This window comes from Lactuca serriola, chromosome 3 (genome assembly GCF_051521515.1).
Source record: "Lactuca serriola cultivar US96UC23 chromosome 3, Lser_US96UC23_V15, whole genome shotgun sequence".
In the NCBI taxonomy this organism is placed as follows: Eukaryota; Viridiplantae; Streptophyta; class Magnoliopsida; order Asterales; family Asteraceae; genus Lactuca; species Lactuca serriola.
Genome location: NC_136410.1, coordinates 293,161,019 through 293,233,107, shown reverse-complemented (window position 1 = coordinate 293,233,107; position 72,089 = coordinate 293,161,019). Strand labels below are relative to the sequence as shown.

General features: G+C 34.5%; 1 long non-coding RNA gene across 3 annotated transcripts; it reads left to right on the top strand.

The window, feature by feature from the left end:
* The first annotated feature begins 28,657 nt into the window (after nt 1–28,657).
* LOC145094079 (uncharacterized) lies at nt 28,658–41,458 on the top strand. Of its 3 annotated transcripts, none has more exons than XR_013703206.1 (5): nt 28,658–28,875; nt 39,336–39,481; nt 39,624–40,170; nt 40,750–40,894; nt 41,287–41,458. It is a non-coding gene; the product is annotated as an uncharacterized LOC145094079 (long non-coding RNA). The 3 variants fall into 3 exon arrangements; XR_013703208.1 differs by having other exon boundaries at nt 39,604–40,170; XR_013703207.1 differs by lacking the exon at nt 40,750–40,894.
* The last annotated feature ends 30,631 nt before the right edge of the window (nt 41,459–72,089 follow it).

Below are 72,089 nucleotides of genomic sequence, written 5' to 3'. Positions count from 1 at the left end.
TGGATTTAGGAGAGAGGTTAGAGAGAGAGTAGAGAGAGAAGGAAAAAGTTTCAAATGAGTGTTTAAACATGTTTATATAGTCCCTAAAACTTGGACATGATGGAATTCTACCCGATACCGGCCTTAAACGATGCTTTGGGTTGCACCCGATTGAGTTTTCGTCACCCGACGAGGATATTTCTAAAACTTAAGAAATAAATGTTTTGGGCTAAATTCATGAGTTCCTAAATGATTTGGACCCTCATTGAATGATAATAAACATATAATTTTGGTTAACTAAGCCCAAAAACGATAACGGGACATTTCGATTTCCGACGAGTTATTCGGGTAGTACGGGTTTTCGGCGATGAACAACTTCGGGCTGTTACAATGTGTTTGACAGGGACGTCGAACCCTATAATCAGAGTGAAGGTAGGTTGTACCTGATCCCATATTGGCTTGGAAGGAGAACATAACACTTCCTTATAAGGGGTGTGATACCTTCTTTGTCACAACAAATTTTAAAGTCGTGAGGTCAGCGGATCCCATAAGAACTCCGCAGTTAAGCATGCCCGGGAGAGGGCAATTCAGGGATGGGTGACCCTTGGGAAGTTTACGTGTCGGAAGCCCAAAGCGGACAATATTGTTATATGTGTCAAAGGGGGATGTTACACATCTTTGATTTAACATTTATCTTTTTAATTAAATAATTAATTAAAATTCTATTAAATATTTTAATGAATTAAATAATTATGTTTAAGTAGACTTTTAATTAATTAATCTATTTAATCATAGTCCCTTTCCTAAATATGAAATTAGGGTTTTTAAGTTATCTAGTTTTAGTTGTTCACATTTTGGGCTAGTAAAATAACAAATAAGGAACTAGAGAAACTCTAATAAATTTCGAAAAAAAGGGAAGTAAGAGGCCAAAATTAAAAGCCTTAGAGGACTAGGAATTTTTTAAATTATGGTTTCTGTTAAGTTTCTCACAAATGCGCATATTATAGACAAACCACTAGGCTCTATTACAAGTGATGGTATTTCTAAGTTACAATAAAAATATTAATCAAACGTGATTTACACGGTATAATTTCACATAAAGAATTTATGGGCACATGCAACCTTGAATTCTATGACTTTTCACAAAATAGCTACATACTTCGAAAATTCTAAACAAATATATGTAAATCGAAAATCACATAGAATTAAACGCATACCTTTTGCTATAATCGAATATAGCAACCAACACTTTTAATCTTCCTTAGAAAGCAAGCACCAATATTGTGGATGACTCTAATTGTTCATAACTAACAACCTAGGAACTAATCAGGAGAGAGGTGAAAGAAGGAAATTTTGAATTCCTTATTTATAAAAGGTTAGGAAACAAATTTTCGCTTAGGCACCCATTTATAGTCGGACGAAGCAGTAATTTGAAAATTAAAATAATAATATTTTAACATGATTTAAATTAATTTCTTTATCAGAGAAACCCTAATGAGTCTCCTAAAAATTGTCCACCTCTCGGAAAGTTCTAGAATTACCTCCGTTGTCAACTATTAGACAATTGAAATTCAATAATTATACGTTTAAATAATTCTAATTAATTCATTATTAATTTGCAATTTATTCTGAATAATTTTTAACTATTTCTATTTAATATATTAATCATGCTTCAGCTTTTCTTATTTGTAACTGCCCTTATATTTTACTCGCTCCTTGCTAGTTTTTACTCAATAAAATATCGTCGTTTCGAGAAAAATAAAGAAAAATAAAATACAATTTAACAACTTTTTGTCTATAAACACTAACGTATAATATATATATATATATATATATATATATATATATATATATATATATATATATATATATATATATAACGATTGTCGTTATCACATATTCTCACTAATTAAATCGTCTATAAGTTTATTATAGACTTTTTATTATTATTCTCATTCTGTCAGAATGTTTAATGAGTCGTATTTTGTAATAACTAAAATTAGTGAAAAACGATGTATGAGAACAAAATTGAATAAAAATTATTGAATGCATCAAAATGATGATAGTTGTATGAGGTTGAACGTATTCGCATTACTAAACAACTTATTCTCTTACTAATTATCATAGAATAGCACTGTCCACACGTCCGCACAATAGTTGTCTATCCACATTATAACCTAACCCTATATATATATATATATATATATATATATATATATATATATATATATATATATATATATATATCATTATCATATCTATCTATATCTATATATCTTATAAAGCTAGCATTTTTCCTTGAACCTAATGCATTTGAAACTTCTAAGACTATATAGAATCTTTTTTGCTCAAACCACATTCATTTGAAACCTCCATCTTTTAACTAATACAACTTAAAAGTCTTCTTAATAATGATTTAACACTCAAAGATTTTATAAATTATATTATGTTTAATAAGCAGTTAATGAAATGTTTACTTTAAAAAGATCAATCTTTTTGGTAGACATGCATACATCTCACATATAAACTTCATAAAGAAAACAAGCTTAAAGGTTTTTGTGTTGGTTTGAGGTTTTATGCCACTTTTAGAGATATATTATTGTGTTATAGCTTTCAATTTGTAAGTTTGTTATATACTAATTATTTTTATATTTTTCTTGGTTTTGGATTCTTTTAATACAATTGTTGTATGTTGTGCTTTAATTGTTAATATATATTAGATCATACAGATGTTATCGATCATATATTATATATTGTCATGTGGATAATATTTAATTAGATATGTTAAATATTATCGTTTGTTTTGTACCACTTCAAAAAAGTAACTAACTAAAAGTCATGAATATTTTAAATTTTCCACGTAAATCTGAAAGATATATTTTTCTTTTTACCACATGTATTTGAAATTCTCATTAGATTTCAGTTTCTTTCTAATAATAATTATATATTGGTTAATAATGTTAGATAGGTTTGAAACGCTAATTGTATTCCAATAACTAGCTAAGCTTGAATATTAAATTAACATATTCTACTTCTACATAATTTGATATGTTATTTCTTAAATTATTAGTTTAATGTAATAACTTTTGAATAATTTATAAAAAATACTTAAGTTGTTAATTTAAATATAGTGTTTAAGTATTAACTTAAATGGAAATTTCAATAAAACTTAAAGAAAATCCAATGACGATTTTGTAAATAGTTATAAGTTATAAAATATAGTGTTAAACGTAAAAAACTAAACACTACTCCCAAATCAATTAAAATATTTCCTAAAACTATTTTTATAAACATTAATAATTTCTAAATAATATATTATAAAGAAAATATTTTTTCTTTCACCATATTCATTTGAAACTCCCAACTCTTAATATTTCCATTTAATATACTTAATTTATTAACTTAAATGTGTTTTTAGTTATAAACATTATCATATATGGAAGACTTTGTAACTTATCAATCTGATATATTTAATTTGTTAACTTCAGTATATTGTTAAATAAATAACATACATTAATATCAAGTAAGCTTAAAAATTTAGTGTAAATTTTAAAACCTAAAGTAAAATATTAAATAATGTTTAAAAAAATCAACATATATATTTTGAACATAGTTAAAAGGAAAATATTAAATATAATAAATATAAAAGAATCTGAATCGATGAATTAAACTAATTAAAAGGAGTTTGAAAAATATATTTTATAATAACTAAAATTCAGTTAAATTGTTTTTAAATTACTTTATAATAACAATAGTTAAAAATAATTGAAACTTAGAAATTAAATTATGGTAGATTACAAACAGTTGTTGAAATTTTAAATAAACATCATGATGAAATTAAAACATCGTCCATTTTTTAAACTAATAAATCATAACAATAGTAAATTAAAATAGTTGACAAATATAACTAATGTTATACACATGTAAAACATGAGTAGAGAACATTAAATGATTTGATTTTAATAAGCGTTATTTTATTTATTGTTCAAATTGATTATAATTTTATATAATTTAAATGAAGTAATTATTATTTTATATTTAATATAAATGATATAAATATTTTCAATAACATAAGACTACCAAAAGTTTTAATTTTATTCCGCGCAACGCACGGATATTCGCCGAGTATACTTATAAATCTAGCATTTTTTCTTAAATCTCATGCATTTGAAACCCCTATTTTTTAACATTCCTAAACCACATTCATTTGAAAACCCCTTTTTTAACTAATGCAACTCAAAAGTTTTCTTAATTATGATTTAACACTCAAAAGTTTTATAACTTATATTATGTTTAATTAGCATTTAGCGAAAAGTTTACTATAAAAAGGTCAATCTTTTGTGTCTTTTGTGTTATATAAAATCTTACATGTAAGAAGGATGTCATAACATCAATGTTTTGCTTAGAATATATTTCCACCAAAACAAATGAAGCTTTTCTATTTTTTCTTTATATTCAGTTTCTCATTTAACCGTTATATGTGATTTGTATGTATTACTCAATCTTGAATGTGACTCTCCAAACATCAATGTTTTGCTTGGAATATCTTTCTGATTCTTCTTTTTTAAGAAAACTATTTTGATTGCAGGTTAATGAAGAAGTGTCATCAAGTTTGTATGGTTAACTGAAGAAAGAAGATTCAGAAAACGGATATAGATTTTTCTTTTTTAAGAAAACTATTAGTTTTTTCTTTTGATTTAAATGTTTGTTTATGTAACATCTTTATTTATATATTCAATCACCCAATGCTCTTATTTATTTGATTGTAGTTTTTCTATTCTGATTATGTTTATTTTCTATTATTTTTTTGTTAGGTTATCCTACACAACATATTTAAAAGATAACATAATTTTTAACATTTGATATGTAATTATGATAGAATTATCATGATATGTTCTTCATATAAAAGCAATTTATCCATATTACTACGACAAGAATTACATATGACATTTACGAAAATGTATATATTCTTTGTGATTTCTTAACATGTATATGCACTGTCATGTATGTTATAAATTTATAATTAAATACCTTTATGTTTAATAATTGAAGGGATTAAAATGATGCATCAAAACCTATTATTTAGACGAATATAATAATAATAATAATAATAATAATAATAATAATAATAATAAATACACATTTCCAAGTACTGCAGTCATTTGAAACTCACACTACAACTCAAGAGTTCTCTAATTTATGTATATTTAGTAGTTACAACTCAAGAGTTTTTAACTTACGATTATTAATTAGTAATTACTAATAACTTTTTGTTTTCCTTTCTTTTATAAGGTTGTAAAGTTTTGCTCATTAAAAACATTAATGTATTTGAAGAGATTTGTGATTTAAATATGAAGAATTAATATAAATATTATAATAGATGTTTTAATGTTTTTATGTTATTAGAAGTTATAGTGTTTATTTTTCATATTTTTATTATTCGTTGTATATATATATATATATATATATATATATATATATATATATATATATATATATATATATTTTAATACAAATGTTATAATAGATGTTTTTCTATTTTTATGTTTTTAAAAGTTGCTGTTCATATTTTTGTTCATACGTTTTGTTACCCGTTATATTATCATTCATTTGATATAATTTACATAATTTTAAACGGTTTATAAAATTATAAAGTAGTTGTATATATCACAATGACTTAAAAATTAAACTATAATGTTTAATAAAACTAATATGGTAACTATATGTTTGCTTTACTACTAACATTTTTTTTCAAAGTAGAAATATTAAATAATAATTTGGTAAAAGTTATTATTTTAACCATATAAATCTATCTCGCGCAACACACAGGGATTCTCCTAATATACCTATAAAGCATGCATTTTTTCTTGAACCATATGATGCGTTTTAGGTAAAACAAATAAACTAGAAAAGAATTCCTAAGTTCATATGCAACCTACTTTGAAAAACGAGAACCCTAGTGGAGAGAGGCTATTTTCAAAATTTACAACCTAGGGTTTAGTAATTACATACATTTCAATTGTTATAGTAAACAATTGATAATTCCCTTGATGTTGATCTTGATCTTCTTGGAAGCTTACCACCACAAGTGTAATGCCTCTAATGGAATCACACCCAAACTAGCAAGAAGGAAACTTGAAGGAGAGAGGGTAGAGGGAGTATGCAATTTTCGGCCCTAGGGTTTCTTCAAAGAAGGAGTGACCGATTTTGGGAGCTGGAAGGCTCCTTAAATAGCTGAGGGATCTAGGGTTTAGGGAAAACCCTAATGCTCCTTTGCTTAGGGCCTAAGCAAACCCAAGGGCCTTATCCAAGCCCCCTTGGACGAAATCCTTAGGGTTTCCCCTATAGATTTCGTCCACCTCCTTCCAAGGAGGTTCTGGAGCCTTCCAGTCAACTATCTGATAATTGCAAACTAGTCCCTGCACTTTATAATAAATACTTTTAAGCCCAAAATTAATTCTAATTAATTTTTGGCTAACTATGAATTAAACATAATGATTTCTAATTAATATATTAATCTTTTAATATATTAAGAAATTCATTTATATTAATTTATTAATCTTATAATAAATTAATATCTCTCCTTTCATAATTTCCTTGTCCGGTTAGTAGGTTTGAGGGCAACCCAAAAGGACTGTGCTGCTATCAATTCAAGTACATACCAATTATAGTTATGGGCTTAGACACCTAATCCAACAGTCTCCCACTTGGATAAGTTTGTAACTATAATTGCTAGTATGACTTCTAAATTTGACCAGCAAATTGTAGCTTCTAAAAGTTGTTGCTGAACTCTGACCCAGTCAGTTACGTGTCCTAAGATAAGTGATCATATAATCCTTCGTTCTACAAGATATCCCTAGACAGAAGACATGGAATGTAATCAATCTCTTTTTCCAGAATCTATGTTTCCCGATTACTAATTTGTGATGATATAGGACTTCTAATCGAACACATCAATTCAGTCCTGGCTGGGCCCAACATATAAGTCAACACCAAATCATCGAGGGGCCCACAAATATCGCTTTTCCGGTTAGGGCAAAAGGAACGAATAAACATTGACTCATATGCTTGTATCTTTTACTCATCAAATTATACATGACAATATGTTTTATAACACCAAGTTACTGATGCGTTTTCGTATCACCAATGCATGACCGACTTGTAAATTACAACTCATATATCTTCGTTTCAAAATTATAAGATATTATCGTCTCAGTGTTACTCGTGATGAATTCCATGAAGTAATACTCTGAGCGAGGGTTTATCCAATACTCAAATCTCAATTTCTGAGTACTCACGAACGTTGTAGAAAATCTATTGCCATGTCTATCCTTAAACAATCTACAATCCAGTTCATGACAGTCTTGATTCACTACTTACTTCCAAAAGTACGAGCGACTGTGGAGTTTGAATAATCTTATTATTCGGGAAGTCAAAACATGCAAAGTGAAACGCAATAATAATATTAATCCTATATGGCCCCAAAGCTTTTGAGCGTAAATAAAAAAAACTTATATTTAAACACCATATTGATTACTCATTATTCATTGCTTCCTGTTTCTGAAAATCAACTTATTACTCGAATTATAACCATAATTGTCGCATGCTCCAAGCATGCACTATTTGGTTTCCTATGGTCCATACTTTGTGAAATAGATCAATTGAAAAACTTTTCATCTCACAATCCCCAATCCTTATTATTAGTATAAGAATACCAAATTCTTACCACTTCTAGAATATTTTAGATTCTAACATTTTATGCAATAATTCTTTCATAATGTCATAGCACAATAGTCACCAAGACTCGACTAATGAAATTATAAGGTATTCTATCGGAAATTGTTACAAGACAATTCAATAGACGTGAAGTCTCACATTCAAAGTACATTCCTTTGAACATCCTTCTCGCATAAAAGTTTCTAATCTAGACATATTTCTTAATATCCAACTCCCATTAATGGAAACATTTCCATATTTTCCATATGACAACTCATTCTTAATAGAATCTTATCTATTCATAATAATGTCAATATAGCCCATTCGGTACTATACTTCCAACTACTCACAAGCGACAAATCCTCAGTGAACCTCAAATTTTTCCTTTGATAGTTGTTTTTAATTATTTTAGTTAAAACCGATTCTAGTTCCTTTTTCCCTCTGAATGCCCTAGGCATTTGGAAAATTTTAGAATGGTCAAATATTACAGCATATGCGATCGATCCTATACCCGAAGCGTATTGGACACAATGCATAATGTCTCACATAAAGACGTGATACTTTATCATCCTTCTGCCATAATATTTTATGTGTCCTGTTCCCACAATTCGATCTATGAAGAGGGATGTCGTGATCATAATCAAATTTGAGAATGCACTATATATCCTTGACTAAATTTATTAACGTTTCTCGATCTAAGCTTTAGAATTTTGAAATGAAGTATAATATTCTCTCCCTTAATTATAGCAAAACAACTTTTCAACCATTGCAGCTTTGCAAAGTGAATCTTTGTTTTCTATAATTAATATTGCTAACTCGCAATACTTTACCATAATAATCATGCTCCCACTAACATGATGATTATTTTCTTACCAGCATAACACTTATGCTCCCACTAGCTTTGACATGTATTCAGAAAACAATTAAACTTCCATAGAACAATGCTTATTGAATTCCTTAAGTTCATATTTCTAATACCTAATGCTTTGATAAGCCTTTATCAAAGCTTCTTAAACTCATACACCCTTTCCTTAGAAAGCTCATATGTGTGTCCAGACAAATTCAGAACTTATGTCACTATGTCCCAAATGTTCAGACTAATTGCCAAATCTCACAATTCGAACTATGGAAAGGGATGCCGTAACCATAATTGAATTTGAGAATACAATTTCCAGAATCGCTATCTTCTTAAAATCTCTCTTAGTGAAAGCATTTCCTCACAGTCATTTTCATGAAGGAGGTAATCTTATGACACTTACATTTTGTGGTGTATAAGTTCCTATCCATGTAAATTTGTCAAAACCAAAGTTTGTCACAAATCTAAACTCATATGGACTGAACTTTCTCAATCTTGATTTCTTGCCTTATGGTAACATGAGTGCCCACCATGTCTTCCAAGCGGTTTAGCAACTCATCCTTACTTATCATTGTACTTTTCATTGATCAAGGTGCTTTGTCTTTATGCATTCACATGAGAACTCATAGAACTCACATGCATAATTAACTCAATTGGAATGGCACAGAAAAGGAGTATGTCATCCACGATAGGCTGTAAACCTCAAGTCGTGTGCTAGTGGTGATTGATAAGGTTTATTCTTCATTTGTCTTGAAATCCTTTTCAAGATCATTAAAACTCTCACTGACCTCTTGACATATATGATTCTCTTGTTAGGAAACTGTCCTAGACAAAACAAATATTCAAGAGTTAGTGTAGTTCTTATCAAGACAAAAAACTTCACAAAATTTGTTCTAGTTGGTATTTGTCTTATCCAAGACATCACCACTTACCAATTTCAAATGTGCAAGAATAAGAAAACTTTTCAAAATTCCATATTTGATGAGTGTTATAAACCTCCTCGAGACTTGTCACTAAATTCACAATCTTGGAGTATAACTCTAGGACTTGATGTTGGAACAAAGTATGATTGACTTCATGATTTTAACCATTTCCACATTTCTTGATTCCTCTTCTTAGACATGCAAATGCACTAAGACTCACTTAGATGATCAATTGAGGTATGGTTCCTAATCACTAAGACTTATCATCAAACACAATAAAATGTACTCTCCCTTCTTCTTAGAATAGAGAAACTTTTATCTTTCTGCCTACTTGATTCTTCTTATTCGTTCTGCTATTGATTGAAACTCTTTTGATCAACTCAGAATTATACTTAATCTTATAAGTATAACCATATTTACAAAACAATAGTAAATCATGATGAATATCTTTATTACATTTTTCCAAAGAATTAGTCTAATTTCCAAATATGAAGTTTCTCATTCATCATGCAACCTAGTTGTATGATTTCAAGTTTCTATCCAATTGAAACTTGGGTGATGAGAATCTTTCCTCATTTGGCAAATTCTCGATGTTTCCACAAATAACATAATTAAGAATCAAATCCATTCATTGTAGTAATACACAAAAATCAATTTTTCACAACGATTTCATTGCAAGGATATATAAAAAATTATTCAAACCAAAATTTCTTTTATTTATAAAAAGCAGCGGAAAACTTGTCCTTACAATGCAAAATCAATTGAAAAACTATGTATTTATTCCTATCAAATCTATCATAACTTTCTAAGCTCAAAATCTGATCTTCGAATCCATGCGACGGTGATCCATTTCTTCGTGATCAGACTCATCTTGTTTTTCAATCAAGCTTCCTCTCTTTTCTCTGATCCTACAAAACATTCAAATGTAATGTTATCACATTATGTATCAAGAATCAATGAATAGGAACTTAATGGAGTTAGATAGTGGATTTTACCTGAAGCAGAGCCATATACCTTGACTCTCCCATCTCTTGGACTCTTCAGGTTCTCAGGGCAGGTTTGTATCCAACGCCCCTTCTCTTGGCAGCAGAAACAGGTGGATTCTTTTGGAATGTCCTTGAAAGCATGGTTGGTTGATTCACCAAACAAATATGCTCCATTGCTTTGCCAAATCATTTCTGATTCAACAGCAATAAGCATGTAAGTTAGGTCAATGAGGGTGGCATGAAGATCCATCATATAATACTCTCTTTTAAACTTATTATATGATTCAGGGAGTGACTGAAGAACCCAGTCTGTAGCCAACTTCTTGGGAAAGGTCGCACCCAACATTATCAACCTATCAATGTGTGATTTCATCCCTAGGACGTGAGCATACACGGGTTTACCATCTTCATGTTTCATTGCCAATAGGGCTTTAGTGATATTGAAATTTTCAATCCTTCGGTCTTGTGGCTTTGGGAGAACAACGAGAGGAGGTGGAGGAAGTGGAATCAAGTTAGTCCACATGTCAGGGATTGATCTTTCGCCATCATAGTGGAACAGACTTTGAGTAGGAATACCTTTTCCTTTAGATTCGGGAAGACCGTGGTTAGATTCAGACATATACAAAAACGGGAGAAAATTCAAGTTAGTTGATAAGAATCCTTGATGTAACACCCAAAAGAAACATCGAGGCTAGGATCCAACACAACATTCCACAAACTGGAAGAAGGATGCCATAATCCAATTTTGCAGAATATTTGAAGGTAGGTAAATGACGATTTACCAATTTCCACCATGAAAAACGAAAAAGAAGGTTAAGTTTTAGATGTATTGGAAACTCCTAGATCCTTTGAGATACATTGAAACTATTTAATGGCATGTTTTAATCTCCGATTATGCTCTTCTATTTGTGACTGGGATGTCGAGGATCACAAACAAGATGTGAATAACCATGCAAATGTGCTTGGTAACCTCATTGTCTTTATCATTAACTATTGATGTGCCGGTAAACCACACACGCTCCATCAAAATGACAATTATGGGATACCCATTACTACTCTTTATTAGTGCCTTTTAGTGTGCCAGTTAACCACACACGCTCTACTAACGACCAATAAAGCATAATGTGCAATTTCATGGATTAGCATACTTTTCACATTTTTCCTAAAGTAACTAGAGTTGGGATTTTTGTAAAATAATGTTCTAGTACTTTCTTTAATAACATTATACTTTTAATGAGATGTAGTTGTCCTATCAAATCCGTTCTGCTAACGACCCTCCACTAATTAAGGAAGCGGTGGGTGAGAGTGGACACCCATTCAACTACCATTTTATAGGTAGTTTCCTTATACCGCCCATATAGATTTGCTTCGTGAATGAGGCATACTAGCGATTTGATTGACCATAGTCTTATACATATATAATATTTAACTATTAATTATAATATATATAAGATGTGTTTTAAAACATTTTAAAACTCCAAGGGTTTATATAAATTTTCGAAATTTAAACTATTAAATTTTAAATTTAAATAAACCAATTAATTAGATTTAATATTTATCTATTAATTAACTTTTAATTAATTTATTAAATCTTGTAAGGATTATCTAATTAAATTAAACAATTTACTTAATCCTAATCCAAATCCCTTCTAGATTTCAAAAATATGGGGATAGGATAATTTCCTTATTTTTCTCAACCAAATAACTATATTTAATATTTATCTATTAATTAACTTTTAATTAATTAATTAAATCTAGTAAGGATGATCTAATTAAATTAAACAATTAACTTAATCCTAATCCATATCCCTTCTAGATTTCGAAAAATGGGGATAGGATAATTTCCTTATTTTTCTCATTTATCCAATAAGGCAACTATTATCCAAAACAAAGAAACCCTAATCTTTATAGCATATTTTGAAATTAAGGGGAGGAGGCTAGGGTTATCCGAAACCCTAACCCTAATTTCGATTAGGGTTCATGGAGGCTAGGGTTTTTCGAAAACCCTTTGAACCAATAACCCTAGAAATCGAAAATTTGGCCTTTTAGGGTTTAATAGCTATAAACCCTAATTTTCAATTCAAATATTATAGCTATTCAATTTAAAACAACAATGGCTCTGATACCACTGATGGGTTTTAAGTAAAACAAATAAACTATAAAACAATTCCTAAGTTCACATGCAACCTACTTTGGATCTATGTTTTAACTATTGAACATACAACTTTGAATTGCAAAACAAGAACCCTAGAGGAGAGAGGCTAATTTTGAAATTTACAACCTAGGGTTTAGTAATTACATACCTTTCAATTGTTATAGTAAACAATTGATAATTCCCTTGATCTTGATCTTGATCTTCTTGGAAGCTTAGCAACACAAGTGGAATGTCTCTAATGGAATCACACCCAAACTAGCAAGAAGGAAACTTGAAGGAGAGAGGGTAGACGGAGTATGCAATTTTCGGCCCTAGGTTTTCTTCAAAGAAGGAGTGGCCGATTTTGGGAGCTGGAAGGCTCCTTATATAGCTGAGGGATCTAGGGTTTAGGGAAAACCCTAATGCTCCTTTGCTTAGGGCCTAAGCAAACCCAAGGGCCTTATCCAAGCCCCCTTGGAAGAAATCCTTAGGGTTTCCCCTATAGATTTCGTCAACCTCCTTCCAAGGAGGTTCTGGAGCCTTCCACTCAACTATCTGATAATTGCAAACTAGTCCCTGCACTTTATAATTAATACTTTTAACCCCAAAATTAATTCTGATTAATTTCTAGCTAACTATTAATTAAACATAATGATTTCTAATTAATATATTAATGTTTTAATATATTAATAAACTCATTTATATTAATTTATTAATCTTATAATAAATTAATATCTCTCCTTTCATAATTTCCTTGTCCGGTTGTTAGGTTTGAGGGCAACCCAAAAGGATTGTGCTGTATCAATTCAAGTACATACCAGTTATAGTTATCGGCTTAGACAACTTATCCAACACCATACTCATTTGAAACTCTCATGCATTTTTCCTTTCACCACATTTATTTGAAACTCCCATGACTTTTCAATTTCTTTCTAATAATTATTATATGTTGGTAAATAAGGTTAAATAAATATCAAACCTAAAGTGTAATTGTTGGGTAGCGTAGCATAGAATTTTTGATGTATTGCATCTATTGGGCTCGGTTAATAGTCCATGTTTTGTACTCCGGTTTGGGCCTGTCCAACCGTGAGCTGATAGGGTTTAGTATAAATTAGTGTGCTTGCATGGATATTAGGTTAACGATTTTAGATAACGATTGATAGCAATTACGATAGGTTTACAGATTTTCTTCATCGTTCTTGTAAACCCTAAATCCTCTACAGTAGAAGTTCTTTATCGACCTCTTCTGAGGATTGTTTATTAATCATTCGACATCTTTTGATCCATTCTTGTGTTCTTGCTGTTTATTCGTTTATTTCTTTACCTATTTTATAGATCTAATTGATCTTCAAGTTAGTTTTAAACTTATCAATTGGTATCAGAGCAGGAGGATGTGTAATCAATACACTTCTTTTCTGTGAAAAAGGTTTCGATTAGGGTTATTCCGCATTTATTGATATTTATTGAGCCGTCATCTCATTATTGACGTATCTCGATATTTATTATTTTGCCCTAATTTGATATATTACAAGTCTGATCTTTGAACAGGTTATTCGATCAATTATGGACGAGTCGCAATCCAATCCCATTAATATTTCGAACAACATTGGATCAACAACGAAGATTCCCATCCTGTACACCCACGATTATGAAGTCTGGGCGCATCACATTGAAGATTATGTTATAGGATCTGAGGATAATGGATACCTCATCTGGGAAGCAATCTTTTCTGGACCTTTTTCTCATTCATTTACTTCAAGGATTATTAAAACTCAAAAGGAGTATAATGATCTTCTGAAAGACGTTAAAGATATTGCGCAAGACGAAAAAGATAAATTTCAGTGCAATATCAAAGCGTTAAGATTGATCAGATTCGCTCTTCAATCTGATACTTTTAGGTTGGTGAGTTCATGCACGACTGCAAAAGTGATATGGGACAGGCTACGTGAATTGTACTCTACAGACGAAGATCTTGAACACTCCATTCAAACCTTACTCTTGTCCGAGTTTGGTGAATTCAAGTAAGGAGCCGAAGAAACAGTGACTCAAACGTTCGATCGCTTCAATCATCTTCTTAGTAAGATGATCAAATACGACATCGAAAGGAAGCTTATTGAGCAGAAGGTTACGTTTTTGAACGGACTCAGATCTGAGTGGAGAGCAGTTGTGTCCACAGTTAAAGCGCACGAGCAATTCAAATCCTATTCTTTGGCGAAACTGGTGGGCATCCTAAAATCTCAAGAAAAGATCGTGTTACAGGAGAAAAATGTGGTTTCAAGCCTAGGTTCGTTGGTCCTCCTGTCCAAAAGCAAAGCGGTGATGGAGGATGAAGACCTCAACTTTGATGACTATGACCTCACTTCTGAGGACTATGCTATGATGGTGTCAAACCCCAAGAGGTTCATCAAGAAGATATTCCCCACTAACAAGAACCGAAATTGGCAGGGGAGTTACAGTTCTGAAAAGGTCAAAGATGAACCAAAGGCTGAAGGGTCAAAGAAGGAACCGAAGGCTGAAGGAGATTCGGGAGTGAGCTGCTATTATTGTGGAGGAAAGAAGCACTATGCAAAAGATTGCGTCCTCAAAAAGATGGTAGAAAAGGATGAGGAAAAGGATGAAGAAGCTTTGTTGCAGAAAAATCTAGATGAAGAGGAAGAAGACAACGAAACCATTGCCGACTTGCTGAAACGCAAAAGTCGATGCAATGATGAAGATGACAATGTTCGTGTGGCAAGAGAAGCTGAAGAAGCTGAACGCAAAAAGAAAGAAGCCCACGACCTCCTCGAGAGTAGGAAAACTCTGTTTGACTGCTACAACTCCGTCGACTCTCAGTTCGACATGCCCTTAACCCGAAAGGCGTTCATCTTTCATGCCTTCGCCAACATTTCTGAGTTCCCTCATCCTCATCCGGAGGTTGATCGGGAATTGATTGAGTTCTATCTGAAGGCCGCTCAACCCCAGTACCAAACTTGGAGCGCTCAGAAGATCATCAACGTTCGGGTTCTGAAGCCATATACTGAAGGGAGATTTATCAACGTTCGGTTCAAAGTGCTCAGAGGATCTGCAAAAACCGAACATGCCATTTCTTTAGCAGATCTACGGAACCTCAACCCCCATGACTGGATCATTCTGCACAACATCCTTCTGACTAATGAAGCTGAATATGGTCTGATCATTGACCATCTCAAGAGGATGTTGGTGTGCTATATCATGGAGGTCGCCCTGATGGATCAGGAGATTGCAACTGTTTTCAAGAAGAAACCGAAGATCTCTCCTGTTGGCTCGGCCAGTGATCTAAACCAGATGAAGATGGGAAAAATTGACCCAAGGCGAAACTCGGTCATGTTCACTAGGAGTGAAGGACAGAAATGTCTCTTTCCCTTAGCTGATAAACATCTTTATACCACTGCTTGTCTTGAGCACGTGCTGGGGATCATCCACAGATGCAAAGAAAATACAGCGGATGATATCAAATATTTTGACGATATGATACAATGGTATATCCGATTCAGACAGACAATCCTCGCGCTTATTTCTCGTTTGTTTGAGAATGTAAAGAAGAAGGTTCCTGCCGTTGCTGGCCCAAGTAAGAAGACAAAGTGATCTCGCTCCAATTTGAAGCAAAAGGGGAGATTGTTGGGTAGCGTAGCGTAGCATTTTTGATGTATTGCGTCATATTGGGCTCGGTTAATAGTCCATGTTTTGTACTCCGGTTTGGGCCTATCCAACCGTGAGCTGATAGGGTTTAGTATAATTTAGTGTGCTTGCATGCATATTAGGTTAACGATTTTAGATAACGATTGATAGCAATTACGATAGCTTTACAGATTTTCTTCATCGTTCTTGTAAACCCTAAATCCTCTACAGTAGAAGTTCTTTATCGAGCTCTTCTGAGGATTGTTTATTAATCATTCGACATCTTTTGATCCATTCTTGTGTTCTTGCTGTTTATTCGTTTATTTCTTTACCTGTTTTATAGATCTAATCGATCATCAAGTTAGTTTTAAACTTATCAGTAATCATATATAAACTAAATTTTAATATTAAAAAAATATATTTTCTTCTACTTATAAATTTTGTTTTTAAGTTTTAACATATTATACATAACTTATTAGGTCTAATATGTTGTATGTAAACAATTATCATTTTAAAGCTACAACTTTTGATCAATTTGAATAAAATACTTAAATTGTTAATTTAAATATAACCTTACATAATCAACATAAAGATAAAATTTAGTTCAACTTAAACAACCCAAAGAATATTTTGTAAATAGTTAAAAGTGATAAATTATAGTGTCTTTCTAATAATTATTATAAATTGGTTAATAAGGATAAATTAAGTATCAAACCTAAAGTGTAATAAAAAAAATATAATATTACATAATTTGTTAGATTTAATATGTTGTTGTATGTAAACCATTATCTGTTTAAAGCTACAACGTTTGAACTGTACGGACAAAGTACTTAAATTGTTAATTTAAATATAACATTACATGGTCAGCTTCAATATAAATTTCAATTCCACTTAAAAAACCCAAAGAATATTTTGTGAATAATAAAAGTGATAAATTGTAGTGCTAAATGCAAAAACTAAATTATAATATCAATTCACTAAAATATTTCCTAAAGATATTTTTATAATCATTAAAAGTTTTGAAATAAGTAACTTAAACTAACTTACAATAACAATAGTTAAAAATAACTCTATATAAATGATTATATTGTTACCTTTAAGACTTAAAAAAATGTTTGATGCTTTAAATAATTACACTGATAAAATTAAAACGTTAACAAATATATTTTAAAAATGAATTAACAAGCACAACAACTATAAATAATATTAAACTATATGTTATATTTAATTTTATTGATGACTAACCCGCAGGTGGATGTCATTCAAAAGATTGAGATTATGCAGTTTTAATAGATGTATATATTATCATATAATTCAAAATAATCAATATATTATATCAATTTTGTATACAAATTATTATATCAAATTTAACAACGATATTATTGTTATATTTAAAAAACATATATTTGTAAAGATTTCAACTATATAGCTTCTTCTGCGCAACGCATGGGCATTTGCCTAGTATCTTATAAAGCTCGCATTTTTTCTTAAATCTCATACATTTGAAACTCCCATGCATTTTCCCTTAACCACATTAATTCGAAACTCCCATGACTTTTCATTTCTTTCTAATAATAATTATAATTTGGTTAATAAGGTTAAATAAATATGAAACTTAAAATAATATATTACTTCTACTTATAAAGTTATGTTTTTAACTTTTAACATATTATACTTAATTTATTAGTTTTAATATATTGTTGGATATAAACGATTATCATTTTAAAGATACAAATTTAGAACAATTTGTATAAAATAGTTAAATTATTAATTTGAATATAACATTACAAGGTCAACTTAAATATAAGTTTTAGTTTACCTTGAACAACCAAAATAATTTTTTGTAAATAGTTAAAAGTCATAAATTGTAGTGTCACTCTAATAATGATTATAAGTTCATTAATAAGGTTAAATAAATATCAAACCTAAACTATAATTATAAATAAACTAAATTTCAATTTTAAAATAATATATTTACTTCTACCTACAAAGTTATGTTTTTAACTTTTAACATATTATATTTAATTTTTTAGGCTTAAAATGTTGTTGTATATAAACCATTATCAGTTTAAAGCTACAACTTTTGAGAAGTTTAGACAAAATAATTAAATTGTTAATTTAAATATAACATTAAGTATCAACTTAAATATAAATTTCAGTTGCACTTAAAAAAAACCAAAGAATATTTTGTAAACAGTTAAAAGTGATAAATTGTAGTGATAAATGCAAAAACCTAAATTGTAATATCAATTTAAGTAAAATATTTCCTAAAGATATTTTTATAATTATTAAAAAGTTTTCAAATAAGTAGCCTAAAATAACTTACAATAACAATAGTTAAAAATAACTATATAAAAATGATTATTATGACATCCCCAAAATCTCGGCCAGAAAAGACCGATTTTCATTTATGCTTTTAAATATTTTCAGAGTAAATCATTTGATTTGAAAGAGTTGCAGAATTTGTTCCCAAAAACAAAACATGATAAAACAATGTTTACCGAAGCATTTCATACAAGAAATGTATTTTCATTATAATCAAAACTCGGGGTGTCATGTTCCGATACAGACCAATAAGCATAAACGAATACATTACAAGTCATTTAACAAATATAAACATATGCAGACTTGTAAACAAAACAACTTGATGGTTCATCCAACTCATGCCCTTCCGCCACTTCCTGTAATACAATTTAAAACTGAGTGGGTCAGGCTTAGGAGCCTGGTGAGCATATAGGGTTTTCAACCCACAATAAATGTCATATTTAATTTACACCAACCAACAATAACCCAATTACCCATTCCCATTATTCTCACTTTAGTGTCCCTAATACAACTAATCATAAGGGACCTAGTCTAAGAATATTTCATCGGGGCGACAACACATGCTTCGGGGGTACCTCAGCAATATAAGTCAAATAAGGCAACCATGAGGGGGATGGAGTGCAGCGAATGAACACCCAAGTTCATTAACACTTATAGGTGGCGAACCTGCTAATGTTTCCACAAGACTATCTAGAAAAGTATGTGGTCGTCATCTAAACTCCGCTAGATGACTAAATCAAACAACAACGAGGGCTCTCATCTATTCATTACACACCAACTATCTATCCATGTTCTACCCAACATATTAGTAGATAAAAATATACATTTGTATACATAGTTAAAAACCTGTATAGCATGCTTTAATCAACACATATTTCACATAACAGATGAGGCACACACACACATAACACATATCTCATAGAGAATAAATCATATCTATGAGTTAGAAGAAAATGAATACACATTCACACACATAACCACAAAATTATACACATAATACGTATTTCGAATAAAATACTTCATAATTATGCGTTAGAAGAAAGTAACTACACATTCACTTGATCAGAAGATGATCGGACAGCACTACGACTTGTAGAAGTAGTAATCCTCAGCAGATCTGGAAGATCTCCTCAAAAATCAAACTTCTCGCGAGCAGAGCTTCGACTCGGGAACCGCACTTCTCGGGATCTTCGGGATCTCGGGACTTGCCTCGGGGCTTGGGAACAATAGCGGGGCTTCGGGATATTTCTGGCACGCAAAACGATGCAAAACGGGAGAGAGAAGAGAGAAAATGAGCAAAAGACTCGGCTGCCTTCGGATCCTATTTATAGGAGGCTGGAGCCTCGGAGTACGCAGGGCGTACTGCAGTACGTAGCGCGTACTGCTTCCGAAATCATCACTACATGCGTCATCCGAAGTGTCGACACTCTTCGGAGTACGCGGGGCGTAAGTCAGATCGGACCGCTGACTCGGCTTCGGATAATGCCGGATTTTTGATTTAAAAATAAATACAAATTATTTATCAAACTTCGGAAATTCATATCTTTTTCATACGAACTCCGTTTTCTACGTTCTTTATATCCACGGAAAGGTGAGACTACGCTCTACAACTTTCGTTTAGACTTCATTGGGTAATTTTGACTTTATTTTTATTATTTATTTTTAATAGGCCGCGACAGACAAATTTCGTTATAATTTCATAACTTCTTCGTTTGACGTCCGTTCTCGCCTAACTTTTTATCGCTTCGATACTAACAATGAGATCTTCGATTCTCATTTAGATTGCTTCGGCTAAAAACCCCTGGATCTCAAATCGAGTAAAACAGGCTGCATACTGCTAAGCCGAATCATCGATAAATCATAACCTCCTCATACGAAGTCAGATTTGGGCGTTCTATATATATTCGGAAACCTCGTTTCAACTACTACAACATAAATCAAATATATTAAGTTTATTTTACACTTAAATTTTGACGCTTGTTTTTATTCTTAATTAATCAAACCACATAATTAAGCAATTAAGCACAAAACACATAATACTCAAATAATATAATCTTATTATTTCAAAACGGGTTACAAAGGTTAACCTAGACTATTACATTGCTAAAAGTAGCAAGCCCGGAAACACAAGCGTTACAATTCTCTCCACCTTAGAATGATTCCGTCCCCGGAATCACGCATCAACAAACAAATGCGGATAGCGACTCAACATGTCACTCTCCGCCTCCCAGGTGAGATTCGGCCCATTCGTGTGTTTCCATCGGACAAGCACTAACCCAACCATTTTGGGTCGCAACTTCTTAGTCTTTCGGTCAACAATTGCCTCAGGTTCTTCAATCAACCTTTTGTTCTCATCAATTCTCAATTCAGAAATTGGAATTATATCGGGAACTTCTCCCGTGAACTTCCTCAAATAACACACATGAAAAGTGTTGTGAATTCCATTCAGTTCTTCGGGTAATTCGAGCTTGTAAGCTTGGTTCCCAACCCTCTGAAGAACTTTAAACGGTCCAATAAACCTTGGACTCAACTTTCCCCTTTTACCAAATCTTATAAGTCCCTTCCACGGCGAGACTTTAAGCAAAACCGAATCTCCAACCTCGAAAGTCATCGGTCTTCGCTTTTTGTCAGCATAGCTCTTTTGACGATCTTGAGCTGCTAACATTCTTTAGCTAATTATTTTCAACTTTTCAGCAGTTTGATGAACCATCTCTGGTCCCATAAACTGTTTTTCCCCAGCCTCAAGCCAACAAGACAGCGTATGACACTTCTGTCCATACAAAGCTTGATAAGGTGCCATCTTAATGCTCGAGTGGAAACTATTATTATAGGAAAATTCTACTAAAGGTAATTGTTCATCCCAATTACCTAGGAATTCCAAGGTATATGCTCTCAGCATATCTTCAAGTGTTCATCCCAATTACCTAGGAATTCCAAGGTATCGTTCTTTCACTCTGACCATCAGTCTGCGGATGGTAAGCTGTGCTTAAACATAACTTGGTACCCATTTCCTCTTGTAGACATTTCCAAAACCTTAAGGTGAAACGGCTATCACGATCCGATACAATCGTTAATGAAACACCGTGAAGCCTCACAATTTCCTTTACATAAGAATTCACAAGCTTTTCCATAGACCATTTCTCCCTGGCCGCTATGAAATGCGCACTCTTAGTGAATCGATCGACGACCACCCAAATCATGTCGTGACCATTCTTTGTTCTGGGCAGTTTAGTAACAAAATCCATAGCAATGTCTTCCCACTTACCCATAGGCACATGCAATGGTTCTAAACTCCCGTAAGGTTTCTGATGTTGTGTCTTGACTCTCGCACAAGTCACACACTCGGCCACATACTTTGCAACATCAAGCTTCATCGTTGGCCACCAGTAGTAGGGTTTCAGGTCCCTATACATTTTAGTGCTACCCGGATGAATTGAGTACATGGTTTTCTGAGCTTCTTCCATCAGAAGATCCCTAATTCCTCCTGACTTAGGTACCCAAATACGATCTTGGAATACCTTCAGTCCATGACCGTTAGTACCAAACACCAACGTTTTACCCAAACGTTCCTCCTTTCGGTCATTTTTCTCAGAAGCTTCCTCTTGAGCTTTCTTTATACTTTCCACAATGGTCGAGACAACTTCAATTCTCAACGCTCTTGGCCTCTTCCTTTCAAGATTGACTTTCCAACTGAGAGCATCAGCAACAACATTAGCTTTACCGGGGTGGTAAAGTATCTCGCAGTCATAGTCTTTAAGTAGTTCTAGCCAGCGTCGTTGCCTCATATTCAATTCCTTCTGATTAAAGAGATATTGGAGACTCTTATGATCAGTAAAAAGTTTGCACTTCGTGCCATAAAGGTAATGCCTCCATATTTTCAGAGCGAAAACTACCGCTGCCAACTCCAAATCATGAGTCAGGTAATTCTTTTCATGCTCTTTCAGCTGTCGAGACGCATATGCTATCACCTTTTCTCTTTGGGTCAAAAACACAACCCAATCCAATACCAGATGCATCACTATAAACAGCGAAGTCTTCAACTCCATCGGGTAGAGAAAGTATCGGTGCCTCGCACAGCTTCTTCTTTAACTTCTCGAATGCTTCTTTATGCTTATCACTCCAAGCATAAGTAGCTCCTTTGTGGGTCAAAGCTGTTAATGGAGTAGCAATCGAAGAAAAGCCTTGGATAAACCTTCGGTAATATCCGGCTAATCCTAAAAAGCTTCGAATCTACGTGGGACTTTTTGGTTGTTCCCACTTCATCACAGCTTCGATCTTCGCTGGATCAACCATTATCCCTTCTTGGTTGACCACGTGACCCAAGAATTGGACTTCACGAATCCAAAAATCACATTTGGAGAACTTTGCATAAAGCTTGTCCTTCTTCAAAACTTCTAACACTTCTCGCAAGTGTCTGCCATGCTCCTCCTGGCTTTTCGAGTAAATCAGAATGTCTTCTATGAACACTATCACAGATTTATCAAGGAAAGGATTACAAACCCTATTCATCAAATCCATGAACGCTGCCGGAGCATTGGTTAGTCCAAACGACATAACCAAGAACTCTTAGTGTCCATATCTAGTTCTGAATGCAGTCTTCTCGATATCTTGCTCTCTTACTTTTAGCTGATGATATCCTGACCTAAGATCGATCTTCGAGAAATAGCTCGAACCTTGCAATTGATCAAACATGTCATTAATCCTCGGCAACGGATATCTATTCTTTATTGTTGCCTTGTTCAGCTCTCTGTAATCGATGCACATTCTCATACTTCCATCTTTCTTCTTCACAAATAACACCGGAGCTCCCCAAGGCAATGAACTAGGTCTAATGAAACCTTTGTCCAATAACTCCTGAAGTTGCATCATCAGCTCCATCATCTCCGTCGGTGCTAATCGATAAGGTGCTTTTGCTATTGGCGTGGTTCCTGGTAAATATGATGTACATCCCTTGGTCAAACACTTTCTGGATTTCATTAGAGAAATGATCCCAAAATTCACTCGCCATTTGTCCCCATACACCATAAACGAATCTTTTCCAAGCGGGTTTACTTTAACTATCTTTTTCTTGCATAAAATTTCAGCATCATTGGCGCTAAGCCAATCCATTCCCAAGACGATGTCGAAACCATTGAGATCGATAGGCAATAACGCCTTGTGAAACTTATTCCCATTAAGGTTGATTAAGATGTCTTTCATACGATGGCTAACAGGTACAAACTTGCCATTAGCTACTTCGACTAATAAAGCATTATCTAGTCTATCAACAGGCAAAGCTAGCTTTCTACCAAATTCATGCGAAATAAAGGAGTAGTTGGCTCTAGAATCAAACAATATATGAGCAGGTAATTTGTTTACGAGAAAGGTACCTGAAGCAACATCAGCTTCATCTTTCGCGGCCTCAAGTTTCATCTGGAAGGCTCTCGCCTTCGGCTTTGGTGCAATGTTGGGCTTTGCTGCCTCCTTCTTCTTCGGACAGTCTTTCAAAATGTGCCCCTCTTCATTACACCCAACACACATCCTTTTCTTGTTCGGACATTCATTGGCAAAATGTCCGACCTTTCCACACTTGTAGCAGGTTACATCCTCGCTACATTTCCCAAAGTGCTTTTTCTTACACTTGTCACACCACTTCGCCTCGCCTCCTTTTCCCCCAAACTTTTTCGAATCAAATTTCGAAAATTTTCCTTTCTTACTGGAACCAGATGTTCCTTCAAACTTTCTTTTCTCACCAACATCAACCTTGTCGGTGGTTCTCCCCTTGATCATGTTCTCAACAGACTTGGCAGCCCAGATAGCTGCCTCTAGAGTAAGTGCCTGACGTACTGGCACCTCGTACTCCCATGGGAGTCCCTTCACATACCGATCCACCTTTGTCAGCTCATCTGGAACGATGTGCAAAGCAAACTCCATCTTATCGGTGAAGTTATTGGTGTATTCATCAACTGACATGCTGCCCTTCGTCAATGTCAAAAACATATTCTCCAACTCCAACAGATTTTGAGCCGAGCAGAACTTACGCTTGAACTGCACCAAGAACTCTGCCCATGACAATTGCAATGGCTCATTAGGGCTTAAGGTCTTCCCTAGAGTGTTCCACCAACGAACGGCTCCACCTCGGAATTGACGCACGGCATAGATAGTCTACAAATTACCTCTGCAGCCACAAGTCATAAAGGCTAGCTCCATTTTGGAGATCCAATCCATAACCCCAATCGGATCCTCCTTTCCATTGAAGGTCGATGGTTTGCAAGTTAAAAAGTCCTTGTAGTTTCATCGCATTCCATCATTCCTTCCTTCACGGTTATCTTTCCCAACCATCGGTGGGTTGGCTGGACCAACAGACCCACTGAAGTTTCCACCTTCCGAGTGCCCTTCATTTAATTCAGGCTCTTCCACACGAATAAACAGTTCTTCATGATTCTTTGAAGCAACCGTCTAGTTTCATCCGTCAGACGATCCAACATCGTCTGAATTATCAATTGCACACCAGCCATGGTTATTGGCTCAGGTGCTGCTGCTACGACAGGTATTGGCTCAATCACTGGTGGTTGATTCCTGTTTTCGTTAGCATTTCCAACTCCACTTCTTGTTCTCACCCTTTTGATCTACACACCGAGTAAGGTGAAATTAGATCCTCAATCATGATAGATAATCAAATCATCGTTATCACTCTGAAACGTTTACATGCTAGTTCTAATATCGTAGACGAACGCTTAGAATCCTACACACATAAGGTTTCTAGATCCGGTCGGCAACAGACCATAGATCCGAACAAATAATATCATATATGGCAACATATAACATTTAGCACATAAAAGCATTTTAGGCAACTTTCCTAAAATAAACTAGTGTTCGTGTCTAAAACACAATAGACACACAACTCAAAATTCCACTTAGCATTCTAAGTTTAAGTCTAGAAATCCTACAAATTCCTAGTTCGCATAAACTAATGCTCTGATACCAACTGTGACATCCCCAAAATCTCGGCCAGAAAAGACCGATTTTCATTTATGCTTTTAAATATTTTCAGAGTAAATCCTTTTATTTGAAAGAGTTGCGGAATTTGCTCCTAAAAACAAAACATGATAAAACAATGTTTACCGAAGCATTTCATACAAGAAATGTATTTTCATTATAATCAAAACTCGGGGTGTCATGTTCCGATACAGACCAATAAGCATAAACGAATACATTACAAGTCATTTAACAAATATAAACATATGCAGACTTGTAAACAAAACAACTTGATGGTTCATCCATCTCATGCCCTTCCGCCACTTCTTGTAATACAATTTAAAACTGAGTGGGTCAGGCTTGGGAGCCTGGTGAGCATATAGGGTTTTCAACCCACAATAAATATCATATTTAATTTTCACCAACCAACAATAACCCAATTACCCATTCCCATTATTCTCACTTTAATGTCCCTAATACAACTAATCATAAGGGACCTAGTCTAAGAATATTTCATCGGGGCGACAACACATGCTTCGGGGGTACCTCAGCAATATAAGTCAAATAAGGCAACCATGAGGGGGATGGAGTGCAGCGAATGAACACCCAAGTTCAGTAACACCTACAGGTGGCGAACCTGCTAATGTTTCCACAAGACTATCTAGAAAAGTATGTGGTCGTCATCTAAACTCGGCTAGATGACTAAATCAAACAACAACGAGGCCTCTCATCTGTTCATTACACACCAACTATCTACCCATGTTCTACCCAACATATTAGTAGATAAAAATATACATTTGTATACATAGTTAAAAACCTGTATAGCATGCTTTAATCAACATATATTTCACATAACAGATGAGGCACACACACATAACACATATCTCATAGAGAATAAATCATATCTATGAGTTAGAAGAAAGTGAATACACATTCACACACATAACCACAAAATTATACACATAATACGTATTCCGTATAAAATACTTCATAATTATGCGTTAAAAGAAAGTAACTACACACTCACTTGATCAGAAGATGATTGGATAGCACTACAACTTGTAGAAGTAGTAATCCTCAGCATATCTGGAAGATCTCCTCAAAAATTGAACTTCTCGTGGGCAGAGCTTCGGCTCTGGAACCGCACTTCTCGGGATCTTCGGGATCTCGGGACTTGCCTCGGGGCTTGGGAACAATAGCGGGGCTTCGGGATTTTCTGGCATGCAAAACGATGCAAAACGGGAGAGAGAAGAGAGAAAATGAGCAAAAGACTCGACTGCCTTCGGATCCTATTTATAGGAGGCTGGAGCCTCGGAGTACGCAAGGCGTACTGCAGTACGCAGCGCGTACTGCTTCCAAAATTGTTAGTGCATGCGTCATCTGAAGTGTCGACATTCTTCGGAGTACGCGGGGCGTAAGTCGGATTGGACCGCTGACTCGGCTTCGGATAATGCCGGATTTTTGATTTAAAAATAAATACAAATTATTTATCAAACTTCGGAAATTCATATCTTCTTCATACGAACTCCGTTTTCGACGTTCTTTATATCCACGAAAAGGTGAGACTACGCTCTACAACTTTCGTTTACACTTCGTCGGCTAATTTTGAATTTATTTTTATTATTTATTTTTAATAGGCCGCGACAGACAAACTTCGTTATAATTTCATAACTTCTTCGTTTGACGTCCGTTCTCGCCTAACTTTTTATCGCTTTGATACTAACAATGAGATCTTCGATTCTCATGTAGATTTCTTCGGCTAAAAACCCCTCGATCTCAAATCGAGTAAAACAGGTTGCATACTGCTAAGCCGAAACTTCGATAAATCATAACTTCCTCATACGAAGTCAGATTTGGGTGTTCTATATATATTCGGAAACCTCGTTTCAACTACTACAACATAAATCAAAGATATTAAGTTTATTTTACACTTAAATTTTGACGCTTATTTTTATTCTTAATTAATCAAACCACATAATTAAGCAATTAAGCACAAAACACATAATACTCAAATATTACAATCTTATTATTTCAAAACGGGTTACAAAGGTTAACCTAGACCATTATATTGCTAAAAGTGGCAAGCCCGGAAACACAGGCGTTACAATTATATTGTTACTTTTAAAATCAAAAAATAATCTTTGATGATTTAAATAATTATAATGATAGAAATTAAAACATTAACAAGATAAATTATAGAAACTTTATTAACAATAACAATAACAATAAATAACAGTAAACCATATATTATATTTAATTTTATTCATGTGTAACTCGCAGGAAGAAGTCATTCACACGATTGAGATAATGCAGTTACAATAGATGTATATATATTATCATTTAATTCAAAATAATCAATATATTATATCAATTTTGTATACAAATTATTATATCAAATTTAACACCAACCTCAGTCCTCCGTCATCTAGAGCCAAGCTACTTCTTTGTGTGCTTAAACTCCTTTCAGACAAAAATAGCATGACCACACTGGGATTGAAGAAACGGCGTCATTTGGCTGCTGATGAAAACCGCCTTGGTGCTTGCTTCCGGTCAGCCTGACATCACCATGAGGAAGAAGACTTGGTGGTGGGTTTTCCTTGTTGGCGGCGTCGTTTCTCTCGATGCTGCTTGCCACTCTTGGATCCCCTTTAACCAACACCTATCCTTGATTTCAGTTGTCGGTCAAGAGACTTCATAGTGGGTTTTGCTCTTATACTTGCCACTTCCTGCTTCTAGCCTTGCCAGTTTTCATGATCGGCGGTTAGTGGCCCTACCGACATCTCTATTTCCCGCCACGTTTTTGTCTGTATTCTACAACAACCGAAAATTGAGGTTTCATATTAACGCCCATCTCTTCTCTCTTCATTCTTCTCAAATTTTCAACCACAACCTTACTCTAAATACTTTTTATTCTATTTCTCTTTCTTTTGTTTGCAAAAGGATCCGCAGTAGTTTTCCCCACCGCCTCCTCGTGTTCCCCCCGGACACCTGACGTTGCCGGCAGACGTCCTTGTTTCAACCACCAGATGACGCCTCCTATTATGGTCCAGGTAATGGGTTATATTTTTGTTGATGTTGATTTGTAGTAGAAACAATCAATTGAAATTCAGATCAATTGCTCTTCAATCACTACAGACTGTCCCCTTTAATCGGCACATCTCCTTCTTTGCGGCTGACTCAACCGAAATCAGGTAATACCGACCAGGCGGTGGGGTTTCCTTCTTGACGGTGGGGTGTTTCCGCAAACATTCTTGCCACATAATGCTTGGTTTGAAGTGCCGATGAAATGTGCCCTTTCCTCCTCTTCTTCACTTTGCCGACTCACCCTCTGTTATGGCTTCAGCTCCTGATGTGGGCTTCAAGGTAATCTTTTATATTGTTTTGCATATATATAGACTTTGTCTCCTTCTCTTTATCTGAAAAGTCCTTTAGATCAATCAATTTATCAAACAATGACAGTAAATAAGAATAAGAAGAATTCACGAAGAAAAACTTTCACTAAGAAAGATAATCTCACAAAGAGATTATCGTGTGCACAAAGCAGCGTTTAGGGTTTGTGAAAGGCGTAACCATTCACAAACCTAGATAAATGATTATATACTACTATTCTAGACAATCCCTACAAATCAGGGATATGCCAGCTAACTAATTAGGCTAACTATGGAAACAAGATAAATACAAGATCTGATACAATACACTGAATAAACTAAACATGCTGAGCTGCTTAAACATTGATGCTGATACAAAGATATATGTTGATGCTGAGATTAATTTCAAACATCATCGTATTTGAAGGTTTGACCTTACAATCTCGCCCAATATGATGATGTTCAAAACTAACTAAGTTAAAACACCTCTGGACAAGAACTCTTCATACTCAGCTTCAGCCTCTATTTTTACTGGCTAGTAAGGACTATCTAGCAACTCCTGTCTTCTATTCAGTAGCTCCATAGCAATAAGAATGTGAAAACTCTCCTAAGAGATCTTGATGACTCATGCACATTTGCCTTAAACCAACTAGATGAGTGGTTGGAGCCTTTGGGATCTCAGCAGTTCGCTGAAAACACATCCTTCTGTTTTTATCGAGATAGAACATCCCGTGTTCAGGAACTGAGATAAATTTATGTTGAACCGGGTCAACACTAAAAGGAAGAGAATTGTTTATTCCACCAGCACCAAAGTCCAGAACCAACACATCTTCACCATCAACTTGAAATTTGGTTCTTGGAGTTCTAGGAACAGATGACCTTTGGCCTTGATGTTGAGGTCGTTCTTTAGGAACAAGATCCAAACGCTGAACTTTCTTGATCAGCAGATGAAGAGCACATGTCAGTTCCGAGGAGTGAGCCGGGGTTTGCTTGGATGCTAATTCGAGTAATTCCATCCATTCAAAATATCCATATTTGATCAGCTCATCCCTCTTGACAACTTCAGTGTATGAATGCTGAGGACCTTAACGAGTGATCAGCAACGTAAGAATTTTCTCATTTCGTGGTTTGGAAGCTTTAACTTTGATGATCTTATCACCACACACTCATCATTTAAGAACGTCTTCAAACCTCTTTCGATCAATCCTGTCAAGAACACTGTCAGTCTTAGGCTTACTACTGCTAGGAGAAGGCTGAGAAGATTGAGATTTGGACTGAAATTCCAAGAATTTCTGCATCTGAGCTTCAAAAGATCCTTTGGCCTTAAGTTTATGCTGAATAAGAGTTTCATCAACTTGAGCAATATTCTTTAGAAGCTGAGCTTGATTAGCTTCATCAAGAATTTGTTTAACTTGATCAGGAGACATGTTCCATTCAGCCGCCAAATTTGATATACTGACTATGGACTTGGGTTTCTTGGCAGGAAAAGAAGTATCAGTTTGAGAATGAGCCAAGTCAGTATCTGCTACCTTACGCTTTCGAGATAGCGGATGAGAATCTTCACTGGCAACGTCTGAATCTTCTCCTTGGACCGGAATAATGGGATCAGCAACAGGATCGACTAAGTTCATGTCTGGCCTTTGAGATTCATTATCAAGATCATCTGAATCTTCTTCTTGAACTGGAATAAGGGGAGTAATGAAGTTCATATCCAGTATTTGACATTCATCATCTGGTTCATCATCATGCTCACTATCTTCAACCAGCTTTTCAGTGGCTGCTGGACTATTAGGCCCTGCAAAGTCAGACTCATGCATCGACTTTGGTGATTCAGGATGAACAATGGTGTTGTCAACAGGTTCGGTTTCTCTCTCATTTGGTTCATCATCAACATTATCATCAGCATCAGCATCATCATCAGTATCTCCTCCTTTTTGAGCATCATCAGATTGGGGACTGGAGGGAGGAGTATGCAGGAGAACTTCCTTTAGCTGATGAACATCAGCCTCAATGCGTAGAAGACGCTGACTCATGTCCCGAGTCAGTGTCAGAAGTTCAGTAAATGCTGAGGCCAGAATTTGAATTAATGAAGTAGCTGGAGCTGCTGGTGAGCTAGGTGGCCTCCCTGGAGAATATTGGTTCCCCTGGGGTGGATTCTCCCCCTGCGAGGGATGCTCCCCTTGAGATGGTTGCTCCCCCTGAAATTGTTGCTCACCCTGACTTAATGAATCCTTTTGAGCTAAGGGAACTTTCTCAGTATTAGAGACGATATGATGAGAAAGTTGAGGAGAGAATTGACCACCATCATGTGGTTCATCTTCTTGACCGGCATGATCTTCATGGATACCATCAGCGCCTCCTTCATCAGTATCAGCGGTGAGAGAAGGAACAGTGTATGGATTTGCAATCCATTCTCTCATTCTATCAGAGATTCCGATGTCAGTATCCAGGGGATCATCTTGATACATTCGAATAGATATGCGAGGGCATTGGAAGGGATTACCAGTATGCGAAAAGTAGTCTGCAGCGAAAAATTTATCGAGCACAAGAGTAATCCAGCGTGGGAAAGGAACGTGATCAGCACGTACATTTGCATGAAGAAGCTGAACAAGTTGATCAAAGAATAGGGCCCCATAATCAAGTCTTTTGTTGAGAAGAAGTGAGCAGACGACTTGTTGCTCATAATTACTCAATTGATCACCACTTCGAGACTTGTTACCTACACACTTGCACAGAGCACCGGTGAAGAATTTCCATCCTGGGGTCATACATTAGCGCAAAATAAGAGTCGATCGAGCACCAGCCTTTGAGTGATCATATCCTAGTTGATCGAACAGACGTCTACACCGTTCAATAGAAGGAAGTTCATAGAAAAGTTCAAAGATAGGTAACCTGAGTGCAGCACTGAGAAGTTCTGCGGTAATAAAGACAGAATGTCTTCCACGACCAATGGTCCCGGTGATGACATTGTTTTCATCATTGACTGTTGCTGTGTAGTAGAACTCGCAGACTTGTTCAGGGAAGAACTCTGATGGAATGTCACTAATGGCGTATCGAAGACGACAGGAGGCTAAGAAGTTAACAAAATCATCGAGTCCAAGACCCCTATGAACATCTGGAATATCAGGGTTAAAAACAACGTTGGTGGCTTTGATGAATATTGGGAGAGGAGGAGAGTTTAGGGCAGGGATTACCCTTCGTGAAGTAGAGGAGAAGGTGAACAAAGAAGCAGCCATTAGAGAGTTTTTAGGGTTCTAGGGTTTTGATTATAAGTGAAAGAAGTTTAGATTGTGGAAGGAAAGTTTGAAATAAGGGTGAGAAGAGGTTTAAATATGGAATTAAACGGGCCTTTAAAAAGGTAATGATTATCTTCATTAAAAATAACGGCGTATTGTAACAACCTGTCAGATCAGAAAAATAGCCGTTGGGTAAAAGAGTCGTTGACTGAAGATGAAATGTCAATCAGTGTTCGCGGAAGCGTTGAGATCAGAGTCACAAAAGTTACATGGTGAAAATATTTCTCCACCAATTCAAGGTACAACTTGCTCAATTGGGGCTAGCAAGGAGATTGGTGCGTGTGATAGATACTAGTTATATTATCTAACCATCGGCACAGAGTGTTGTGTCTTTATCAGTGAGTGGTTTATCTTACTGAATCATTAGACACTGAATGAGAAGAAGGTTAAGAAAGGATTGTTGCGTGTGATAAACCTTGGTGTTTTGCTCTAACCATCGGCAAAGATTTTTAGATTCTCATCAGTGTGTGTTTTGTCACACTGAATCACGGAATTAGTGTAAGATTGGTAAGAAGAGATAGTTGCGTGTGATAGATCTTGGTGTTTTGATCTAACCATCAGCAAAGATTTTTAGATGCTCATCAGCGTGTGTTTTGTCACACTGAATTATGGAATCAGTGTAAGATTGGTAAGAAGAGATATTTGCGTGTGATAGATCTTGGTGTTTTGATCTAACCGTCGGCAAAGAGTTTCAAGTTGTTATCAGTGTATGGTTTAATACAGTGAATCATTCAACTTTAGTTGAGAAAAGTTAAAGAAGAGAGAAAGATAGGAGATCAAACCAAGTACTTAGTATGCAAATATCACCAGCATATCATCATCAGCACAATATACATCAGCTTATAAGACAACACCAAACATTAGCAAAATTAATCAGCAAAATTAATTATAAAGTAATCATTCCAAGTTCTCCAATAATCTAAGCAGTTGTTTGAGAATCCAGTGCCTTAGTGAAGATATCAGCAAGTTGCTCTGAAGTCTTGACATGTTCAAGAACAACCATTCCCTTTTCAACATTATCTCTGATGAAACGATGTCTGATTTCGATATGCTTCGTCTTTGAGTTCTGAACAGGGTTTTGTGTGATTTGAATGGCACTGGTGTTATCACAATATATGGGAGTCTTTGAGAACTTGATCCTGTAGTCCAAAAGCTGATTTTGAATCCATAAGAGCTGAGCACAACATCTCCCAGCTGCAACGTACTCAGCTTCTGCAGTCGAGATGGCAACTGATGTTTGCTTCTTGCTAGACCAGCTGATGAGACGATTACCAAGGAAGTGACATCCACCAGACGTACTCTTTTTGCCTAAATTGCATCCTGCATAGTCTGAATCAGTGTATCCAAAAAGTTCAAATGCTGAGTCGCGAGGATACCACAGTTCTAGGTTTTGAGTCCCTTTCAAGTATCGAAAGATACGTTTGAAGGCCATGAGATGGGATTCCTTGGGATTAGCTTGGAATCGAGCACAGAGAATGGTTCCAAACATGATATCAGGACGACTTGCCGTGAGATATAAAAGAGATCCAATCATTCCTCGATATAGAGAGTGATTTACATCAGTTCCAGTTGGATCAGCGTGTATCTTATCAGTCTTGGACACTGGAGTAGAGGCTGGTTTGCAGTCACTAAGAGAATACTTAACAAGCAAGTCAGAAATATATTTACTTTGGCAAATAGAAATACCTGACGTTTGTTGTTGAACTTCAAGACCTAAGAAAAAGGTCATCTTCCCCATCATGCTCATTTCGAACCTTTGAGACATGATCTCTGCAAATTCCTTGCTTAGTTTCTCATTTGAAGAGCCAAAAATGATGTCATCAACATAGATTTGAACAAGAACCATATCTGAGCCTTTGTTTTTGATGAAGAAAGTATTGTCGATTGCTCCTCGTCTGTATCCATTTTCATGAAGATACGATGTCAGCGTCTCATACCAAGCCCTGGGTGCTTGCTTCAGTCCATAAACAGCTTTGTCTAATCGGTACACATAATCAGGGTGATCTTTGTCAACAAAGCCTGGGGGCTGATTGAGGAAAACTTCTTCTTCTAACACACCATGAAGAAAGGCTGTTTTCACATCCATCTGATAGACAATGAAATTCATGTAGGATGCGTATGCGAGAAACAGTCTGATTGCTTCAATGCGAGCAACTGGAGCAAAGGTTTCCCCGTAGTCGATGGATTCAATTTGAGTAAACCCTTGAGCGACAAGCCTTGCCTTGTTGCGAGTAATGATTCCATCTTTATCAACCTTGTTGCGATAGACCCAGTGAGTTCCGGTGATGGTCTTTCCTGATGGTCTTGGGACAAGAGTCCAAACTTTGTGCCTTGCAAACTCATTCAGTTCTTCTTGCATGGCTTTAATCCAATCAGCATCTTGAAGAGCTGTGTGTATCTTGTCAGCTAAGATCATTGAAACGAAATTAACATACATGCAAAAGTTATTAGATACACAAGATCTGGTTCGGACACCATCATGAATATTCCCAATAATTTGATCAACAGGATGATATCGATGTTCAGAAACTGATGCTGATTCCGGAGAGCTTGACACTGATGAATCTTCAGCTTCAAGGGTTTCATCAGCACCCGACGAATCATTTGATGATCTGGCTACAGTATCTTGATTCAAGGAACGTGGAACTGGAACGATAGAATCAGAAATATCAGCTTCATCTCCAGCAAGAGGAACTTCCTCAGATCGGCAAGAGAGAAGCTCTTGAAAAATAGAGGAGGAATGAGTGACTTTTTCATCAGTGTATGATTCCTCATCAAACTTCACATGAATGGATTCTTTAATGCATTGCCTGTTCACATGAAAAACACGAAAAGCCTTCGAAATAGATGAGTACCCAACAAAAATACCTTTTTCAGCCTTAGGTTCAAATTTAGATCTTGGGTCACCCTGATTTAGAATATAACAAATACATCCGAACACGTGAAAGAAGGATACTTCTGGCTTTCGACTTTTCAGCATTTCATATGGTGTCTTCTTATGAGTCCTGTGAATTAAGGATCGATTTTGAGTAAAGCACGCTGTATTGACAGCTTCAGCCCAAAATGACATAGGAAGACCAGCATGAATCATTAAGGTCCTTCCTGCTTCAATCAGTGTTCTATTTCTTCGTTCAGCGACTCCATTTTGTTGAGGAGTACGAGGAGCTGAGAAGTTTTGCCCAATGCCTTTATGATCACAAAATTCTTCAAGAGTTGAATTTCGGAACTCAGTACCATGATCACTTCTTAGTTGCTTAACTTTGAGACCTGTCAGTGTCTCATTTTTACGAATCAATGAAATAATTTCTTGTGCAGCATGACTTTTCTTCTTCAGGAAAACCACCCATGTAAATCGAGTGAACTCATCCACAACCACTAGAGTATACTTATTTCCACCTAGAGAACGGACATGAATAGGTCCAAACAAGTCCATGTGGAGTAAATGAAGAGGGACTGATATCCTGGAACAAGACTTGGGTTTGAAAGAGGACTTGGTTTGTTTTCCTTGTTCACAAGCTGATCACATCTTGTCTTTCACAACGCTGAATTTTGGAAGCCCTCTGACTAGATCTTGATTGGATATTTTGGATAGGTTCTTGAAGTTCAGATGAGAGAACCTTTTGTGCCAAATCTAGCTAAGATTGGTCTGAGACTTTGTAAAGAAGCATCGCATCAGCGCTTTGTCACTTGAGAACATATCAAGAACATATATATCATCTTTTCTACTTGCTGAAAGTACGATGTTCTTATCAGTGTTGACAACTCTACCTTCCTTCTTTGTAAAGTGAACTTCATAGTCAGCATCACACAATTGGCTGATGGAGATAAGGTTGTGTTTGAGACCCTTTACATATGAAACATTTTGAAAAACCACGTTATTACATTTGATATTTCCATATCCTTTAGTGAACCCCTTTCCATTGTCTCCATAAGTTACTGCAGGACCAGTTTTCTTGACATAGTCTTCCAGGAGAGACTTTGATCCTATCATATGTCTTGAGCAACCACTATCTAAGTACCAAAGATGCTCCTAACCCTGCAGTGCTGAGAAACTAGTTAGAACATACTGACCCATTCGAGGATGGGTCATTCACAAAGTTATTTGATAATAGATTACAACACTGCTTAGGAAGACAGTTTAAAGAATTTGACTTAAGACTCCATTTTTCATTTCTAACTTTAATATTATCAGCTCTTAAAGATGATTTATCAAATGAACATTCACTAATATTATGAGAGGTATCACCACATCTGTAACAAACTCTAGTACCAAAGTTCCTCTTGGTGAGCAATTTTTTGGACTTAACACATTTCGACTTGTAAGATTCACCAAGAGAGCTTTGTGTCCTTTTGTTTATTATTGAATCACAACTGAATTCAGTGTCAGACAAATTATGATTAGTGATAGACGATGAGCTATCATCAGTGTCTGATTTGGACTTATTCACAATTGCATTTCAATCAGGAAAGTGCTTAAGTTGTTCATGAACAGCATGAAACACTCCATTTGAGATAGGAAAAGCAATAATATTCTCAGTGAGAGGAGTTGGTCTTACAAGATGTGCAGGGTAAGAGGGTGGATCAATTCCGGTAATTTCAACATTACATTCAGTAACACCGTTAGAGTTAGTAACACAGTATTCATCAATTAAACTCTGATTAATAAAAGAGTTACTGACAAACTTATTTTTGAAATTGTTTTTCAGCTCATTCATGGAATAAAATTCAGATTCTTTTTCTTGTGATTTAAAAACTTTTTCAGCTTCTGCAAAATTAGCCCCAAGAATTTTCTCACATGAATGTGGAATTTGAGCAGAAATAATATAATTGGCATTTTTTTGAGATTTTGCCCAAGTATGAAGCACAGTTTGTTCTTTGATCAAAAGATCTTTAACATTATCAATTTCAGCAGACAAAGATGAGTTTGACAAACTAGTGATTCTACGATTTTCCTGAGTAGAATCACTAAGGTTATTTTTCATGGATATTTCAGTTTTAAGAAGATCAAGTTGACTTTGCAAATCCCTTATTGTTTGATTCTTCTTAGAATTAATAACACCCAAATACTCAAACATTTTGATTTTTTCATTCATTGAATAGGAAACAAAGTTTTTGACTTGATACATTGAAGGAGAGTCAGTGTTGTGCTTCTTGGAGTTTTCAACTACATCAAACATATCAACATCAAATGTACTTGTGCCTTTTTCAGGAACATCCGTGTCTTCTATCTTTACCATTAGACACTTGACTTCATCATCTGATGATTCCTCATCAGCCTTCCAATTTTCTTCTTCAGCAACAAGAACTTTATGTTCCAAGTTTTCTGCTTTCAGTTTCTCAATCAGCTTGTTGTACTTCTGCTTCCAATATTCATCTGAGCCTTGTTTTTTTTGTTTACATTCCTTTGCAAAATGATCAGTGCTCCCACAGTTAAAGCACTGAGCCTTCTCTTTCTTATCAGCACCATGCCTTTTATCAGCTTCTGATCTTTTTGAAAACTTTCCACCCATCTTCTTCTAAAACTTTAAGAATTTTCGGCCTGATTTCTCAAACAATCAAAGCTGCACTAGCCACAACTTTTTCAAGATCATCAGTGTCAGTTTTAGAGGAATCAGTGTCTGAATGGCTTTCAATGTCTGAATCTGACACTAGCTTTTTGTTTGAGAACAAAGCTACAGATGATTCACGCTGAGAATCTTTCATCAGCTCCTTTCTTTGAAGCTTGGATTCCTCATAGTATCGAAGATTTCCATACAGACTTTGTAAGTCCATAGTGTTGATCTTCTCACTATTTTTCAACACATCAACATGGTTCTCCCAACCTGCACCCAGAGAATCCAAAAACTTCTGCACTAGAACAGTTCTATGCTTTAACTGATCTAATCTCCGTAGATCGTTAACAAGAGTATTGTATTTGTTAAAGGTTTGAGTCAAAGTTTCACCTTTCTTTTCAAAAAAATGCTCATACCTTCTGTTAAGATCATTTATTTGAGTAGCCTTGACTTCTTCAGTGCCTTCAAAAGATACAGTCAGAGTATCCATCATCTCTTTTGCTGAGATGCAATTTTGAACCAGCCCAAAGATATTGTATGGTACAGCATAGCTGATTGCAGCACGAGCACGAACAACAATACCATTTTTTCTTTTGTCATCTTCCGTCTAGTTTTCTCTAGGTGTTTTCTTCATAGCACCATCAGGAACGTTGTTTTTCAGAGGCTGATACATTGAGACGTATGGACCCTTTTCGACGATGTCCAACATGTCTTCATCTACTGACTCTAAAGCGTATAGAGCCTTTATTTTCCACATGGCAAAATTTGTTTCATCAAAAGGAGGAATTTTAGCGGAAGGATAATTTGATGAGTTTGACGAAGAGGAAGATGAAGCCATTTGTTTGATAAAAGAAACCTGCTCTGATACCAATTGAAAAGACCTTTAGATAAATCAATTTATCGAACAGTGACAGTAAATAAGAATAAGAAGAATTCACGAAGAAAACCTTTCACTAAGAAAGATAATCTCACAAAGAGATTATCGTGTGCACAAAGCAGCGTTTAGGGTTTGTGAAAGGCGTAACCATTCACAAACCTAGATAAATGATTATATACTACTATTCTAGACAATCCCTACAAATCAGGGATATGCCAGCTAACTAATTAGGCTAACTATGGAAACAAGATAAATACAAGATCTGATACAATACACTGAATAAACTAAACATACTGAGCTGCTCAAACGCTGATGCTGATACAGAGATATACGCTGATGCTGAGATTAATTTCAAACATCATCATATTTGAAGGTTTGACCTTACATTATCTTTGATATTTTTGCTACTTCTCTCTCTATACAACACTTCAGGTGAGGTTTTAATTTAATTTTAATATTATATTATTTATGCTTTATGGTGCTTGTGAATTCAAAGGCTTGAATATTGGTGCTTCATAGTTGATATCCCTCTCGGGATCGGTCATGAAGGGGAATCAAAATCAGCGATTTATTTTATTTACTTTGTGATGTTGTGATTTTCTTCTTTGTGATTTTGTTTGGTGCAAAATTAGAAGACTATGCCTCCAGTCACTGATTGCTTATGTTGTTCTCTACAAATCTGGTTAGGGTTTACTAACTCACATATTGTTCTAATATCCATTCTGATTAGGAGTTGCCGTTAATAACCAAAGAGTGACTGGAGGGAGAAGAAGCATCAGGGGAGGTATGAGGTAACAAGAAAACAACGGCTTCAAACTGTTACGCCTTCATGCTAACTAAAATACTGAAGTTTCTTGAAATTTTGAACAAAGAAAGGTGTCTATTTGTCTTTCACAATTTCAATTACTTACTTTTTCAACATGGGGGTTTGTTTTTATGTTTTAATAATTTTCGTAACATTCTTTTTTGGTTACAAATATTTTTATTTGGAAGTGCAGTAACTAGATTCAATTGACAGGAGGCTTCTTCTAATCCTCATGACTGATTTGAAGTTGTATCTAATGGGATTAACGTATATTCCTACACCCTGTCCAGGACAGCTGACATTTTTTACTACGTTTTCTTCACTATTCTTAGTAACAGGTTAGCCAAAAAAACATATTCTAACTCTATTTCAGATTTAGTATATAGTGATGTGGGATTCTCTTTATTTGCTTGCTTGGGTTATAAATTAAAAGAATAACCTTTATTTGTAAATGCTATTTTAACCCAGTTTTGTCTCCCGAAGATTCGATAGAACAATGTTGAATTTCCTCCAGAGGGGAAGGTCAATGTTTGGTTTTTTAGTTATTGTTCTTTAGTATTATATGTAAAGCAACGAGATGTAATTTATTTTTTTTTTCCCAAGTTGGGGTTTTAATATAGTTTTATTATGTAAATCTTCTCCCTCAAATCTTCTCTTTAGATGTCGGGTTTGGATAGCTAAGCTCATTGACCCGCAATAGCAAGACTTCAAAGAGCTTCAAAAGCTTCATGATGCATGCATAAGTTGGTGCATCTTTCAGGTTGACGATATTTTAATTTCATCTTAATTTTGTGAAATCGCAACATAATTTGTTCCTGAAACTATTCATCTAGCAGTAGTTTTGATTTTATGTTATATCGTTTGCATACATGTGGAAAATTTTAGATTATTTTTAAAGTTTTCATGTCAATACTTTGTTACTTTCACCTCAGTTTCATTGACTTCTATATATATATATATATATATATATATATATATATATATATATATATATATATATATATATATATATATATATATATATATATATATATATATATATATATGTCGTAGTTTTGACATGATAATAACATAATAAAGTTGCAGTATTATGTTAGCATGTTTGGTTTTCAGCCAAATCTAAACAAAACTACCTGATAAAGTCATAGTAGCCATCAGTTTTCATCTAAATCTAAATAAACATGGATAAATGACTCTAGGACATAAAATAACTCAGTTAATCACAAACATCAAAGATGCAACAGCGTTGTGGTCGTGACGCTGCACATTTTTTTATTAAATAAAGACCCACAAAATTATGAAAATAGTTAAAATAACCAAACCTTTTTTTTTCTGTTAGAATTGGACAATGTTTGGGGGCTATTAGGGGAGCTATAAGATGAATAGTCCATGTGTTCTTGAAGACTTTTAAGGGAACCGCTATCTTGTTTGGCAAGATGCTTAATTACCATCTACATCTTTCATTCACACACTAACTCTAAGAGGTAAGAAGAGTTAAGTCTTTCATTTTTTTTCTTAATTGTCTATTTCTTTGGAACCTAAAAGTCAAATGTCTCAAATGTTGCACAACTTGCCTAAAGATATGGAGATGGTTTAGGGTTTAGAAGTAGTTTTACTTATCTGTTATATATAAACATAACTGGTAAGAAGTAGTTTTACTTGTCAGTGCCCATTCCATTTATGGTAGGGATTAAATGTAAGAAATGGAAACGTGATTTCAATATGAAAGGAAAAATAGGTGAATATAAACTTTTTTACACTAACATAATTAACCATTTTTTGTTGATACTATTTATTTGATTATCTTTATTTTCTTGTTTAGTTTTTACTTTATGATTTTTTTGACATATGTGAGCAACTTAATTGGTATTTTTAGGGAAAAGTATGTTGCTTCGGAACCACAAATTAGAAGACGTCTAATTGGCCCTACATAGTGGGATGAATCTCTACATATCATTATATATGGCTCTCCGGCGCAGGTGTTAATTCGCCTTCTTTTTACATCATAGTATTTTATAAGTTGGTAGAGATGTTAAAGATCCATAATGATTTATGTCACACCCCAAAACCAAGAACGGCGGAAACGTTCTGGGGCGGAGGACGTCATGTATAGTATCACAACACAGTAAATGTAAATAAGCAAACAACATCATCCATTGCATTAAATATATAATTTTAATACAAGTGTGTCATGTACAGTTATAGACACCAAAAAAATAATGTATAACAAAATAATATGAGACGAGTCTTGAATGCCCTCCATCTTCTCAAAAGCTGGCCTCAGTACCTGTCTACTGATGACCTGAGAATACAAGTTATTTTGAAAGAGTTTATCAGCATTAAGCTGGTGAGTTCATAAGTATTTTAGTGTCAATGTTTCTTGTAAAAACGTTTGAACCTGACTCAATGTATAAGTTGTAAAAATGTAAGTAAATGTTTCAAAGTGTTTGTAAAAGTTTGAATCACTCAGAAATTCCTATATTTTCTATAAAAGTAACCTTCTACCAAGGCTAGACTATTTTGTAAACTTTTCAGTTGTAAAAGTGTTTGATTACCCAAATATAACTATCATTTGTTAAAATATAGTTTGTACATTAATGCTTAAGTGAGGTTATCACTAAAATATGTAATGGGTAAATCATTGTAGTACTGTAGCTTTGTATAATAAGACTACTGCTGTACTAAATGTTACTACCTTAAACGGGATTTATATTAAGGTATATTGTGATAAATTGCACCATGCTATCGACTGGTAACAACGACATAATGAATGGTCGTAATAAAAGAAATGACGTTTGGCACCCGCAGACCTGCAGGTCCGGCTGTAGCTAGCAGCAAGGTGTAGGATAGTCAATCCAGTATAGATCTATATGCAAACTCACGCTCTCCCTCCAAGAGAATTCTGGCTACAACTCGGGTCATGACATTTAAGGCATGCTCCGACACAGTGGATCACAATTATTATGTATTTATGTATATGTATTGTTTCTCGTATATCTGTATATGTATTGTTTCTAGTATATCTGTATATGTATTGCTTCTAGTATATCTGTATATGTATTGTTTCTCGTATATCTGTATATGTATTGTTTCTCGTATATCTGTATATGTATTGTTTCTAGTATATCTGTATATGTATGATCCTGCGTTACCCCGATGGTAACCAGCTAATGATGTACTGATGAGTATGAATATGGAAGTACTTTTATGTCTATACATGTATATATGATATATAAGTAATATGGAAACGACCTTCGGATGGTCACCCAAAATCCCACCAGACCACATCCAAATCGAGGAAAAGGAAATAGGGCGGATGGCTTTCCTAAGCCCTTAGCACATTATTTATATATCTATACATATATGGGCATGCAATTGGATATATAAAAGCATAAATAAGTTTTCGTAAAACATCGGAAGCAGCAATATAATTTCAAGAGAAGATCGACTTGATGTCGATCTATAAAACATTTTGAAGCATAAGTTGATAAAACAGTTTAAGTGTAAGAAGCATTTGTTTGAATCACAGTCTATAAATAAGTTTGGATAGTAAAACAGTTTGTAAAACATTTCAAAGTAAAGCAATTTGATAAACAGTTTGAACAGTGGTAAAAATCGTTGTTTTCCTAGTTATTAATCACATGTGATTAAATGCAATCACATGTGATTGAAGCAATAACTTATAAGTATTTGACTTGTATTCCCCCCCCCCCCCCATAAAGTATTTAAAACACTTAAAATCATTTCAAAGGTTGATTCAAGGGGTATGAACTCACTTGTGGTGAGTCGTTTGAATTGCAGTGTCGGCTACCGTGCTAGGTGGCAAACGGAGACTGGTTTACACGCACGAGCCTAGTTATCATATAATAAGCATATATATAACTAATTAGACATATAATAACTTAAATAAATAAGTTAAGACACTTAGAAAACATTTAAACACTTTTATGAGTGTTTAAGGTTCAAATGGTTGCATCTAAGTTGCTACGGGACAAGGCAAAAGGGTTTGAAACATCAAAGGGCCTTGTATAGGAGTTAACCACCCAACAAACCCCACACCTTGGAGTTTACGGCCGTAAACTCATAGGTTTATGGCCGTGAACTCCTCAAAGGGTGGTTTTGGGTGTTTTGTGGTGCTATCTTGATCCTAGAACACTCCTAGCTTTGTTGGAATAACACATGAAGTAGTTTAAGGCTCTAGAACACTCCATATGGGAGTTTACGGCCTAAGGTCCCTTCACCCTAGAGTTTATGGCCGTAAACTCTTGGATTTTAATTGTTTTGAGGCTCTTAAACATCAAGGATGGCTTCCATGAATTTATCTAAGGCTAATGGGGACAAGAGGCACACTTTTGTGCCTTCACTTGGAGTTTACGGCCCAAGCCATGTTCCTTGGCCGTAAACTCCTTTCAAGGAGTGGTTTTTATGTGTTCTACTCTCCATTCTAGTCCCAAGGGTGCAAGGTAAATTGTCTTAAGGCTTAAGGTGTGCTTGGAATGATTTTTACCCTTCAAAAAGGGGTTTACGGCCCAAGAGGGGTTCTTGGCCGTAAACTCCTACAAACTTATGATTTTTATGGGTTTAGATGTCTTAAATGAGCACAAGTAATTGAGGGTTTAAGTCCTTAAGCATTTGGGGAAGTTTTAGGGCACTAATTGCCCTTTAAAAGGGGTTTACGGCCCAAGGTAGTTCCTTGGCCGTAAACTCCAAGAACTTGTGTTTCTTGGATGATTTCTAGCCTATAAAGATCATACACAATGTCCTTGATAAGTCCTCTAACATAGGAATGGGTCTAGAAAGTATTAAAGTTCCATTTTGGAGTTTACTCCCCAAGAACGTTCTTGGGCGGTAAACTCCCGGATCTTGTAATCTAAACATGTTATTGTTGTTAATAAGCATTAAACAAGTATTGAAACACATATAGTAAAGTAGACTCACAATCTGGGATGAAAACTCGAAGATCCGTCAGAGAGAATATGGCTTTTCTCTATTTGGAATTGTGAATAATGAATTAATTTAATTCAGAAAACTATTTATAGTCCTGGAATATTTTGGCAGAAAATATTTTTATTCCTGATATTTGACTGCAACATTATGAAACTTGAAATGCCCAAATTTCACAAAACCAGGAGCATCCACTCTCCTGATATCCTCTAAAACATAAACCCTAATGTACACAGACTTTTTCGGAAAAGCTTGAAAATCACTGAAACTGAACTAGCTTCTATTAAATAGATAATGTTCGTACAGTGGAAATTTCGGGTTGTCACAATTTATAGATTGAAGTGCAAGAGGAAGTATACTTATGTGTAGCTTATATATCAATATAAGATGATCATTGATTAAAGGGAGTAATATCAAATTGGTAGTGGTGGTAGTTGTGCAGTCTAATTCCAGGGGAAAGTGGCTTTACCTACGGATAATGCTTGATTGATTTGATAACTTCATATAATTTTATATAACTCTTTTAGTTGTCATGTAAGTAATACTATGTAACATCATTGGTGATTGTCAAATTTGCATATTTTTATTTCTATGGTTTGGGTTCTCCCTCTTTAAGTTTATAAAATCATTGGTTCAGTCTCATATTCGTCGTCATGGTAGGGGTGTTTGGATGTGCCTATTTACATCTTCATTTTTATTTAGCGGTCAAAACTGATTATCAAAAGGTAGACTAAATTTAGTTATTTGATATTTTATTTCTTCAATTATATTCACATTTTTTCTAGGTAAGGAGGAGACAGAGAACATCAAAGCAGGGGAGAAGCAGTGTTTTCAATTTAGGAGTGTTTATTTACTTCTTTTGGCTTCACATTTTTCACTAGGTGTTGTTGAGATGAGAGGTGGAGTGATGGTTCAATAACACAAAATTAAAAATTAAACATCAAGCATCAAGCCATTTCGCGTTAAGAGTTCGAATTTACGTTTTAAATCCAAATTGTTGCTAGAGATAGAAGACATAAGAGGGGAAGAGTAGTGTTCCATCCAGCGAGATGTCTTTGGAAGAAACATGTCGATAGGACACCCATCAAACAAAGACCAAAAGAACGTGTTTTCATTTTGCTTGTGTATTATACCTAACTATTTTTATTTATATAAATTGTAGAGTTGTAGTTCGATTTTCTTATTATAAGGCATTTTAATTTTTAACATTCATCTAATAATGACATTGTACTTTCAATATTTGTCTTAATAAGGGATTATACTTTTGATGTCATGTCACTTTTAAATTTTCAAAATTACTCTTTGTGGGCCATGCTCAGCATGACTCTCTAAAATTCACTAGTATATATATATATATATATATATATATATATATATATATATATATATATATATATATATATATATATATATATATATATATATATATACTTTTAATTATTGTAATCAATCTTCAATATGAGTTCACATTGGTCATGGAAAAAATATTTCCAAAATAAAATGGTTTAAGTAGAAAAATATATAATATAATACTTCTTAAACCATAAACATAAATATAATATAATCAACATAGATCCGGTAAAAAAAAATTTAGTAGGAAGGTAAGAAGTTTTTTTTCTACATATTTTTTTGGCGAACAAATGAAATGAATCACTAGATGAATAAAAAATAACATGATTCACCCAAAAAGTGTATTTTTTTTTTAATTTACTTTAAAATGAATCATGGAGATGTTTTTTGGAATTTTTCCTTGTGAATTATCTGACTCGTGAATCATCTAATGAATCATTTTGTATGTTTGCTAAAAAAATATGTAGAAAAAAAACTTTTTACTTTTCTAACAAAATTTTCCTTCTTATTTGATCTTAGACTCTATAATATAATAGAATATGTATAGTTTGTTAGAATTAATAGTGGATACACATGTTCCTAATCAATAATCAAAAGCATACTCTAAATTTAAGAATTCTAGAAAATTAAACATAACTCCAAGAGTCCAGTAATTGTATTTTTCTGTAAATAAACGACAATCCCACGGAAAATAAACTATATATAATATTATTTTAATTAAAGCAAGTAGTTGATTTTCTATAACTAACATTTATTGGGATCATTTATTTATCGTATATTCATTTCTGTTATATCTGACCGCGAAACATTTAATAATACGAAACTGTTATCTTTTTAAAAATTAGTTAATCTTACCATCCTATATTGAACTACTTGTTTTTAGAAAAAGCTAAAAAAATATTGTTCGTCAGTAAAAGTATTAAATTTAGATATAAAATGAATAAACTAAAATTCAGAAAGTTAGTTTTGGAAAGCTTTGGATCCTTTTAACTTGTGAATCTGATCTAATTTTACATATTTAACTCCAAGTGGTTATTTTTTCCAAACTAAATAAAAGATAGAATGTCTTTCATTATATATTCCATTAAGTTTTAACGTTTGACTAACATTAACGGGACAATGACTTGAAAGGGTAATGAACTTTCGACTTTTTTGATATTTAGTCACTAAACTTTTTTTCGTTATTTATTTGCCATTGAACTATTGAAACTGTTCACATTTTACCCTTATGACCGGCTATGAACTTTCGACTTTTGTCACATTTAGTCACTAAACTTTTTTTCGTTATGTATTTGCCATTGAACTATTGAAACTGTTCACATTTTACCATTATGACCGACTGTTGCCGGTCATAAGGGTAAAATATGAACAATTTCAATACTTCAATGACAAATAGATAACGAATAAAAAGTTTAGTGACTAAATATGAACAAAATCGAAAGTTCATTTCCTTCTAAAAAGTTCAATGACTAAATGTGAACAAACCTCCTCTTGTATTATGTTTTAGCAAATTATTTGTTTTTGTTTAATTGTAGCAACATTTGTTGATGAAGAAATCTATGAAATAAAAAAGCAAAATGTAACATCCGGATTTCCAGGTATCATCATTTAAGTATTTTTCTTTTGAGTTAAGAAGAGAGACTCGACGAGTTGACGCCTCAACTCGTCGAGTAAGGTCGCGACTGATGACTCGGATTAATGAACGGACTCGACGAGTCGGTGAGGCGACTCGACGAGTCCGCGCTGTTGGCAGAAACCTTAAATCTTTGGGCCCGAGCAATATTTATAGGCACTTATGGCCTTCAATTGCGACTACCTTTCCCATAAGTGAGAACCCTAGCGAGCTTGAATGTGTAGAGTGAGAGGAAGAGCTATCTTGAGCTTTTTGGTGTGATAGATCTGAACCCTTCTAGGTTCAGAGAGCCGAGAATATGAAGCTTTAGTAGAGTAAACCTTGGGGTTCGAAGTTAGGAAGCATTTATGGGATTTTTTATGGTATATATAGTTACTTTCATCTTACACATAGATATGAAGTATTTTATATAAATTACGTGCTATGTGTGCATATTATTTGAATACTTGTTGTCTATGCTGGATGAACAATTTTATACATGTTTTAAAAGATTTAAACAGTATATTTATTTTATATCTACAAATACGTTGCGAATTAAACATGGGTAGATGAAATAGTTGGTGCGTGATGAAATAAAATGATGAGAGATAGGTGATGATAGAAAGGTGGTGATAATTAGGTAAATAGATGATGATGAATATGTGATGTAGGATGAAAGGAGATACCATAACCTTAACCTGCAATGTGGCGATGTAGTCATCTACCAGAGTATAGATGGTGACCACGGACTATTCTTGACAACCCAGTGGAAACACCAGCAGACACATAACCTGTAGGTGATGAATTACGAGTTCAGGCGATGTTGTAAGTACGTATTCATGCGATGATACTCTAACCCGTTACTATGAATTACGAGTTCAGACGATGTTGTAACTATATATTCATGGGATGTCACAAATTTCGCATGCCAAACCAATGGTCATAATTCACATCAGTGAGAATGGTTCATTTTTTGTAAAACCAAAATCATATTGTAAATTTTGATTTTTTATTTTGGAAAATATCAAACCATTGGTTTTTTATTTCGGTTTTGGTTTTTTGTATTTTTAAATATATTTTTTGTGTTTTGTTTTTTTATTATTTTTTTTATTTCATAGATTTCTTCATCAACAAATGTTGCTATAATTTAACAAAAATAAATAATTTGCTAAAACATAATACAAGAGGAGGTTTGTTCACATTTAGTCATTGAACTTTTTAGAAGGAAACGAACTTTCGAGTTTGTTCATATTTAGTCACTAAACTTTTTTTTGTTATATATTTGCCATTATTCTATTGAAACTGTTCACATTTTACCCTTATGACCGGCAACAGCCGGTCATAAGGGTAAAATGTGAACAGTTTCAATAGTTCAATGGCAAATAGATAACGAAAAAAAGTTTAGTGACTAAATGTGACAAAAGTCGAAAATGCGTTACCCTTTCAAGTCATTATTCCAACATTAAACAGCCATATATATATATATATATATATATATATATATATATATATATATATATATATATATATATATATATATATATATATATATATATATATATATATATATATATAGGGATTGGTTCAAATGAGAACCACAAAAGATTAAGAACCCGAAGAACACTCATTTAATAAGTGAATATATATAGTGAATATTATCAAGTATGTTAAAATCCTGATTGTTGTCTTTCTGGTAAGAAAATGGTAAAATCGTAATTTTTTTAGTCTAATATTTTCATGCATGCATTCATTCTTATTTTAACACAAAACTTGTATAAAATACAATTTTATACAGTCCATTTATAGTTTAATACACAAAATTCACAAGTTAATAGAACTTATTGTACACTAACTCTCAAATTCAGAGAAGTCAAACCCAAACTTTACCACCACCAAGAGCCGCCACCAACCACCTGTGTCAACATTGCAACAATTCTTTCTTCCAAAATGAGATCTGTATAAAGTCAGGCAATGACACGTTCAATACTACATTCATTAATTCACCTATTTTGAAGTTAATGCAAAATCATTATAAAAACAAAGGTATTCTTACATACTTATACAAGATAAAAAATAAATATATTCACAAGAAATTATGCAGATCTTTTACATAAACTAGTCATATCTTAATACAAAAATTATAAAAAAAAAAATCACAACAACATGCAGTTGTTAGGTGCATTTCACGTACCCATTTTGTAGCTTTATTTTATAAAAATACATTGCATATAGGCTTAAACTCATGCATTTTGCATGTTTTTCGGGATTTTTCATGAGGCAATTTTATTCACATACTTTTGTGATATTTCAGGGACTTTTGGAGGTAGAATATTGTTGGAGGAGGTAAATAACAGTTGCGGACAAAATTTCGGGACTTGCGGAGCACCCAGGAGCAAAATATCAATGAAATGAACATTTTGGCTTTACAGAGATTTACACGGCCGTGTAAATGCAAGCCTTGCGTTTACGTGGGTCGTGTAAACGTAGATTTCTGCGCAGTATATGTTTGCGTTTACGCGGGCCGTGTAAATGACAGTGTTAATTTACGCGGGCCGTGTAAATGTAAACATGGGTTTTAAGCGGTTTTTCACCATTCTTAAAGGGGAGAACCGATTTTTTCTTGAGGGGGTCGACTTTCGGAGCAGAGAAATAGATTTTATTGAGGATTTTGAAGTTGATTAACACTTGGTAACATTTGATTTCATTTTGTAAGAACTTTAATTTCATTTTCTAAATTTGTGAGCTTGTTCTAGCCATGATTGGCTAGAACCCTAGTTTCTCCAACTTCATGTCTTGACTTCCTAGTTGTGATTTCAATCATTTGACTTGATGTTTGCTTTCAATTTCTATCTAGTGAATTTGATTTTGTTTCAATCAAATGTTTGATTCTAATTATGATTCTTATTGCCCATTTGAATTAGGGTTAGGTCATTCAAGTTATCTAATTGCAAAATCCGTAATTGTTTTGTAAATTGGACTAGGTAACAAGCACTAAACTGATTTCTATTGAATGAATTTAGTGTAAATATTGTTCACACACTCTTACATTCTCGAGTTTGTGAGGAGTATTGGGTGTTGTTGGGAACATTTGTTGGGTTTTAGGTAAAACAAATAAACTAGAAAACAATTCCTAAGCTCACATGCAACCTACTTTGGATCTATGTTTTAACTATTGAACATAAAACTTTGAATTGCAAAGCAAGAACCCTAGAGGAGGAGGCTGTTTTTGAAAAATAGTAGACTAGGGTTAGGAGATACATACCTTTCAATTGTTATAGCAAACAATTGATAATTCCCTTGATCTTGATCTTGATCTTGATCTTGATCTTCTTGGAAGCCTAGCACCACAAATGTAATGCCTCTAATGGAATCACAACCAAACTAACAAGAAGGAAAGTAGAAGAGAGAAAGGGTAGAGGGAGTATGCAAAATCACGGCCTTAGGGTTTCTTCAAAAGAAAGAGTGACCAAAATGTGAACCAGGAGGCTCCTTATATAACTGAGGGATCTAGGGTTTAGGGGAAACGCTAATTATCCTTTGCTTAGGGCCTAAGCAAACCCAAGGGCCTTATCCAAGCCCCTATGGACGAAATTATAAGGGTTTCCCCAATAGATTTCGTCCAACCTCTTCCAAGGGGGTTCTAGAGCCTTCCAATCAAGTATTAGATAATTGCAAACTAGTCCCTGCACTTTGTAATTAATTATTTTAACCCCAAAATTAATTCTAATTAATTTCGGGTTAAATATTAATTAAACATAGTGATTTCTAATTAATAGATTAATCTTTTAATATATTAATAAATTCATTTATATTAATTTATTAATCTTATAATAAATTAATATATCTCCTTTCATAATTTCCTTGTCCGGTCGCTAGGTTTGAGGGCAACCCAAAAGGACTGTGTTGCTATTAATTCAAGTACATACCAATTATAGTTATGGGCTTAGACACCTAATCCAACAGTCTCCCACTTGGATAAGTCTGTAACTATAATTGCTAGTATGCCTTCTAAATTTGACCAGCAAATTGTAGCTTCCAAAAAGTTGTTGGCGAACTCTGACCCAGTGAGTTACGTGTCCTAAGATAAGAGATCATATAATCCTTCATTCTACAAGATATCCCTAGACAAAAGACATGGAATGTAATCAATCTCTTTGTCCAGAATCCGTGTTTCTCGATTCCTGATTTGTGATGATGTAGGACTTCTAATTGAACACATCAATTTAGTCCTGACTGGGCCCAACACATAAGTCAACACCAAATCATCGAGGGGCGCACAAATATCGCTTTTTTAGTTAGGGAAAAAGGAATGAATAAACGTTGACTCATATGCTTGTATCTTTTACTCATCAAATTATACATGACAATACGTTTAATAACACAAGCTACTGATGCGTTTTTGTATCACCAATGCATGACCGACTTGTAAATTACAATTCATATATCTTTGTTTCAAGATTATAAGACATTATCGTCCTAGTCTTACTCGTGATGAATTCCATGAAGTAATACTCTGAGCGAGGGTTTTCCAATACTCAAATCTCAATTTTTGAGTACTCATGAATGTTGCAGCAAATCTATTGCCATGTCTACCCTTAGACAATCTACAATCCAGTTCATGACAATCTTGATTCACTACTTACTTCCAAAAGTACGAGTGACTGTGGAGTTTGAATAATCTGATTATACGGGAAGTAAAACATGCAAAAATGAAACACAATAATAAACAATTGACAAGGTAGAACCTAAACTTATAAATAATACTTTATTATTTAATCTCCAAAAGTCAATTACATTTACTTTGTTACAATTTTCAAAACTAATCTAACTACTAAAACTAATATCATATTTCAGTCCTATGCGCCGAGCATGCTGAATGTGCTTAGCCCTACTCAGACCCTTTGTGAGGGGATCTGCTGGGTTATCTTCAGATGACACCCTCTTCCCTGTAAGATGGCCTTCTTTTACTCTATGTCTGATGAAATGGTACTTTCTGTCAATATGTCTGGTTTTACCATGATCTCTCAGTTCCTTTGTCAAGGCAACCGCTCCTTCATTATCGCAGAACAATTCCATAGGCTCCTGGATGGTTGGAACAACTCCGAGATCCCCGATGAAGTTCCTCAACCAAGCTGCTTCTTTCGATGCTTCACTTGCTGCTATGTACTCTGATTCACAAGTAGAATAAGCCACCATATCTTGCTTGGAACTCTTCCAAGTAATTGCTCCTCCATTCAGTAGAAATACCCAGCCAGATTGAGAACGAAAGTTATCTCTATCTGTTTGAAAGTTGGCATCATTGTAACCATCTACTCTCAAAGTATCATTGCCGCCAAGCACAAGGACCCAGTCCTTCGTCCTTCGCAAATACTTGAGTATATTCTTTACGGCTATCCAATAAGCTCTACCTGGGTTTCCCTGATAGCGACTGACCATGCTCAAAACAAAGGCCACATCAGGGCGAGTACATGTCATAGCGTATATGATCGATCCGACAGCGGAAGCATAAGGTACATGACTTATGTCATCTATTTCCTCATTTGTACTCGGGCATTGAGTCTTACTCAATTTTGTATTGCTTTGGATAGGTAGCTCTCCCTTCTTGGAGTTTTCCATACTAAACCTCTTTAGTACCTTATCCAAGTATGTGCTCTGACTAAGTCCAATTAGTATCTTCTTTCTATCTCTCAATATTCTAATCCCAAGAATATAGGCGGCTTCTCCTAGGTCTTTCATGGCAAAACACTTTCAAAGCCAAGACTTAATTTCATTCAAGGTTGGAACGTCGTTACCAATTAGTAATATGTCATCGACATATAAAACCAGAAAAGTTACTATACTCCCACTAGCCTTGATATACACACAAAACTCATCTTTACTTTTAGAGAAACCAAACTCTTTAACTTTCTCATGGAAGCAAAGACTCTAGCTGTGAGATGCTTGTTTCAATCCATAAATGGATTTCTCAAGCTTGCACACTCTATTGGGAAACTTTTCATCAACAAAGCCCTCTAGCTGACTCATGTAAACATCCTCAGCCAACTTCCCGTTAAGGAATGCGGTCTTGACATCCATTAGCCAGATTTCATAGTCATGAAAGGCAGCTATGGCGAGCAATATCCTGATAGATTTAATCTTGGCTACTGGAGAAAAAGTCTCATCATAGTCAACCCCTGGGGTTTGAGTGAAACCTTCTGCAACCAGTCGAGCCTTGAATATATGCACATTCCCATCCATGTCTGTCTTCTTCTTGAAGATCCATTTGCACCCAACTGTCTTACGACCTGGTGCACTATCAACCAAATTCCAAACTTGGTTGTCATACATGGACTTAATCTCGCTGTCCATTGCCTTTTTCCACTTGGAAGCCTCTAGGCCTGCCATTGCTTCCTTATAAGTGACTGGTTCATCTAAGTTTACCAATGTTCTGTCACTTATGAATGTGTCACCATCTGAAGTAATATGAAAACCATACAACTCAGGTAGCACACTCACCCTAGTGGATCTTACAAGAGGTAATGATTTATCAACCGGTTCAACAGGAACAGTTTCCTCTGGTTGAGTGCTAGTGTCATCTAAGGTTCCTTTATTGGTTGACTCTTGAATCTCTTCAAGGTCAATAGTACTCCCACTGTCCTCTTTGAATATGAGCTCTCTTTCCAGAAAGAGTCCTCTTCGAGCTACAAACACCACGTTCTCACTAGGTCTGTAGAACAAATATCCAAAAGACTGCTTTGGGTAAACAATGAGAACACATTTCTCACTTCTAGCTGCTAGCTTGTCGTGAGTCACTTATCTTACGAAAGCTTCACAACCCAAGACTTTAATATGTTCTAACGAGGGAACTTTCCCTATCCACATTTCGTGAGGTGTTTTGGTAACCTTCTTTGTAGGGACAAGCTTGAGGATGTGGGCGGCTGTCTCTAAGGCATACCACCAGAAGTGAATAGGAAGCGAGGCACGACTCATCATAGAACGAACCATGTCTAACAAGGTTCGATTATGCCTCTCAGCTACACCATTTAACTGTGGTGTCCTAGGAGGAGTCAATTGTGAGACTATCCTACATTCTTTCAGATAGTCGTTAAACTCGATACTAAGATACTCCTTGCCTCTATCAGATCTACGTATCTTTATCTTTCTGCCCAATTGATTTTCGACCTCATGCTTGAACTCTTTGAACTTTTCAAAGTTTTCTTACTTATGTTTGATCAAGTAGACATAACCATATCTGCTATAATCGTCAGTGAAAGTCACATAGAATCGATTAGCATCCCTTGTGGTTGATCTGAAGGGCCCACACACATCTGTGTGTATGAGATCCAACAGACCTTCACCTCTTTCACAAGAACCTATGAATGGTGAATTTGTCATCTTTCCCAAAAGACAAGATTCATACATGTCATCTGATTTTAGGTCAAATGATTCCAACAATCCATGCTTTTGGAGTTGGGCTATGCGTTTCTTGTTAATGTGTCCAAGACGACAATGCCACAAGTATGCCTTGTCTACACTATTAGACAAGTTAATATTAAGTACACTATTTCCTATGCTATCAACACAAGTCACTGTTTCATACACACCATCACAAGGTAAAGCTTCAAACATAAAAACACCATTCTTATAAACAGAAATTGAACCATTCAAATCATTAAAAGAATGTTTAAAACCTTGTTTGAACAATGCATGAAATGAAATAATGTTTGTCGTCATCTCAGACGAATAGCAACAATTTATTAAGTCTAATCTAACATCATTACTAAGCAAAAGTTGATAAACTCCGATATTGGTAACCGGTGAAGACTTTCTGTTCCCCACGATCAAGTTTATCCTCCCATGCTCTATCTCCTCACTTTCCCTTAGCCCCTACAAATCAGAACATATATGAAAACCACATCTTGTATTAGGGACCCATGAATGAGAAGATAATGAGTTATTAGCAGAAATAGTGTAAATACCAGCTGAGGATGGCTTCACTTTGCCATCCTTGATATCTTGCAGATATTGTGGGCAAGATCTCTTCCAATGCCCCTTCTGATTGCAGTAAATGCAAATGACCTCTTTTGGATTAGAAACATGGGGAGTGGAACCATTGCTCTTAGCCTTTGGGCCATTACTAGATGACACAGCTTCAGCCTTGCTCTTCTAGTTTTGCTTGGGAGGACCTTTCCTCTTCTTCCCCTTTCCCTGTCCAATGGCCAAGACAGGGTTACTTGGGCCAATGTCTGCTCAGTGTTGTTTAAATGGTAAGTTAAGATAAACTGACCATAACAATCAGGCAATGATTTCAAGACCATGTGAATGGCTAATTCCTCATCGAAGTGAATGTTGAGCTTGACCAAACGCTCTATGTAGCGTTGCATTCTTTGCACATGAGATACAACCGATTCCCCCTCTTTCATCTTGCAAGCCATGAGTGACTTGACTACATCAAACTTTTCTTAACGAGCTCGCTTATGGTACTTTTCCATAAGGTCCTTGTTCATCTCAAAAGGCCAGTAGTCCTTATAGTACCTCTACAGTTCTGGGGACATGGTTGCAACCATGATGCATGCCACTTTGGTAGCATCATCATAGTGCTTCTTGTAGGCAGCATACTCTTCGAGAGTGGCTTTGGACTCATCAAGTTCTTTGAGATCCTTTACAAGTACATACTCTTTGTCCTCGAATCTAAGCGCCATCTTGATGTTGCGCATCCAATCGTTATAGTTTGAGCCATCCATAACGACTTTGGAGCAGATGTTGAGTAAAGAGAAGTTGTGGCTGGAGGATGATGAAGCAGAAGTGTTTATAGGAGTACACATCTGAAAAGAAAGATACTTTTAGTTAGATTTCATGACACCTCAATATAATAACCCAAAGATATCATATCAAGGTTATGTTGGGTTTTTAGCATTCTGATGCTCCTAAGTGTACATGCAACCCTAAATACCTAGGATCTATGTTTCCTCTATCATACATGCAAATATGAACTTCCAAGGTATTATCCTAATCTAGCATACAAAACAATGAATATAACAAAATAGAATACATACCGCTTTGATGTAGAGAGTCTTCATGAAGCTTGAGTGCCTAGTGCCCCAAGTGTGACACCTCAAATGGTTCACACATCACCAAATACACTTGGAATAACTTGAGAGAAACTTGAACACTCCTTGAAATCGTCTAGCCCTCACACTCACACATAGTGCACGATTTCTTGAGCCATGGGATTACTTTATATGGTGGTTATTAGGGTTACACCATGTAACTCATCACTTTATCCATTCCTTATGCTCCATGGATTTTAACCTCCATGGAGCATCCATGGGTCACCCCATGGACTTAGTCCAACATAAGGAATCTTGGATCAGAAGCCCACATATATATAAGAATGAATGATTTACACAATCAACCCATATATTTAATTAGTCTCCTTTTGATCACTTAATTAATTCCAAATTAATTCTTGATCAATACTAATTAAATAACCTTATTAATATATTAGAACTTATAATATATTAACAAAACGTAGGTGTTATTTCTCTCATTTTAGTCTATCCAAATGCATGATGCCATGCAACCCAAATGGACCATGCTAGGTCGGGTCAAGTCTTACCAATTATAGTTATGGACTTAGACATTAATCCAACAGTCTCCCACTTGGATACGTCTAAAACTATTATTGCATATGACTTCAAGAACTGACTGACAATCGTAGCTCTCAAAAGCTTCTGTCGAACTCTGACCTTGTAGATGAACTCTGACCTTTGTCAATGACTTGTCCACTAGATAAGGGATCATATATTCCTCCATTCTAGATATCATATACACTGATACATGGATTATAATCATTCTCTCTGTCCATTTGTTGTTTCCCGATTTCCGATTTATGACGACTGACTAATTGAACAAATCAAATCAGTCCTGGCCCGGCCGAGCACTTCCATTTGTCATCATCAAATTATCGAGGAGCCCTCAAATATCGCTTTTATCCTGAAGGTAAAAGGAATGGATAAACTTCGACTCATATGGTCTACGACTTGTTGAATCATACACAAAGGCACGTTTTATAACACCGAGTTACCGAATGCATTTTCGTGCAATCAATGTACAACCAACTCATAGTAACAACTCATATCTCTAGGTTTGAAGAATATAAGATATTATCGTCTCATGAACACTCGTGATAAAATTCATGAAGTGATTCCATTGAGCGTGGGTTGAATCCAATACTCAGAACTTATGAGCAATCATGAGTGTTGTAGCCCTTTGTCCAACATCTTAGACCTCTGCAAGCCGACCCATGACAGTCTTGATTCATATCTACTTCCAACATATGACCGAATGTGGATGGTTTGAATAACTTAGTCATTCCGGAAGGATAACCTAGTTTATTCTGGAAGTCAAAACATGCAAAATGAAACACAATAATAATTGAATCCAATATGGTATCAAAACCTATGAACATAAATAAAACACCTTTTATTTATCACCATATGATTACACATTATTCATTGTATACTGTTTTAGCTATCAACTTTATTCTTGAATTTAAAACAATAGTCTTCCCATTCTCCAAGCATGTACACTATGTTTTCTAAACACTAGTCATGTTATACACCAAGTATGCATAATATGTTTGTCTATGATCTTTACTTTGTGAAATAGATCAATTGAACATAACTCCAATGATCCTCTTTTCACAGTCCCAAATCCTTATAGCAAATGCAAAAATTCAAAATTCATGCCATTTACTGAAATCTGTTAGATTCTAAACTTATATGCATTGATCCTCTTGTAATGATTATGCACAAAGTAACAAGGACTCGACAATAAACATTACAAAGTATTCCAAAGGAGATCAACTCCTTGGAAATATCCTTCTTGCATTAAGTTTCCTTAACCTTACATAGATTGAAAATTCTAACTTTGAAACATTTCTAGATTCATTTTGACAATCACTTTTGAACAAGAGTTACCTCTTTACAGATTATGTCAATATGGTCCTTCCAGAATTATCACTATACTTCTAACTGTCCTTGAGCACCCAATCTTTGGTAAACCTTAGATTGTCCTCGACAATTGATTAATCCTTTTAGTCATATCCAATTCTAGACCTTTTCCCTTCTTAATGCCCCAGGCATTTGGAAAATTTTAGAAACGATGAATATAGCACATGTAATCGATCCTATATCCGAAGCATAAGGGACACGATTCATGATGTCTCACATAAAGACTAAACCATTCTTTTGCTATAACATTCCATTTCTATTTGCCAAGTTCTCATAATTCAGATTATGAAAAGGGATGTCGTAATCATAATTGAATTTTAGAACGCAAATAATGGACCCATATATAGAATTTTCTTATGTTGAGCCATTCCAACATGAAATTCATATATATATATATATATATATATATATATATATATATATATATATATATATATATATATATATATATTATATATATATCCTTGACTAAATACGATTAAAACCTCAATCCGAGCTTTTAGATTTGAGATGAAGTATAATTTCCTCTCCCTTAATTATAGCAAAACAACTCTTTCCTAATTGAAACTTTTGTTTTCTATAATTAACATTGCTAACTTGAAATACTTATCATAATTATCATGCTCCCACTAACATGATGATTATTACATTGACACTTATGCTCCCACTAGCTTTTACATGTACTCAGAAATCAGCTGACTTTCTTACCAAAGTTTAGATTTCTGATACTAGATTGTTTTGATAAAACTTTATCAAAATCATACACCTTACCTTAGATAGCTCATAGGTGTGTCTAAACAATTGTGAAGAGGGATGTCGTAATCATAATGGTTAGTCCTTTTTGCCACTTCTCACAAGTCCAGGTTAGTGTGCCGGTTAACCACACACGCTCCACTAACGACTTTGAGAATGCAAATACCGCAGTTGCTATCTAGCTAAAATCTACTTAGTGAAAGTGTTTCCTCACCATCATTTTCATGAATCGGAGAGAACCTTATGACAACTAGATTTAATGTTGTATGTGTTCTTATCCATGTGAATTGTCAAAACCATAGTCATAAGACAAGGATAATGACAAATCCAAACTCATATGGACTGAACTCAATCTTAATTTCTTGCCACCTGGCAGCTCTAGGGCCTGCCATTGCTTCCAAGTTGTTGTGCAACAAATTGAGAACTCTAAGAACTCATATGCAAAGCCAACTTTAACTGGAATGGGCACAAAATATGTCAACATGATAGGTTATAAACCTCAAGTCGTGTGCTAGTGATAAAATTCAGGTTTTATTCTTGATTAGTTCTTGAGACTTTCAAGACCTTTAAGGCTCCCACTGTCCTCTTGACATATAAAACTTTCTTCTCAAATATTCAAGGGATAGTGCAGATTCTTTATCAAGACAAACACTTCAGACAATTGGCCTTAGTTGGTCTTTGTTTTATCCGAAACATCACAACTTACCATTTTCAAATCTACAAGAGTAGAAAACTTTTACTCTTACATTTGACATGTGCTTTTTAACCTTCTTTAAGACATGTCACTCAAATTACAATCTTGGAGTATGACTCTAAGACTTGTATTGGAACGAAGTATGACTCATCTTCTTGATTTAACCATTTCAACAATTCAAGTTCCTCTTCTTAGTTATAAGAATGCACTAAGGTTCCATTAGAGAAATAATTGTGCTATTGTTTCTTAATCATTAAGATGATTACAAAACTGATACTAAAGTACTCTCCCATCTTTTCAGATTTGAGAAACATTTATCTTTTTGCCTAAGTTGATTCTTCTTATTCGCTCTGCCAGACATTGGAACCTTTTCCAATGTCTCAGAGTTACACTTAAGCTTGTAAGTATAATCATATTGACTGAGCTTTAGTAAACTATGACGAATAGTCTTATCGATCTTTTGTGGTGGACTTAATCAGTGCACAAGAATGTGTACTCGATCCCTTAGTCCTTCACTTGACTCACACATCCATGTGAACAAGTAATTAGTCTTAATTTTCCAATACTTGAAAGTTCTCATCCATCATGCTATACCCCTTGCATGATTCCAAGTCCCGGTCCAATTGAAACTTGGGTGATGAGAATCTTTCCTTATTTGGTAAATTTAGACATTACCACAACTAAAAGAATAAATTTCATATTTCCACTCTTGCTATTAATGGAATCATATAAGCAACAATTTTTCCTCAAATTCCATTTTAAGGATATTTTAAAATAAATAAAATCAAAAATTTTCTTTTATTTTAAAACTTACGGAAAAACTTATCCTTACAATTCATATGAAAACTTGTTGTTATCTATTCCTAAGCAATATCTCATAACACCTAAGAAGTAGCTCAAGAATCCGATCTTCAAACTATGCGATAGAAATCCATCTACGTGATCAGATTCAACATATTCTTTCTTTAAGTTTCTTCACTTTTCTTTGATTCTTAAAATATCAACATGTGACCCAGTCACATCATGTATCAAGAATCTCAGAATAGAAACTTAGCAGAGTTAGATAGTGGACTTTACCTAAAGTAGAGTCAAACTTATTGACTTTAACACCCTTAGGTAAATTGGCAAATTCCCAACCAATGCCCCTTCCTTTGGCAATATAAACATATGGACCCTTTGGTAATGGTACACGGGACTATCACAGACTTAACTTTTCTCTTTACCATTTGGTCAACCCAGTTGACTATGGCCGATCCCTTTCCACTGGGAAGAGAGAGCTTTACTAGATATCCAATGTCATCATTTTCAATGTCCATAAAGTTTTAGGAAGTTGATCTTAGCAAATAGATAAGATCATTAAGGGTCTTGTCATAGTCTGTGTCATAGGAGTCCTAAAGGAACTCACTATGTGACTTAGAAAGTAGTTGAGGCACCAACTTTCTCAACTCTTTGACACCCAACTCTCCCGGCTTGTCAATATGTGACTATGTCTCCAAGATGTGATCACACATAGACCTTTGCTTTCCAATAGGGCTTGAGTGACCTTAAAATTTTCAAGAACTTGTGGGTTAGGGAGAATAATTGGAGTAGGTGAAAGAAGTATGATTTCCATGGGACATCATCTTCATTTAGGAAAGCTTGTTTCAAGAGATTTAGGAAGATCATAAATGTCTAAACCAGACATCTTTTTGGGAGATACTCAAGATAGTTGATTTAAAGTCCTTAATATGACACCCAATATGAAATATTACGGCCAGGACCCAACAAACTATTTTATAACTTAGAAGAGGGATGCCGTAATCCAAGCTATAAAATATTTGAAGGTAGGTGATTGACGATTCACCAATTTCCACCAAGATAAACTAAATGTATTATTAGGTTTTAATTGGATTTGAATCTCCTAGATCTTTGAGATTCATTGAACTGTTCAATGGCATGTTTCAATCTCGAGTGTGCCCTTCAGGTTTTGTGACTGGGATGCCAAGGATCACAAAACAAGGTGTGAAGTAACCATGCAAATTACTTGGTACCCTTAAGTGTTTACCCCTCAATCGATGTGCCAGTTAACCACACACGCTCCATCGATACTATGATAAACATTAAGTTACCCTTTTCCTACGTTGTTAAATACGAGTTAGTGTGTCGGTTAACCACACACGCTCCACTAACCGACTTAAACAATGTGCAAAGTGTAATTTCTTGGATTAGCACCTTATTCAGATTTTCCTAAATAACTAAGATTGGGTATTTATAAGAGTTTAGTTACTTAGTATTTATCATTAATACTTTTAATGAAGGGAGAAATCTAGTCCTTGTCCTACCCGTTTGGCTAACGACCCTCCACCGGTTAAGGAAGCGCTGGGTGAGAGTGGACACCCATTAAACTGCCATTTTATAGGCAGTAACCTTAAACCCCCCTTATAGACCGACTTCGTGAATGAGGCCTAGTAACGGTAAGACTGACTTTACTCTTATACATATATATAAATATTATTAACTTATAATATTATAAAGTATAAGGGTTGGATTTTAACTTTTAAAATTCTAAGGGCTAACTTGGAATTAATGTATTCATGGGGAAAACTTCACAAATTCCAAAACTTGAGGGCAAGTTTGGAAACTATTCAAAACTCTTGGATTTTCATAACTTATGAGTTTAATTAAAGTTTTAAAAAATTTAATGAAGTAACTCTTGAACATCCATAACTTGAGGACAAGTTATCGAGTCATAAAACAATTTAATGAGGAAAAAGACTCTTCATTTTGTAACCTATGGCAATTTTTATGAGTTTTAAAATTCATAAATGTGACTTATAAGTTACATAATCACATTTTATGAACTTCTTTTAGATTAATTTGGGTTATAACTAACTATAACATAATTTTATTCATTAATCTAAATTCACTCATAAAACAAGGTAACACAAAAGACTTTTGGTGATTCATAACTTATTCTTAAGTTATGGAATCCTTTAAAACATTAACACCAAATTTTGTAACCCCATAAAAACTTTGAATCAATTTTTTTTAAAACCTTTTCATATCCATAACTTATGGGGGTTTCAAAAAAATTAAACTCTTTAGATCAAACTTTTAAAACTAATAAAATAATCATATAATTTTATCTTTTATTAAATTTGATCTAATTCAACTCATAAAGCAAATTATTCAAATTTTACATATAATTAGTTTTTCACAAGAACAAGTAATTATCTTAAAATTTGACAAAATTCATGCTTTTTTTTCCTTTTTTTTTCAACTTTGAAAAAAAAAAATATTTGCATCAATATAACAGAAAACAACCCGTGGCTCTGATACCACTGTTGGGTTTTGAGCATTCTGACACTCCTAAGTGTACATGCAACCCTAAATACCTTGGATCTATGTTTCCTCTATTATACATGCAAATATGAACTTCCAAGGTATTATCCTAATCTAGCATACAAAACAATGAATATAACAAGATAGAATACATACCTTTTTGATGTAGAAAGTCTTGATGAAGCTTGAGTGCCTAGTGCCCCAAGTGTGACACGTCAAATGGTTAACACAACACCAAATACACTTGGAATAACTTGAGAGAAACTTAAACACTCCGTGAAATCGTCTAGCCCTCACACTCACACATAGTTCACGATTTCTTGAGCCATGGGATTCTTTTATATGGTGGCTATTAGGTTTACACCATGTAACTCATGACTTTACCCATTCCCTATGCTCCATGGATTTTAACCTCCATGGAGCATCCATGGGTCACCCCATGGACTTAGTCCAACATAAGGAATCTTGGATCAGAAGCCCACATATATATAAGAATGAATGATTTACACAATCAACCCATATATTTAATTAGTCTCCTTTTGATCACTTAATTAATTCCAAATTAATTCTTGATCAATACTAATTAAATAACCTTATTAATATATTAGAACTTATAATATATTAACAAACCTTAAGTGCTATTTCTCTCATTTTAGTCTATCCAAAATGCATGATGCCATGCAACCCAAATGGACTATGTCGGGTCGGGTCAAGTCTTACCAATTATAGTTATGGACATAGACATTAATCCAACAGGTTAGGACCCAACTATGACGATTTACAACATAGAAATGGGATGCCGAGATCCAAGTTTAACTCTCATAAAGGTAGGTGAATGACGGTTCACCAATTCCACCATTAGACAAAACAAACGAAGTGAAATTCCTAATTCTTTTGAGATACATTAAAACTATTTAATGGCATGTTTTAATCTCGGATTATGCTCTACTATTTGTGACTGGGATACCGAGGATCACAAACTAGATGTGAATAACCACGCAAATGTGCTTGGTAACCTTAGTGTCTTTATCATTAACTATTGATGTGCCGGTAAACCACACACGCTCCATCAAAATGATAATTATAAGATAGCCATTACTACTCTTTATTAGTGCCTTTTAGTGTGTCGATTAACCACACACGCTCCACTAACGATCAATAAAGCTTAATGTAGAATTTCATGGATTAGCATACTTTTCACATTTTTCCTAAGGTAACGAAATTTGGGATTTTGAAAAATAATGTTCTAGTACTTTCTTTAATAGCATTATACTTTTAATGAGAAGTAGTTTTCCTATCAAATCCGTTCTGCAAACGACCATCCACTAATCAAGGAAGTGGTGGGTGAGAGTAGACACCCATTCAACTACCATTTTATAGGCAGTTTCCTTATACCTCCCCCCCCCCCCCCCTTATAGACTAGCTTTGTGAATGAGGCATACTAGCGATTTGACTGACCATATTCTTATACATATATAATATTTAACTTTTAATTATAATATATATATATATATATATATATATATATATATATATATATATATATATATATATATATAAGGTGTGTTTTAAGACATTTTAAAACTCCAAGGGTTTATATAAATTTTCGAAATTTAAACTATTAAATTTTAAATTGAAATAAACAAATTATTTAGATTTAAAATTTATCTATTAATTAACTTTTAATTAATTTATTAAATCTTGTAATGATTATCTAATTAAATTAATCAATTAATTTAATCCTAATCCTTATCTCTCTAAATTTCGAAAAAATAGGGTAAAGGATAATTATCCAATTAATCTAATCAAGTAACAATTTTCCAAAACAAGAAACCCTAAAAAAATCTAGCAATTTCAAAATTTACAAGTGAGGAGGCTAGGGTTTTCAAAACCCTAACCCTAATTTCGATTAGGGTTCTTTGGAGGCTAGGGTTTTCGAAAAACCATTTGATCCACAACCCTAAAAATCGAAAAATGGCCTTTAGGGTTTAATGGCTATAAATCCTAATTTGCAATTCAACAATTATAGCAATTCAGTTTAAAACAAACAATGGCTCTGACACCACTGATGGGTTTTAGGTAAAACAAATAAACTAGAAAACAATTCCTAAGTTCACATGCAACCTATTTTGGATCTATGTTTTAACTATTGAACATACAACTTTGAATTGCAAAGAAAGAACCCTAGAGGAGGAGGATATTTTCGAAAAATAGTAAACTAGGGTTAGGAGATACATACCTTTCAATTGTTATAGCAAACAATTGATAATTCCCTTGATCTTGATCTTGATCTTCTTGGAAGCCTAGCACCACAAATGTAATACCTCTAATGGAATCACACCCAAACTAGCAAGAAGGAAAGTAGAAGAGAGAGGGTAGAGGGAGTATGCAAAATCTCGGCCTTAGGGTTTCTTCAAAAGAAAGAGTGACCAAAATGTGAACCTGGAGGCTACTTATGTAGCTGAGGGATCTAGGGTTTAGGGGAAACCCTAGTTATCCTTTGCTTAGGGCCTAAGCAAACCCAAGGGCCTTATCCAAGCCCCTATGGATGACATTATTAGGGTTTCCCCTATATATTTCTTCCACCCTCTTCCAAGGGGGTTCTAGAGCCTTCCACTCAAGTATTAGATAATTGCAAACTAGTCCCTGCACTTTGTAATTAATTTTTTTAACCCCAAAATTAATTCTAATTAGTTTTTGGTTAAATATTAATTAAACATAATGATTTCTAATTAATATATTAATCTTTTAATATATTAATAAATTCATTTATATTAATTTATTAGTCTTATAATAAATTAATATATCTCCTTTCATAATTTCCATGTCCGGTTGCTAGGTTTGAGGGCAACCTAAAAGGACTGTGCTGCTATCAATTCAAGTACATACCAATTATGGTTATGGGCTTAGACACCTAATCCAACAAAATTTACATTAAGCTCAATGCAATCTTTTGATTTCTATCTAAGAGTTTTTTTAGACTTAAATTAATAGGTTAGGTTATTTTCAAAGAGCTTGTTTTGAATTTAACAACTAGGTGAATGGGAAGTGTTAGAGCTTTTTAACACTTTCAAGTACCAACTTAGGTGGAATTGAGTACATATTGTACCTTCCACAAAAAGGTATAAACATTTATTCCGTGTCTCTGTGGATTAACCCTACTTACTGTTGGATTAATGTCTAAGTCCATAACTATAATTGGTAAGACTTGACCCGACCCGGCATTGTCCATTTGGGTTGCATGGCATCATGCATTTGGATAGATTATAATGAGAGAAATAACACTTAAGGTTTGTTAATATATTATAAGTTATAATATATATTAATAAGACTATTTAATTAGTATTGATCAAGAATTAATCTAGAATTAATTAAGTGATGAAAAGAGGACTAATTAAATATATGGGTTGATTGTGTAAATCATACATACTTGTATAGTGGGCTAACGCTCTGTGGATTATCAACTTGGGCTAAAACCCATATGATGCTCCATGGTGTATTTGAACACATGGACCCAAGGAAATGGAAATCCATGACAATTAGGGTTTACCCTAATTGTAACAACTATATAAGATCATATTCTTTGACAAAATTGGACACTAAGTGAGATAGAGAAGGGGCTAGCCGATTTCAAGTGTTCTACATTTCTCTCATGGTTATTCCAAAAGCAATTGATGTTGTGTGAACCATTTGAGGTGTCACACTTTGGGCACTAGGTACTCAACCTTCTTTAGAAAATTCTACACCAAAGAGGTATGTATTCTATCTTGTTATATTCATTGTTTTGTATGCTAGATTAGGATAATACCTTGGATGTTCATATTTGCATGTATGATAGAGAAAACATAGATCCAAGGTATTTAGGGTTACATGTACACTTAGGAGTGTTAGAATGCTCATAACCCAACAGTGGTATCAGAGCCAAGTTTGTTTTCTTATATACTTGCAAAAGTAGCTGAAATATCGAGTTTTGATGTTGTCTGCCCAGCAGACTCGCCGAGTCCAAGGCAAAATGCATCCAACTCACCGAGTTGGTTCGTGTACTCGACGAGTTGGACCCCCTGACAGCATATATTCGAATGTTTTGGATGGAATTGGACTAGGAACAGTACCCTAAGATGTTTCTAGACTTATAAACTTGTTTTTGATGTGGTAATCTTCATGCTAATCCAATGTCTAAGATAATTGTCATAATTTCAAGATTTGTATTAGTTTGTATGTTCATGCTAATTTCTTGAAGATTGATGATTTGAATTATCTTGTTCTTAGATTAATAGAAAAGTTGTATGAAATAGTTGATTTCATTCCATTTTAATCTAAGAGTTGATTCTAAAATGTGTTTGTGTAACTTGTCCTCAAGTTACATGAAAAGTCACATTAAAGTTTCTTAAAACTCATAAAAGTTGGCAATGGTTACAAATATGAAGAGTCTTGTTCTCATTAAATGGTTTTATGACTCCATAACTTGTTCTCCAGTTATGGAGGTTCAAGAGTCACTTCATTAATCATTAAAATGTGTAACCTTAATTAGTTCCATAAGTTACAAAAATAAAGAAAAGTTACATTCTTTTATTATTTTAAAGTCTTCCATAACTTGTCCTCAACTTATGGAACTTAAAGAGTCTTTTAATTAAAACTACTTTAAACACATAAGTTACATAATTAATTAGTTTTGATTAGTTTCAAAACTTGCCCTCAAGTTTTGGAATTTGAAAAGTTTTCTGTTATGAAGACTTTAATTCCAATTTAAGCCCTTAGGATTTTAAAAGTTAAAATTCAATCCTTATACTTTATAATATTATAAGTCAATAATATTTATATATATGTATAAGAGTAAAAGTCCGTCTTGCCGTGTAACAACCCGAAATTTCATATCACTTCTTGTAACTCAAATTGTAATATAATTCGATCAACCAAACGCCGTTTCCAAATCCGTTTCCGATTTCGCCATTTAATTAAGTCATTAACTTGTATTGATCTAAAATGACTTAATGGGTGTCTTAATGCTATTAGGAATCATTCTAACACCCCATATTAGTTATCGGAATAATTCTAGAATCGACCATATCGGGTTACGGCAACTTGGTCGGGTGCGACCAAAAGCCCCGCCTAACGCCGGTATCGGGTAGAATTCCGCCGTGTCCAATTTTCGAGCACTATATAAATGATTCAAAGCTTTCATTTGAAGCTTTTGGCCATTCTTCCATAAACACTTCCAACCTCTCTCCTCATCCATAATCAAAGGTCCAAAAACAAAGATTTAAGGCTCCAAATCAAAGAGGTAACATCCCTAACTTGTTATCTAACCTCTTTAGCCTTCAAATTGATGTTTAAATTGAGTTTTAGGACCTAGAACTTGTGTTTACGGCCAAGGATCAAGCTTGGGCCGTAAACACTTAAAAATGGGGTTTTTAAGCCAATTAACCCTTCCAAATCATTGTTGGGACTTAGATACGACCTTAAGGCTTGCAAATTGGGACTTGAAACCTTTAAAACTTGAATTTTGTGGGACATTTAGGAGTTTACGGCCAAGGCTTGTTCTTGGGCCGTAAAGTCTTCAAAAATGGGGATTAAACACCTTAAATCATGTCTAAATGCCTTGTAATTCAACCAATAGCCTTGTGGTAAATTATAGATCCATCTAAAAATAGTTTGGGGGATTGTAAGACATCAAAATACCACATATAGGAGTTTACGGCCTAGGCACATACCCTTTGGCCGTCAAATGATGCCCCTAATTCACCCCAAAGGCTTGGAAAAATTTCTAGAATCACATGTGATTGTTTTAAGTGTCAAAAATTAATTATTCATGAACATAAGAGAGTTTATGGCCATAGAACATGCTCCTGGGCTGTAAACTCCTAAAATGATGTTATATGGTGTCCAAAATGTTGGGTTTTGAGCATTCTAACACTTCCTAAGTGTACATGCAACCCTAAATACCTTGGATCTATGTTTTCTCTATTATACATGCAAATAAGAACATCCAAGGTATTATCCTAATCTAGCATACAAAAACTATGAATGTAACAAGATAGAATACATACCTCTTGATGTAGCTTGATGTCTTCAAGCTTTAAGAGCTTAGCCCCAATAGTGTGGAAGCCTCAAGTGGAATCACAAATCACCAAGACACCTTGGAATACTTTAGAGAATATGATTACTTGGTTCTCTCTAGTGAAATTGGCTAGCCCTTCTTTAGTGTATTCACACTAGTGCCAATTTCACCAACCAAAGACATCTTTATATAGTATGGAGGATTAGGGTTAAACCCTAATACCCATGACCTTTCATTTCCTAGGATCCATGGGTTAAACACTCCATGGACTATCCATGAAAGCTTAGCCCAACCTAAATGAACTTGGCCCTATTCCATATATATAAGAGTCCATATTTAATTAGTTCCTTTTGATCACTTAATTAATTATAAATTAATTCTTGATCAATACTAATTAAATAATATGATTCCATATTAATATATTAGAACTTATAATATATTAATATTAATCATAAACATACTATTCTCAAAAGATTATCCATATAAATTGTGTCGGTGAAGTGCAACCCAAATGGACCATGCCGGGTCGGGTCAAGTACATACCAAATATAGTTATGGACTTAGACATTAATCCAACAGTCTCCCACTTGGATAAGTCTAAAACTATTATTGCGTATGACTTCAAACCTAACTGGAAATCGTAGCTCTTAAAGCTGCTGTCGAACTCTGATCTTGTCAACGAACTTGTCCATTAGATAAGGGATCATATATTCCTCCATTCTAGATATCATATGGACTGAGACATGGATTATAATCATTCTCTCTGTCCATTTGTTGTTTCCCGATTTCCGATTTATGACGACTGACTAATTGAACAAATCAAATCAGTCCTGGCCCGGCCGAGCACTTCCATTTGTCATCATCAAATCATCGAGGGGCCCACAGATATCGCTTTTATCCTGAAGGTAAAAGGAATGGATAAACTTCGACTCATATGGCTTGTTCTACTACTTGTTGAATCATACACAAAGGCACGTTTTATAGCACCGAGTTACCAAATGCGTTTTCGTGCAATCAATGTACAACCAACTCATAGTAACAACTCATATCTCTAGATTTGAAGAATATAAGATATTATCGTCTCATGATCACTCGTGATAAAATCCATGAAGTGATTCCAATGAGCGCGGGTTGAATCCAATAATCAAAACTTATGAGCACTCATGAGTGTTGTAGCCCTTTGTCCAACACCTTAGACCTCTACAAGCCAACCCATGACAGTCTTAATTCATATCTACTTCCAACATATGACCGACTGTGGATGGTTTGAATAACTTAGTCATTCCGGAAGAATAACCTAGTTTATTCGGGAAGTCAAAACATGCAAAGTGAAACACAATAATAATTGAATCCAATATGGTATCAAATCTTTGAACATAAATAAAACACCTTTTATTTATCACTATATGATTACACATTATTCATTGTATACTGTTTCAGCTATCAACTTTATTATTGAATTTAAAACAATAGTTGTCCCATGCTCCAAGCATGTACACTATGTTTTCTTAAACACTAGTCATGCCACACACCAAGTATGCATACTATGTTTGTCTATGATCCTTACTTTGTGAAATAGATCAATTGAACATAACTTCAATGATTCTCTTTTCACACTCCCAAATCCTTACCGCAAATGCAAGAATTCCAAATTCATGCCATTTACTGAAATCTATTAGATTCTAAACTTATATGCATTGATCCTCTCGTAATGATTATGCACAAAGTCATAAAGACTTGGCAACAATCATTACAGAGTATTCCAAAGGAGATCAACTCCTTGGAAATATCCTTCTTGCATTAAGTTTCCTTAATCTTACACAGATTGAAAATTCTAACTTTGAAACATTTCCAGATTCCATTTTGACTTTCACTTCTGAACAAGAGTTGCCTCCTTACAGATTATGTCAATATGGTCCTTTCAGAATTATCACTATACTTCCAACTGTCCTTGAGCAACCAATCTTTGGTAAACCTTAGATTGTCCTCGACAATTGTTTAATCCTTTTAGTCATATCCAGTTCTAAACCTTTTCCCTTCTTAATGCCTCAGGCATTTGGAAAATTTTAGAAAGGATGAATATAGCACATATAATCGATCCTCTATCCGAAGCATATGGGAAACGATTCATGATGTCTCACATAAAGACTAAACCAGTTTTTTGCTATACTATTACCATTTCAACTTGCCAAGTTCTCATAATTCAGATTATGAAAAGGGATGCCGTAATCATAATCGAATTTTAGAACGCAAATAATGGACCCATATACAGAATTTCCTTATGTTGAGCCATTCCAACATGAAATTCATATATATCCTTGACTAAATGATTAAAACCTCACGATCTAAGCTTATAGATTTGAGATGAAGCATAATTTTCTCTCCCTTAATTATAGCAAAACAACTTTTTCCCAATTGAAACTTTTGTTTTCTATAATTAACATTGCTGACTTGCAATACTTATAATAATTATCATGCTCCCACTAACATGATGATTATTAGCATAACACTTATGCTCCCACTAGCTTTGACATGTACTCAGAAATCAGCTGGACAGTCTGAAATTTAGATTCATACACCCTTTCCGTAGATAGCTCACCTGTGTGTCTAAGCATTTTCAAGAACCATGAAAAGGGATACCGTAATCATGGTCTCAATTGCTTAGGCATTTGCCATTTCTCACAAGTCCATGTTAGTGTGCCGGTTAACCACACGCGCTCCACTAACGACTTTTGAAAATGCAAATAACACAATTGATATCTTCATAAAATCTACTTAGTGAAAGCGTTTCCTCACCATCATTTTCATGAATCGGAGAGAAACCTTATGACACTTAGATTTATATGGTGTATGAGTTCCTACCCATATGAATTTGTCAAACCATAATCACAAGACAAAGATAATGACAAATCCAAAACCATATGGATTGAACTCAATCTTAACTTCTTGCCAC